Source organism: Pleurodeles waltl, chromosome 7 (assembly GCF_031143425.1).
Source record: "Pleurodeles waltl isolate 20211129_DDA chromosome 7, aPleWal1.hap1.20221129, whole genome shotgun sequence".
Classification (NCBI taxonomy): domain Eukaryota; kingdom Metazoa; phylum Chordata; class Amphibia; order Caudata; family Salamandridae; genus Pleurodeles; species Pleurodeles waltl.
The window spans coordinates 681,075,380-681,147,468 of NC_090446.1; positions in this window are offsets into that span (position 1 = coordinate 681,075,380).

Genomic DNA, 72,089 nt, shown 5'->3' on the forward strand with positions numbered 1-72,089 from the left:
CGAATACACCCCAGAGGGCACCTTAGAGGTGCCCCCTGAAACTTAACCGACTATCTGTGTAGGCTGACTAGTTTTAGCAGCCTGCCACAAACCGAGACATGTTGCTGGCCCCATGGGGAGAGTGCCTTTGTCACTCTGAGGCCAGTAACAAAGCCTGCACTGGGTGGAGATGCTAACACCTCCCCCAGGCAGGAATTGTCACACCTGGCGGTGAGCCTCAAAGGCTCACCTCCTTTGTGCCAACCCAGCAGGACACTCCAGCTAGTGGAGTTGCCCGCCCCCTCCGGCCAGGCCCCACTTTTGGCGGCAAGGCCGGAGAAAATAATGAGAAAAACAAGGAGGAGTCACTGGCCAGTCAGGACAGCCCCTAAGGTGTCCTGAGCTGAAGTGACTCTAACTTTTAGAAATCCTCCATCTTGCAGATGGAGGATTCCCCCAATAGGGTTAGGATTGTGACCCCCTCCCCTTGGGAGGAGGCACAAAGAGGGTGTACCCACCCTCAGGGCTAGTAGCCATTGGCTACTAACCCCCCAGACCTAAACACGCCCTTAAATTTAGTATTTAAGGGCTACCCTGAACCCTAGAAAATTAGATTCCTGCAACTACAAGAAGAAGGACTGCCTAGCTGAAAACCCCTGCAGAGGAAGACCAGAAGACGACAACTGCCTTGGCTCCAGAAACTCACCGGCCTGTCTCCTGCCTTCCAAAGATCCTGCTCCAGCGACGCCTTCCCAAAGGGACCAGCGACCTCGACATCCTCTGAGGACTGCCCCTGCTTCGAAAAGACAAGAAACTCCCGAGGACAGCGGACCTGCTCCAAGAAAGGCTGCAACTTTGTTTCCAGCAGCCTTGAAAGAACCCTGCAAGCTCCCCGCAAGAAGCGTGAGACTTGCAACACTGCACCCGGCGACCCCGACTCGGCTGGTGGAGATCCAACACCTCAGGAGGGACCCCAGGACTACTCTGATACTGTGAGTACCAAAACCTGTCCCCCCTGAGCCCCCACAGCGCCGCCTGCAGAGGGAATCCCGAGGCTTCCCCTGACCGCGACTCTTTGAATCCAAAGTCCCGACGCCTGGGAGAGACCCTGCACCCGCAGCCCCCAGGACCTGAAGGACCGGACTTTCACTGGAGAAGTGACCCCCAGGAGTCCCTCTCCCTTGCCCAAGTGGAGGTTTCCCCGAGGAACCCCCCCCTTGCCTGCCTGCAGCGCTGAAGAGATCCCGAGATCTCTCATAGACTAACATTGCGAACCCGACGCCTGTTTCTACACTGCACCCGGCCGCCCCCGCGCTGCTGAGGGTGAAATTTCTGTGTGGACTTGTGTCCCCCCCGGTGCCCTACAAAACCCCCCTGGTCTGCCCTCCGAAGACGCGGGTACTTACCTGCAAGCAGACCGGAACCGGGGCACCCCCTTCTCTCCATTCTAGCCTATGTGTTTTGGGCACCACTTTGAACTCTGCACCTGACCGGCCCTGAGCTGCTGGTGTGGTGACTTTGGGGTTGCTCTGAACCCCCAACGGTGGGCTACCTTGGACCAAGAACTGAACCCTGTAAGTGTCTTACTTACCTGGTAAAACTAACCAAAACTTACCTCCCCTAGGAACTGTGAAAATTGCACTGTGTCCACTTTTAAAACAGCTATTTGTCAATAACTTGAAAAGTATACATGCAATTTTTGTGATTTAAAGTTCCTAAAGTACTTACCTGCAATACCTTTCGAATGAGACATTACATGTAGAATTTGAACCTGTGGTTCTTAAAATAAACTAAGAAAATATATTTTTCTATACAAAAACCTATTGGCTGGATTTGTCTCTGAGTGTGTGTACCTCATTTATTGTCTATGTGTATGTACAACAAATGCTTAACACTACTCCTTGGATAAGCCTACTGCTCGACCACACTACCACAAAATAGAGCATTAGTATTATCTCTTTTTGCCACTATCTTACCTCTAAGGGGAACCCTTGGACTCTGTGCATACTATTCCTCACTTTGAAATAGTGCATACAGAGCCAACTTCCTACATTGGTGGATCAGCGGTGGGGTACAAGACTTTGCATTTGCTGGACTACTCAGCCAATACCTGATCACACGACAAATTCCAAAATTGTCATTAGAAATTGATTTTTGCAATTTGAAAAGTTTTCTAAATTCTTAAAAGACCTGCTAGGGCCTTGTGTTAGATCCTGTTTAGCATTTCTTTTAGAGTTTAAAAGTTTGTAAAAGTTTGAATTAGATTCTAGAACCAGTTGTAGATTCTTAAAAAGTATTCCAACTTTTAGAAGCAAAATGTCTAGCACAGATGTGACTGTGGTGGAACTCGACACCACACCTTACCTCCATCTTAAGATGAGGGAGCTAAGGTCACTCTGTAAAATAAAGAAAATAACAATGGGCCCCAAACCTACCAAAATACAGCTCCAGGAGCTTTTGGCAGAGTTTGAAAAGGCCAACCCCTCTGAGGGTGGCAACTCAGAGGAAGAGGATAGTGACTTGGAGGAAAATTCCCCCTTACCAGTCCTATCTAGGGAGGACAGGGTCCCTCAAACCCTGACTCCAAAAATAATAGTCAGAGATGCTGGTTCCCTCACAGGAGAGACCAACACCTCTGAAATCACTGAGGATAGCCCCAGTGAAGAGGACATCCAGTTAGCCAGGATGGCCAAAAGATTGGCTTTGGAAAGACAGATCCTAGCCATAGAGAGGGAAAGACAAGAGATGGGCCTAGGACCCATCAATGGTGGCAGCAACATAAATAGGGTCAGAGATTCTCCTGACATGCTGAAAATCCCTAAAGGGATTGTAACTAAATATGAAGATGGTGATGACATCGCCAAATGGTTCACAGCTTTTGAGAGGGCTTGTGTAACCAGAAAAGTGAACAGATCTCACTGGGGTGCTCTCCTTTGGGAAATGTTCACAGGAAAGTGTAGGGATAGACTCCTCACACTCTCTGGACAAGATGCAGAATCTTATGACCTCATGAAGGGTACCCTGATTGAGGGCTTTGGATTCTCCACTGAGGAGTATAGGATTAGATTCAGGGGGGCTCAAAAATCCTCGAGCCAGACCTGGGTTGACTTTGTAGACTACTCAGTGAAAACACTAGATGGTTGGATTCAAGGCAGTGGTGTAAGTAATTATGATGGGCTGTACAATTTATTTGTGAAAGAACACCTGTTAAGTAATTGTTTCAATGATAAACTGCATCAGCATCTGGTAGACCTAGGACCAATTTCTCCCCAAGAATTGGGAAAGAAGGCGGACCATTGGGTCAAGACAAGGGTGTCCAAGACTTCAACAGGGGGTGACCAAAAGAAAGGGGTCACAAAGACTCCCCAGGGGAAGGGTGATGAGACAACCAAAACTAAAAATAGTAAAGAGTCTTCTACAGGCCCCCAAAAACCTGCACAGGAGGGTGGGCCCAGAGCCTCTTCACAAAACAATGGGTACAAGGGTAAAAACTTTGATCCCAAAAAGGCCTGGTGTCATAGCTGTAAACAGCATGGACACCAAACTGGAGACAAGGCCTGTCCCAAGAAAGGTTCCACTCCAAACTCCCATCCAGGTAACACTGGTATGGCTAGTCTCCAAGTGGGATCAACAGTGTGCCCAGAGCAAATCAGGGTCCACACTGAAGCTACTCTAGTTTCTGAGGGTGGGGTGGATTTAGCCACACTAGCTGTCTGGCCGCCTAACATGCAAAAATACAGACAGCAACTCTTAATTAATGGGACTAGAATAGAGGGCCTGAGGGATACAGGTGCCAGTGTCACCATGGTGACAGAGAAACTGGTTTCCCCTGGCCAATACCTGACTGGAAAAACTTACACAGTCACCAACGCTGACAATCAGAGAAAAGTACATCCCATGGCAATGGTTACTTTAGAATGGGGAGGGGTCAATGGCCTGAAACAGGTGGTGGTCTCCTCAAATATCCCAGTGGACTGTCTGCTTGGAAATGACCTGGAGTCCTCAGCATGGGCTGAGGTAGAACTAAAAACCCATGCAGCAATGCTGGGTATCCCTGAACTGGTGTGTGTGAAAACAAGAGCACAATGCAAGGCACAGGGTGAACAAGTAGAGCTGGAGTCTGGAAGAATGGCCCAGCCTACCAAGAGAACAGGAAAGTCAGTTGGGAAACCAACTACAACACAGCAAAAGAAAGGGAACCTCTCTTCTCAGGAAGAAGTTCTGCCCTCTGAGGGAACTGAGCCTTTGGAGCTTGAACCTTATCAGGTTGAGCTCTTAGGCCCAGGGGGACCCTCAAGGGAGGAGCTGTGTAAGGGACAAGAAACCTGTCCCTCTCTTGAAGGCCTTAGGCAGCAAGCTGCTGAAGAGTCCAAAGGCAAGAAAAATGGAACGCATAGGGTCTATTGGGAAGATGGACTCCTGTACACTGAGGCCAGAGACCCCAAACCTGGTGCCACTAGGAGAGTGGTAGTGCCTCAGCTGTTCAGGAAGTTCATCCTAACATTGGCCCATGACATTCCCCTTGCTGGACATTTGGGACAAACCAAGACGTGGGAGAGGTTAGTCAACCACTTCTACTGGCCCAATATGTCCAACATGGTTAAGGAGTTTTGCCTCTCCTGCCCCACCTGTCAAGCCAGTGGTAAGACAGGTGGGCATCCAAAGGCCCCCCTCATTCCACTTCCAGTGGTGGGGGTTCCCTTTGAAAGAGTGGGTGTGGACATAGTTGGTCCACTAGAACCTCCCACAGCCTCAGGAAATATGTATATCCTGGTAGTAGTGGATCATGCTACCAGGTATCCTGAAGCTATTCCCCTTAGGTCGACTACTGCCCCTGCAGTAGCCAAGGCCCTCATTGGTATCTTTACCAGAGTGGGTTTCCCTAAGGAGGTGGTGTCTGACAGAGGTACCAACTTCATGTCAGCATACCTAAAGCACATGTGGAATGAGTGTGGAGTGACTTATAAATTCACTACACCATACCATCCACAAACTAATGGCTTGGTTGAGAGATTCAACAAGACATTAAAAGGCATGATCATGGGGCTCCCAGAAAAACTCAAAAGGAGATGGGATGTCCTCTTGCCATGTCTGCTTTTCGCTTACAGAGAGGTGCCACAGAAGGGAGTAGGATTCTCACCCTTTGAACTTCTGTTTGGTCATCCTGTAAGGGGACCACTTGCCCTTGTTAAAGAAGGCTGGGAGAGACCTCTCCATGAGCCTAAACAGGACATAGTGGACTATGTACTTGGCCTTCGCTCTAGAATGGCAGAGTACATGGAAAAGGCAACCAAAAACCTTGAGGCCAGCCAACAGCTCCAGAAGTTTTGGTATGACCAAAAGGCTGCACTGGTTGAGTTCCAACCAGGGCAGAAAGTCTGGGTTCTGGAGCCTGTGGCTCCCAGGGCACTCCAGGACAAATGGAGTGGCCCTTACCCAGTACTAGAAAGGAAGAGTCAGGTCACCTACCTGGTGGACCTGGGCACAAGCAGGAGCCCCAAGAGGGTGATCCATGTGAACCGCCTTAAGCTCTTCCATGACAGGGCTGATGTGAATCTCTTGATGGTAACAGATGAGGATCAGGAGGCAGAGAGTGAACCTCTCCCTGATCTTCTGTCATCAGACCCAAAAGATGGCACAGTAGATGGAGTGATCTACTCAGACACCCTCTCTGGCCAACAGCAAGCTGATTGTAGGAGAGTCCTACAACAGTTTCCTGAACTCTTCTCCTTAACCCCTGGTCAGACACACCTGTGTACCCATGATGTGGACACAGGAGACAGCATGCCTGTCAAGAACAAAATCTTTAGACAGTCTGACCATGTTAAGGAAAGCATCAAGGTGGAAGTCCACAAGATGCTGGAATTGGGAGTAATTGAGCGCTCTGACAGCCCCTGGGCTAGCCCAGTGGTCTTAGTCCCCAAACCTCACACCAAAGATGGAAAGAAAGAGATGAGGTTTTGTGTGGACTACAGAGGGCTCAATTCTGTCACCAAGACAGATGCCCATCCAATTCCAAGAGCTGATGAGCTCATTGATAAATTAGGTGCTGCCAAATTTCTAAGTACCTTTGACTTGACAGCAGGGTACTGGCAAATAAAAATGGCACCTGGAGCAAAAGAAAAGACAGCATTCTCCACACCTGATGGGCATTATCAGTTTACTGTTATGCCCTTTGTTTTTTTTTTTTTTTTTTTTTTTCATAAAGAACTTTTATTGATTTTTGCAAAAGAAAGAAAACCATGATACAAACATCAAAACACGATGCCAACGGGCACCCAACATTGGTCGAACCTGTGATCCCAGACAGCACTAATATTAGAGATGACATATTGTTCAGGTGCCTATTGCGGTCTCCCATTTCCCCCATATCCTATTGTATTTATCCGGACATCCTCTAGCCTCATATACAAGTTTTTCACTCTGTGCGCACCAATCCACTCCCCGTCTCCATTTAGCCAGTGATGGGGCACTCTTGGCCTTCCAGTTTGCCACTATATCCCTCTTAGCCACTAAGCACGCCACCCCGAGGAAGATTCGATCCGGTCTCCTTAGTTCGGTGTCACCCATGCTCCCAAGAAGGAGGGGCAAAGGCTCTCTTTCTATATTCTCCTGCAACACCTCAGAAACCTCCCCCAAGACAGCTCCCCAATAGGCTACCATGGCCGGGCAGGTCCACACCATGTGAAAGAAGTCGGCTATGGGATTTCTGCAGCGGGGGCACTCCGCAGTGGGGCGGAGGCCCGCTCTGTGTAGTTTGTCGGGTGTGAGGTATGCTGTGTGCAAAAAATACGTTTGTATCAGTCTAAGACGGGTAGCAATCGCCAGGGCACGCGGGGCCATTAGCGCCTCACTCCATTCCACCTCTTCCATGGGGCCCACCCACCCCTCCCATCTCTGGCGAAGCACCCCCAGGGAACCCGAGGTGCCGGAGACCAGGGTGCGATATATCTGGGAAACACCCCCCTTGCCCAAGCTCCCCATCAGTGCCTTGGCCTCCATGGGGCTGCACTCGGGTATGGTTTCTCCCACTCGGATATGTACTGATAAGGCATGTCGGAGCTGGAGGTATCTGTGGAACTGTGTCTTATTTAATGAAAAGTTTTTCTGGAGATCTTCGAAGGATTGTATGTGTGACCCATTCCAGACATCGCCTAGTGTGGAGATGCCAATGTTATCCCAATTCTGAAACCCCTCCAGGCACGCCACCTCCACCAATTGCCTCCCCTGCCACAATGGGGTCTGTTGGGTAAGACGGCCCCACCACCCTGTCGATTTTTGAGCCGTCCGCCATCCCTGCAGAACCACCTTGGTCACGTCCGGGATGTCTCGAGAGATCGGACCTCCATAAAGGGTGTCCCAAATCCGTGGGTATCCCATCGTTTGGAGCTCCAGTCGGTATGCCGGATCTGTCCACCCACCCCCCATCCAGTCATTAATTACAAGTATTTGTGACGCGAGGTGGTAGAAATGGATATTAGACATGCCCAAACCTCCATCATACACATCTCTCTGGCAGGTTTTGAGTGCTAACCGTGAGCGGGCTCCGCTCCATATAAATTGGCGTGCCAATGAGTCCATTTCCCCAAACCATTTCCTAGGAATGGGATGGGGAAAATTTTGCAGGAGATAGAGGAGCCTAGGGAGGATCATCATCTTGTAGAGCGCTATTCTACCAAGCAGGTTAAGAGGGAGTGTCCTCCAGTGTAGGAGATCGCTTCTAATTTTCCTGGTTAACGGTGTAACATTAAGTTCCCATGTCAACTCAGGGAGAAGTGAAATAAATATTCCCAGGTATTTAAAGCTGTTTCTTCGCACTGGAATATTCCGCTGCCAATCCACACAATCTCCGGAGCGGTGTAGGGGGACCAACAGGGACTTGGCGGGATTCAGGATCAACCCCGAGGCTTCTGCGAAAAGGCTCAGGATCTCTAGCACGCGGGGGCCACTTTTAGCCGGGTTGGAGAGATATAGGAGGACATCATCTGCGTATAGCGCCACACGGTCCTCTGCGCAAGCGGGCCAAGACCAGCCTTCGATCAGGGGATCTCCTCGCAGCAGTATCGCAAGAGGCTCTATCATTAATGCGAAGAGCAATGGGGATAGCGGGCAACCCTGCCGGGTTCCGCGGCCAATAGGGAACAGGTCAGAGACCACTCCATTCACCCGGACTCGAGCTGTCGGTTTGGAATACAGGAGTCTCACTAGGCCTCGGAATTTGGGGCCGAGTCCATTTTTCTGCAGGACCAATTCAAGGTAGGACCAATCCACTGTATCAAAGGCTTTTTCAAAGTCCAGTAAGAGTAATGCCAAGGGTGTGTGTGACAGAGTCCTGCGATGTGCCAGAGCCACATGCAGCCGCCTAATGCAGTGCCTGGTGCTACGAGTGGGCATAAAGCCACATTGATCAGGGTGCACTAGTGTGGGCATTATCTCTTTCAATCTAGAGGCCAGGGTCAAGGAAAGCACTTTGATCTCAATATTCAGAAGTGAGATGGGTCGGTATGCCGAACAATGCCGCGATGGGGGTTGGGTTTTTGGTATCACAACTATCGTAGCTTGGTCAATCTCGGTGGGGAATCGGCCTAGTTTCTCGGCTTCTCCATACATATTGAGTAAGTGGGGACCCAGTATATCACTGCATTTGTTATATAGCTCTGCCGGGAGTCCGTCAGGGCCTGGAGTTTTGCCCGATGCCAAGCCGGAAATTGCACTGGTTATCTCTGCGAGGCTAATAGTTTCATCCAGTCTATCTCTTGCCTCCAGGGAGATCCTGGGGAGAGTGACGTCATTCAAAAGGGGGGTCTCTTTCTCAATGGCAGGGCGGGGGTGCATTGCATAGAGGCGGGCATAGTACGAGGCAAAGCTCTGTGCAATTTCAGCAGGTGTCCTGGAGAGGGAGCCCGAGGGTTCTAAAATCTCAGGTATAACCCTGCCGGCCAGAGGGCGAGCCGCCAGCCAGTGCAGGAGCTTCCCATTTTTATCCCCCCAGCCATATATACGGGCTACCGAAGCTCTCCACATGCACCTAGCCGAGTCTAGCATTATGTGTTTAATTTCTTCTCTGACCATAGTCAGCTGCCTCAGGGCAGTGGCAGACGAAGAGGTCGTTTGTTGGCGTTCCAGTCTCAGGGCCCTAGCCTCCAGGTCAGAGATCTGGGAGTTCCTGTCTCGCTCGCGGGTGCGGAGAAGGTGCTTGGCATGCCCTCTAAGGGTAGCCTTACAGGCGGCCCATAATGTTCCCGGGGACCGGACCGACCCCAGGTTCAGATCAAAATATTGGGTTAGTTGATTTCTGATCTCCTGGGTGTAGTCTTTGTCTTGAAGGTACCATGCGTTTAGGCGCCATACCGGGCGTCTGGAGGGATCTGCTCCACCTAGGCGGACCCGCACCGGTGCGTGGTCTGAAACTCCCCGGGGAAGTATCTCTGTCCCTGTGACGCTTGAGAGGTCCAGAGCGGACATGAATACCAGATCTATTCTAGATTGCGTCTGGTGGGCGGCCGACGTGTGGGTGTACCGACGATCCCTAGGGTGCCAGGTTCTCCATACCTCGCAAAGGCCAAGGCTCTCGGTCCAACCAGTCAGAGCCGAAGCCCTGGCTAATCTACTGGCCGTGATCTCGCCGGATACATCCAAATCGGGATCAAGAACCGCGTTGAAGTCCCCTCCCAACAGGGTGGTCCCCTGGGGCAGTCCCACAACCACTCGGCGGAGTGAGTGCAAGAAGGCATCAAGTCTCGTCGGGGGGGCATATGCAGATATAAAGTTTATCGGTGTTCCATGAAGAGTCCCCGTGGCCACAACAAATCTGCCCTGTGGGTCGACCTGCGTGGCTGTGATCACCACAGGCAGAGAGCGATGAAGTAAAATGGCTACCCCTCTAGAGCCCCTGGAGAAGCCCGCGTGGTATACTCTGTCATATCCTCCCCGCATGAGTATGGGGCACCTAGTCCCAAGGAGGTGAGTTTCTTGCAAGAGGACCACTGAGGGGGAGTACCTGCGGAGAGTGTTAAATACTGCTGACCTCTTGATCTTGTCCAACAGGCCATTTACGTTCCAGGAAAGGACCTGGGTTAGTGAGTGCCAGGCATGAGTTGCGTAGGTGTTACATAGGGCTGAGTGTCAGGCTGTGGACCTAGGGGCGACCATTCCAAACATAACAAAGAAATAATAAGAGACCTAACCAACTTATTCCTATTCCTATCTAAACTAACTTCAAAAACCCCACCCCCAACCACCCCCCTCCCCATACTCCCACCCCGGAAGCATCTGTCGCCCAAATACCCAACCAAAACCAGACAGCCAGCAGGACTGTCCTTGGGGTGGAGTGGTGGACCCCTCCATATAGTCGGATCAATTACAATTAGAGAAAGCCTGCCAAGTCTCGGTTGTGACATATATTAGGGAGGCTTGGCGCCTTCTATAGTGACCCTTGTAAGGTCTGCATAGGTAAGTCTGACATCCCAAGTCTTTTGGACTCCCATCAGTGGGTGTCAAATGCGTCATATTAACCAAGGGCCGGGGACTGGCTCAAGTTGTTGTCATCTATTGATTGGTTTGGGGTCTTAGGCCCCGAGGGTTCCACGGGTTCCCTCTCTGTTTGTGAGCCAAAGTCTCGGATTTCCTCATTATTTTCCAAGGTGTTTGTGTCTTTCGGTCTCCCTCTCCGGGATCTGGTGCGCCTCCGGCTCCTCCGGGGACCTCCCGGGGCGAGGGGACCAACCCGAGGGGCCCTCTCCGAGTGTCCCGAGGGCCCCCCTCGGGCTCCGACACCCTCCTCCGTCAGCCAGTCCCAAGCCTCTTCAGGTGTTTCAAAAAAATGCGCTCGCCCGGCCAGGAGGACCTTGAGCCGCGCGGGGAAGAGGAGCATGTACGAAAGTTGCATCGCTCTAAGTTTCTGCTTAACGTGTTCGTACGACCGGCGGCGGGTCTGGACCTCACGGGTATAGTCTGGAAAAATTAGGATTTTATGGTTCTCCCATTGAAGATCTTCCAACCTCCTAGCCTCTTTAAGGATATTGTCTCTATCTTTGAAGTTGAAGAAGCGCGCAATCATTGGACGTCTTGGGCCGCCTGGAGGGGGGCGCGGAGCCAATGCCCTGTGTGCTCTTTCGATCGCGAACCAGGGCGAAAGGGACTGCTCTGGCATCCAGGTTTTAATCCACTTCTCTAGGAACTCAGATGCACCACCATCTTCTATGCCCTCTGGGAGTCCGATGAAACGCAGGTTATTGCGTCTTGACCGGTTTTCTGCATCTTCCGCACGGCGGTGAAGCTCGCCGGTTCGGGTCTGCAGCTGGGCCACTTTACTTCTGAGGTCGGCTAGGTCGTTTTCAGTCTGGGAGACTCTAGTTTCAACCTCAGTGATCCGGTTCACTGCGTTTCTGAGGTCCTGTCGGACAAGACCCACGTCTTCTCGCACTTCCCCGATCTTAGTCTCTACCGCAGACTGTGATGATTGAATGGCTTGAAGGATGGCACTCACTCCGTCTGGTGCGGGGCCTCCGCTGGCTGTGTCTCCCTCTCCCCGCTGGCCCGCCGGCGTCGTGAACTGGTCAATCTTTTGCTGGGAGGGTGGGGGTTGTTTGTTCGCCTTGTCTCTCCCCATCGCAATATCGGAAACAGGAGTCAGGTAGCTCACTTCTTGCGGTCTTTCAAGTCCAGCCTAGGTCCCCTGCGCGTTTGTAGTTACCACAGTTATAAAGAGGGCGTGGGGAGAGGTGTTCAGGCCCAAGTTGTGGTCTTCTCCACCTTTGGCATCCGGTGGCTCCACGATGGGTCCGGCTCCATCCCGACCCAGCCGCTAACCGCCATTAGGTATTAAATGGTAAGGGGGGGGTAGGGCATCCTCTTCCCTAACTCCTCTCCCCTCCCCCACCCTGTTGTCACTTCGTGCCGTTACCTTCAGTAGGGCCTCGACCGGCCCCAGGGCTGATCACGCTGCACCCGCGGCGCCATGAAGTCACTCAAGGCCTATGCCCTTCGTTGGGCCGGATCACGGTGTGTTTCTCGGCGCGGCAGCGGTCCGCGGTGGGCCCGTTCAGAACGGGAACCCGGAGAGGGTGGCCCCAAGTCTTTCCGTTCAATTTTGGTTATTCGGACGTGTCAGTATCCTCAGAGAGGCCTCGTCCCATCCCGGTGTCTCCGCCACATTCCGCGGACCCTCAGCACACCTCTGTCATCACTCACGACACCAGGAAGTCCCTCTCCGCGAACGCCCCTCCGCCGCTCCAGCCCCGGCCCGCAGGGTCTCCCCTGGGTGCAGCGCAGCCTCTCAGCTCTCCTCGGCCGATGCCCCCGAGCCGGCGCACGGCCGCAGCGCCACCCACACAGCGCTCTCTCCCCCTAGATGCAGCAGCACTGCTCCTGCATGCCGCGGGGACCACGTTTGAAGCGCAGCCTCAGCTCCCTCCAGGGTTCTTTCCTCACCCCGCCACACCTCCGCTCCAGCTCAACCGCACCGGGCGGGATCGTCGGTTCGGCCCCGACTCAGCCGCGGAAATCAGCCCCGGCCGCCATTTTGTTTCCAGGGACGGATCGGACGGATCGGGCGCGGCTCGGGAACGGGGCCGCTCTCATGAAGTTACTCGCCGCCGGAGATTCCCAGGGGTCCAGGGGTCGCAAGGATCGTCAAGACGACGTCCTCAACTCGGTCAGGCCACTCTAACTACGGGCGGATGACGGAGGGGTCCAGAGCACTCTCAGAGTGCGACCGCCATCTTGACGCCCGAAGCCACGCCCCCGCCCTTTGGTTTAAAGAATGCCCCTGCCACCTTCCAAAGGTTGGTGAATCAAGTCCTTGCTGGCTTGGAGTCCTTTAGCACAGATTATCTTGATGATATTGCTGTCTTTAGCTCCACCTGGCAGGATCACCTGGTCCACCTGAGGAAGGTTTTGAAGGCTCTGCAATCTGCAGGCCTCTCTATCAAGGCATCCAAATGCCAGATAGGGCAGGGAACTGTGGTTTATTTGGGCCACCTTGTAGGTGGAGGCCAAGTTCAGCCACTCCAACCCAAGATCCAGACTATTCTGGACTGGGTAGCTCCAAAAACCCAGACTCAAGTCAGGGCATTCCTTGGCTTGACTGGGTATTACAGGAGGTTTGTGAAGGGATATGGATCCATTGTGACAGCCCTCACTGAACTCACCTCCAAGAAAATGCCCAAGAAAGTGAACTGGACTGTGGAATGCCAACAGGCCTTTGACACCCTGAAACAGGCAATGTGCTCAGCACCAGTTCTAAAAGCTCCAGATTATTCTAAGCAGTTCATTGTGCAGACTGATGCCTCTGAACATGGGATAGGGGCAGTTTTGTCCCAAACAAATGATGATGGCCTTGACCAGCCTGTTGCTTTCATTAGCAGGAGGTTACTCCCCAGGGAGCAGCGTTGGAGTGCCATTGAGAGGGAGGCCTTTGCTGTGGTTTGGTCCCTGAAGAAGCTGAGACCATACCTCTTTGGGACTCACTTCCTAGTTCAAACTGACCACAGACCTCTCAAATGGCTGATGCAAATGAAAGGTGAAAATCCTAAACTGTTGAGGTGGTCCATCTCCCTACAGGGAATGGACTTTATAGTGGAACACAGACCTGGGACTGCCCATGCCAATGCAGATGGCCTTTCCAGGTTCTTCCACTTAGAAAATGAAGACTCTCTTGGGAAAGGTTAGTCTTATCCTCTTTCGTTTGGGGGGGGGTTGTGTAAGGAAATGCCTCCTTGGCATGGTTGCCCCCTGACTTTTTGCCTTTGCTGATGCTATGTTTACAATTGAAAGTGTGCTGAGGCCTGCTAACCAGGCCCCAGCACCAGTGTTCTTTCCCTAACCTGTACTTTTGTATCCACAATTGGCAGACCCTGGCATCCAGATAAGTCCCTTGTAACTGGTACTTCTAGTACCAAGGGCCCTGATGCCAAGGAAGGTCTCTAAGGGCTGCAGCATGTCTTATGCCACCCTGGAGACCTCTCACTCAGCACAGACACACTGCTTGCCAGCTTGTGTGTGCTAGTGAGGACAAAACGAGTAAGTCGACATGGCACTCCCCTCAGGGTGCCATGCCAGCCTCTCACTGCCTATGCAGTATAGGTAAGACACCCCTCTAGCAGGCCTTACAGCCCTAAGGCAGGGTGCACTATACCATAGGTGAGGGTACCAGTGCATGAGCATGGTACCCCTACAGTGTCTAAACAAAACCTTAGACATTGTAAGTGCAGGGTAGCCATAAGAGTATATGGTCTGGGAGTTTGTCAAACACGAACTCCACAGCACCATAATGGCTACACTGAAAACTGGGAAGTTTGGTATCAAACTTCTCAGCACAATAAATGCACACTGATGCCAGTGTACATTTTATTGTCGAATACACCCCAGAGGGCACCTTAGAGGTGCCCCCTGAAACTTAACCGACTATCTGTGTAGGCTGACTAGTTTTAGCAGCCTGCCACAAACCGAGACATGTTGCTGGCCCCATGGGGAGAGTGCCTTTGTCACTCTGAGGCCAGTAACAAAGCCTGCACTGGGTGGAGATGCTAACACCTCCCCCAGGCAGGAATTGTCACACCTGGCGGTGAGCCTCAAAGGCTCACCTCCTTTGTGCCAACCCAGCAGGACACTCCAGCTAGTGGAGTTGCCCGCCCCCTCCGGCCAGGCCCCACTTTTGGCGGCAAGGCCGGAGAAAATAATGAGAAAAACAAGGAGGAGTCACTGGCCAGTCAGGACAGCCCCTAAGGTGTCCTGAGCTGAAGTGACTCTAACTTTTAGAAATCCTCCATCTTGCAGATGGAGGATTCCCCCAATAGGGTTAGGATTGTGACCCCCTCCCCTTGGGAGGAGGCACAAAGAGGGTGTACCCACCCTCAGGGCTAGTAGCCATTGGCTACTAACCCCCCAGACCTAAACACGCCCTTAAATTTAGTATTTAAGGGCTACCCTGAACCCTAGAAAATTAGATTCCTGCAACTACAAGAAGAAGGACTGCCTAGCTGAAAACCCCTGCAGAGGAAGACCAGAAGACGACAACTGCCTTGGCTCCAGAAACTCACCGGCCTGTCTCCTGCCTTCCAAAGATCCTGCTCCAGCGACGCCTTCCCAAAGGGACCAGCGACCTCGACATCCTCTGAGGACTGCCCCTGCTTCGAAAAGACAAGAAACTCCCGAGGACAGCGGACCTGCTCCAAGAAAGGCTGCAACTTTGTTTCCAGCAGCCTTGAAAGAACCCTGCAAGCTCCCCGCAAGAAGCGTGAGACTTGCAACACTGCACCCGGCGACCCCGACTCGGCTGGTGGAGATCCAACACCTCAGGAGGGACCCCAGGACTACTCTGATACTGTGAGTACCAAAACCTGTCCCCCCTGAGCCCCCACAGCGCCGCCTGCAGAGGGAATCCCGAGGCTTCCCCTGACCGCGACTCTTTGAATCCAAAGTCCCGACGCCTGGGAGAGACCCTGCACCCGCAGCCCCCAGGACCTGAAGGACCGGACTTTCACTGGAGAAGTGACCCCCAGGAGTCCCTCTCCCTTGCCCAAGTGGAGGTTTCCCCGAGGAACCCCCCCCTTGCCTGCCTGCAGCGCTGAAGAGATCCCGAGATCTCTCATAGACTAACATTGCGAACCCGACGCCTGTTTCTACACTGCACCCGGCCGCCCCCGCGCTGCTGAGGGTGAAATTTCTGTGTGGACTTGTGTCCCCCCCGGTGCCCTACAAAACCCCCCTGGTCTGCCCTCCGAAGACGCGGGTACTTACCTGCAAGCAGACCGGAACCGGGGCACCCCCTTCTCTCCATTCTAGCCTATGTGTTTTGGGCACCACTTTGAACTCTGCACCTGACCGGCCCTGAGCTGCTGGTGTGGTGACTTTGGGGTTGCTCTGAACCCCCAACGGTGGGCTACCTTGGACCAAGAACTGAACCCTGTAAGTGTCTTACTTACCTGGTAAAACTAACCAAAACTTACCTCCCCTAGGAACTGTGAAAATTGCACTGTGTCCACTTTTAAAACAGCTATTTGTCAATAACTTGAAAAGTATACATGCAATTTTTGTGATTTAAAGTTCCTAAAGTACTTACCTGCAATACCTTTCGAATGAGACATTACATGTAGAATTTGAACCTGTGGTTCTTAAAATAAACTAAGAAAAGATATTTTTCTATACAAAAACCTATTGGCTGGATTTGTCTCTGAGTGTGTGTACCTCATTTATTGTCTATGTGTATGTACAACAAATGCTTAACACTACTCCTTGGATAAGCCTACTGCTCGACCACACTACCACAAAATAGAGCATTAGTATTATCTCTTTTTGCCACTATCTTACCTCTAAGGGGAACCCTTGGACTCTGTGCATACTATTCCTCACTTTGAAATAGTGCATACAGAGCCAACTTCCTACAGTTGCCAAGTAACATGTCACACATGGGGCATTCTTGCATAGTTGAAATGTTGCAGGACACAGCATCCAATTTAGGAGACATGTTGTGCATTCACACTTACCGATTAATTTCATAGGCCCTGAGTGTCACACATCTTCTGCAATGACACATGTCAAAAGGGATGGGATGTCCAGGCACAGTAGTGCTACCATGTTGCCACCACATCTGACCCCATTTTATTGTTAGGATGTTGCCCCCACATCTGACACAGAAAGAGCCAATTGGCCATCAAAAATGCATATGTCCAAGGCGGTGTACCTTCCAGCACAGATACATCTACCTCCACAAGGCAGATAGTCAAGTACAGAGGTGTAGGGTAGGTAGCATGGGTGCACGGCTGAAAATGAGCAATTGGCGCAGTGGACAACAAATGGTTTGCAAGTAACATGTCACACATGGGGAATTCTTGCATAGTTGAAATGTTGCAGGACACAGCAGTCAATTTAGGAGACAAATGGTGCATTCACACTTGCCAATTAATTTCATAGGCCCTGAGTGTCACACATCTTCTGCAATGACACATGTCAAAAGGGATGGGCCCACAGATGAGGCAGTAGATGTCAACATATGGTGAGACTGTAATGTTTGAAAAGACTACTAACACAACACAATGTGAGAGTTGCAATGGCTGCATGGAGCATGTGCGACAAGGCGGGGACATCATTAGTGAAAATGCTCAACATGATTAGCCCAGGTATGACAAGCAATGGGAGAAATGGAGCATGCGCAGTACATCTATGGAAATCACTCCTGCCACTGCCATGGGGCCCAGTACTGTCACAGGGTACACAGGACCTCAAACTTTGCACAGATATGTCTATGGAATGCATATCAGAATGGATGTGAACATATGCAGCTAGAGCTGCAGATCCACCACAAAGTAATTGTAATTACAAAGCAAAATGTCATGATTTTCAACTGTCCATTGTGTTCAATACATGATATGGCTGGTGTTAGAAATGGGGTCTTTGGTTGGCAGTCAGGTTACCCCCTGTCCAAGCAAGGACCCTCACTCTAGTCAGGGTAAAAGAGAATCACCCTCAGCTGACCCCTGCTTTCCACCTTCGTAGCTTGGCACAAGCAGGAGGCTTAACTTCAGAGTGCTAGGTGTAAAGTATTTGTACCAACACACACAATAACTCAATGAAACCACTACAAAATGACACAACACAGGTTTAGAAAAAAAAAAAAATTTATCTAAACAAAACAAGACCAAAACGACAACAATCCACAATACACAAGTCAAGTTATCAATTAAAAAGCAAAAAGAGTCTTCATGTAGTTTTAAACACACACTAACACTGTTAGCGTGAAAATGTACCTTGGGTGTGTCAAAAATAACCCCGCACGGGTAGGTGTGCGTCAAAAAGGGCTTGCGATGCGTCGATATCACTCACAAAGGAGATCTTTCCTCATTTCTCCTTTCATCGGGTCGGGCGCGTAGTTTCTTCTCTCTGCAGGAGAGCAATGTGTCGATCCGGTCAGCACTCTCGGGTCCGGGCAGGCCTTGCATTGTTTTTACATGCCCAGTGGTGCTTGCATTGGAAATCCAGCCGCACGATGATCCGAAAACCACGCAGCGTGGGATGCGATCTCACCAGGCTCCATCAGCTATGCTGCACGTCGTTTCTACAGCTCCGTGCGCGAGGCCAATGGTGTGTCAAGTTGCCAGCCGCAGATCGGAGTCGAATCGATCTTTTCCCCTCAGCTCTTCAGCTCTACTCCAGGCAGAGGTTCCTCTTGGTCTCCAGAAGTGTTCTCAAGTCTGTGGTTTTAGGTGCCCTTCTTATACCCAATTTCTCCTTTGAAGTAGGCCTACTTCAAAGCAAAGTCTCTCTTGAATGTGAAATCCTGCTTTGCCCAGGCCATGCCCCAGACACTCACCAGGGGGTTGGAGACTGCATTGTGTGACGGCAGGCACAGCCCTTTCAGGTGTAAGTGACCACTCCTCCCCTCCATTCCTAGCACAGACGGCTCATCAGGAAATGCAGACTACTCCCCAGCTCCCTTTGTGTCACTGTCTAGTGTGAGGTGCAACCAGCCCAACTGTCAAACTGACCCAGACAGGGAATCAACAAGCAGGCAGAGTCACAGAAATGGTATAAGCAAGAAAATGCTCACTTTCTAAAAGTGGCATTTTCAAACACACAATCTTAAAATCAACTTCACTAAAAGATGTATTTTTAAATTGTGAGCTCACAGACCCCAAACTCCACATGTCCATCCGCTCCCAAAAGGAATCTACACTTTAATCATATTTAAAGGTAGCCCCCATGTTAACCTATGAGATGGACAAGCCTTGCAACAGTGAAAAACGCATTTAGCCATATTTCACTGTCAGGACATATAAAACACATTACAACCCTGGCGGTCGGTGGTAAAGCGGCGGTAAAACCGCCAACAGGCCAGTGGTAAAAAAAATGGAATTATGACCATGGCGGAAACTGCCAACATAGACAGCCACTTCAACACTCTGACCGCCACAGCTGTACATACAAACAGCATGGTGGTCACCGCCAAAAGACAGGCAGAAGACAATGTACCGCCTACACTATTATGACAGCCCAATCTGCCACCTTTTCCGGGGCGGATTCAACGTGAATAAAAACATGGTGGAAACAGGACTTGGAAGGGGAAACACTCACCTCTACACAACCCATGAGGAACCAGGACGCCATGGAGCCTGAACTCCACATACTCCCTGCGATTGTCTTCCTGCTCCTCTACCAGGAGAACGACCGACGCCGTCGACGACCACGGTGAGTACTGCACCTACAAGACAGGGGATGGGGAGGGAAAAGAGAGTGACACACACACGCAACACGCAACACCCCCACCCCCACCCTCACCCACAACAACACACACACTAATACATGCTGAAACATTACATTTACACCCCACAACCCCCCCCTGGAAGAATGCAAGGACAAAAGGAATTGATTGTAACCGTTGTAATCAATAAACATCCATTAGTCCAAAATATATATACACTATAAACAAATATGTACACCAAGAATTCAAGTCCAGGTACTGCACCTATATAGTCCGTGGACCACTGGGCCCAAAATGCATGGGTGAGGCCCACACAAGATACCCGATCGAAACGGAGAGAACACTGTAGGGGCATCAGATCGAAATAAAACAGGCACCTAAGGGGGAAGGGAAGGGGGGCACTTCAGCCGGATAAGTGCACGACACCAGCTCCACGAAGGTGCTCCAGGCCCATTGATGTATCCTGGGGAGTGCAAAGCCACAGTCTCTCAAGTCTATCCAGTGGGTGGGTTGCCCACTGCTTTATCCTGGGGAGTGCAGAGCCACAGTCTCTCAAGTCTCTCCAGTGGGTGGGGTGCCCACTGCTTTATCGTGGGGAGTGTAAAGCCACAGTCTCTCAAGTCTCTCCAGTGGGTGGGTTGCCCACTGCTTTATCCTGGGAGTGCAAAGCCACAGTCTCTCAAGTATCTCAAGTGGGTGGGTTGCCCACTGCTTTATCCTGGGGATTGCAAAGCCACAGTCTCTCAAGTCTCTCCAGTGGGTGGTTTGCCCACTGCTTTATTCCGGGGAGTGCAAAGCCACTGTCTCTCAAGTCTCTCAAGTGGGTGGGTTGCCCACTGCTTTATCCTGGGGATTGCAAAGCCACAGTCTCCCAAGTCTCTCCAGTGGGTGGTTTGCCCACTGCTTTATCCTGGGGAGTGCAAAGCCACAGTCTCTCAAGTGGAAAACAGTCTCCACTGGTTCTGGAGGGGGCCTGGTGCCCAGAGTGCTTCATCCTGCCAAGGTCTCAGGTAGTGGATGTGAATCTCCACTGGTTCTGGAGGGGTCTTTGTGCCCAGAGTGCTTCATCCTGCCAAGGACTGAGGTAGTGGATGTATCTCTCCACTGGTTCTGGAGGGGGCCTGGTGCCCAGAGTGCTTCATCCTGCCAAGGACTCAGGTAGTGGATGTGACAGTCCACTGACGGTGGGGCAACATGAAAGCTGCCCAGGCCCCTGGAACTGACCACCAGCCACGTCCGAATTACCACTGGGGATGGCAGCCATATCTGCGGTGGAGCCACTGTCTCAGGATGTCGCGTGGCCGCTGGCGGTGCTTGCGGCGGGGTCAGTAGCGGCAGTGCTTGCGGCACTCATTGGTCCGGCGGTGCTGGTGGCGGCCTCACTGACTGTGGTGCAGGCGGCTGGCACACTGACTGCTGTGCTGGTGGCTGGCTCACTGACTTGCATGCTGGAGGAGGTGTCAGTAGCGGCGGTGCTGGTGGCGGGCTCACAGATTGCGGTACTGGGGGCGGTGTGATTAGCGACGGTGCTGGTGGTGGGCTCACTGACCGCGGTGCTGCTGAAGGGCACAGTGTCTGCGGTGCTGGTGAAGGGCTCAGTAACTCGGATGCTGGCGGGGGTGTCCGTGGCAGCGGTGCATGTGGTGGTGCTGGTGCCTGTCTTGTCCGCCGTGAAGGTTGGCGGTGACGTTGACTTGCCTTTCTTTTTCAGGCCCTTCTCCACCTTGGATGGTGGCGCAGCTGTCTTGCCACTCCCAACTATTGTCTTGGGTGAGCCCTTGGTGGAAGGTGTTTTGGCCTTCTCCCTCTGGGATGTGGGCAACTTCTTCTATTTTGGAGGTGGGGGAATGTCCTTGGAATCGCTCCTTGGGATACTGGCAGCACTGTTGCTTGGAGCACTCCAGAATCCGGATATTGCTGGCACCACTGTGCCCGGTGATGTGGTGGCTGAGGTGATGGGTTGGGACCTGGAAAGGCGGGTCCTAAGGGACGGACGGGGGTGGGGGGAGGTGTAGGGAAGAGGTCAACATTTGAGAGGAAAAGCTTTTTTGACACACTGGGACGGGTAGATGGAGGGGGTTTGGGAGTGGAGGAAGAGGTAGTGGTTGTAGGAGGTGTTCGTATGCTGACTTTGAGTGAAGGTGCATGGGCTGGAGGCTGTCGTGAGGTGGATGGCTGTTGGGTGGGTGTGTGACTGCGTTTGTGTAGTTTGGGAGGAGGGCTCACAGACACACTGAGAGAGGACACAGGGGATGTGTGAATTGTAGTGGAAGTGGTGAGTGCACGTGAGCGGTGTGTGGTGATGGGCGTGCTGGTGATGGAGGTAGTGGCTGAAGATGTAGTGCATGCAGATGTGAGTGGAGACGTGACAGGGAGGGAGGAGGGAGACGTGGAAGAAGGGGACACAGTGGAGGCAGTGGATGTTGGTATGTGTGCATGGGTATGATGCTTGTGTGAGTACTTGTGGGATGTGTGGTGCGTATGTTTGCCAGAGCCACCCTTGTGTGTTGAGGTGTGTGCATGCTGGTCTGATGGTGTGCTTGGGATAGGCTGAGGTACTGGGGATTGGGTCTGGGTGGAGGAAGTTGGAGGGGGGAGGCTGGACACAGGGACAATGGCTGCTATCAGTGCAGAGGCCAGAGCCTGAAATGCTCGCTGTTGGGCTGCCTGGCCAGAATGAATGCCCTCCAGGTATGCATTTGTCTGTTGCAACTGCCTCTCTACACCCTGGATGGCATTCATAATGGTAGACTGCCCAACAGTGAGGGATCTCAGGAGGTCAATAGCCTCCTCACTGGGGGCAGCATGGCTGACTGGGGCAGGGCCTGAGGTGCCTGGGGCGAAGGCGATGCCCACCCTCCTGGGTGAGCGGCCACAGGACACACGCTGAGGTGCTGCTGGGAGGGCAGTGCTGGTAGGGGGCGTGGCGGCTGTACCTGTTGATGCGGTGGGCACAGAGGGGCCCACCACCACAAGGGAGCTCCCATCAGAGGAGGAGTCGGTGTCGCTAGTCTCAGCTCCTGTTCCCGCCGTGGAGCTCCCCTCGCCCTCTGTCCCACTGGTCAATTCAGACTCCATTGTCTGGTCCTCCAGGGCCATGTGGGATGCAGCAACCTCCTGCTCCGGTGGCACAGCTCCTCCGGCTGATGATGGCAATGCACGCAAGAACAGGGAGACCACAAAAAGGGGGGGGGGAGAAGAAAGACATGTTCAGTGCATACAATACCGCTACTGTCAGCGGACACTACAGACACAGCAGCCCTCTGCACTACGCCATGCACTTAGAGTTCCCTAATTAATCACAGGGACATGGGGTACATGGCCTATGCCCGATTGCTGCACACATGGAAGTCACAGGAGCCTGACTAGGTGTAGATGGCTCTTACCACCGCCTACCGCGACGGTGTACAACACCAGCGCAGTTACCTCATATCCCTGTGTCCCATGTTACAGGTCAGGCAGCCGCCATTTCAGGGGGCCACATGGCATCAATTTTTAATGCATCACACATATATAGGCCTTGCATATACACAGAGACAGGCACATAGCGTATTGACAAATGTGTGCAATAAAATTATTTTTTTACTACCTCACTGTTGGCTGACTCTGTGCTCGCTGTTCTCATCCATAGGGCACGTCCGCTGGAGCAGGTGAGGAGATGGCGGCTACCTTAGGTGTCCAGACCGCTGGTGGGCCTGTCGACAATGGAAGAGAGACATGTAATAGTCACCTACAGACTTGATCGTGCCACAATCCAGGAACTGTGTGCCCAGTTGAAGCCAGACCTGATGTCAGCTATCCGCCATCCCACAGGAATCCCCCCTCTAGTGCAAGTCCTGTCAGTACTCCATTTCCTGGCAAGTGGGTCTTTTCAAACAACAGTGGCCATAGCATCAGGGATGTCCCAGCCTATGTTCTCAAACGTGTTGTCCAGAGTGTTGTCTGCTCTGCTGAAACACATGCGCAGCTACATCGTTTTCCCTCAGGTGGAGGATTTGCCTACAGTGAATGGTGACTTCTATGCCCTGGGACATATCCCCAACATCATAGGTGCCATTGATGGGACACATGTGGCCTTGGTACCCCCCTGCAGGAGTGAACAGGTGTCCAGAAAACGGAAGAGCTACCATTCTATGAATGTGCAGATAGTGTGTTTGGCCGACCAGTACATCTCCCATGTGAACGCCAAGTTTCCTGGCTCAGTGCATGACGCTTACATTCTGAGGAATAGCAGCATCCCTTATGTGATGGGACAACTCCAGAGGCACCGTGTGTGGCTAATAGGTGTGGACAAGGACCCTATACCCTGTGAATAGTTGTCTGGGGTTGTCCCTAAGGGTTAGTGTGTGTCTAACAGTTGTCCCTCGACATTTACATTTGACTCTGGATACCCCAACCTGTCATGGCTACTGACCCCAGTGAGAAATCCCAGGACAAGGGCAGAGGAATGCTACAATGAGGCACATGGGCGAACTAGGAGGATTATAGAAAGGAGCTTCGGTCTCCTGAAGGCCAGGTTCTGGTGCCTCCATATGACAGGTGGTTCTCTGTACTACTCACCAAAGAAAGTGTGCCAGATCATCGTGGCCTGCTGTATGCTGCACAACTTGGCTTTGCGAAGGCAGGTGACTTTTCTGCAGGAGGATGGTCCAGAAGGAGGTCTTGTGGCAGCTGTGGAGCCTGTGGACAATGAAGAAGAGGAGGCAGAGGAAGAGGACATAGACAACAGAAACAACGTGATCCAGCAATACTTCCAGTGAGACACAGGTAAGAAGACATCACTGCCTCCTACATCTGATAAAATTGTTAGACCTATCATCTGTCTGTCACTTTCACCCAGTGTATGGACCCTGAATTGTCACTTTGCCTTTCCATTTCACAGATGTGGGTCCCACTGTGTGACCTCTGCTATGTTACCTCATGGACTAGAGCTGTGTGACATAGGTATGTTGACAATAGAATGGACATTGCTATTTTCCTCAGTTATTGCAAATACACATTTGTGAAAGCACAGACTGACTCCAGATTGTTTTGTGATTCAAGGGTGTTTATTTAAGTGCTAAATAGTGGAGGGGGTTGTAAAATGGTCAGGGGTGATGGTGGAGGAATGTCCATGGCAGAGTCCAGTTATGAGTCTCACAGGTGCATTGTCCAAAGGGGCATAGGAAGTGGAGCTAGGGCAGTTGAAGGATGGACAGGGTGACAAAGTGGGACAGAAGGATGACATTCAGGGGGGTCTCATTTCTTGGCGGGGGTCTTGGCATTGTTCTCTGTCTTTGTCCTGGATCTCAGGGACCGCTTACAGGGTCTTTCTCCATCTGCAGGGGGTGGGGTGCTGGTGTCGTGGTCCTGTGGCGATGCCTCCTGTCCACTAGCGCCAGCGGAGGTGGTGGGCAGTTCATCGTCTAGGCTAGTGTCAGGGGCCCCTTGTTGTGCCACAGTGTCCCTCCTGGTGTTCACATGGTCCTTCAGCACCCATACAATGGTGCCCAGGGTAGTGTTGATGGACTTTAGTTCCTCCCTGAACCCCAAATACTGTTCCTCCTGCAGCCGCTGGGTCTCCTGAAACTTGGCCAGTACAGTTGCCACTGTTTCCTGGGAATGATGGTACACTCCCATGATCTTGGAGAGGGCCTCGTGGAGAGTGGGTTCCCTGGGCCTGTCCTCCCCCTGTCGCACAGCAGACCTCCCAGTTGCCCTGTTTTCCTGGGCCTTTGCCCCTGAACTATGTGCCCACTGCCACTGCCCCCAGGTCCTTGCTATTCTTGGGTTTGCCTGGGATCCCTGTAGTGGTGGACACACTGCTGCTTGACGTGTCCTGGGTACAGAGGTATGGGCCCGCTGGGTGGGTGCTGTGATGGTGTTTCCTGAGGGGGGGCTCTGTGGTGGCCTGTGACTGTGTCAGGGGAACCGACTGTCTCGAAGTCCCAGATGGGCCGGGCTGGTCATCTAGATCCAGTTGGACAGAGCTGCTGTCATCACTGTGGGACTCTTCTGTAGGGGGGGGATAGACATGTCTGGAACCTCCTGTCCGGTGACGTTGGGTAGGGGTCCTGCAGGGGTGTAAAGGCATAATTATTGCACCTGTATCCCAGTGCTTACATTCTTGTGTAGGACCTTGTGTAATAATTGTTTTGGAGTCTGTGTGGGTATGTGTAGTGGGCAAGCTTTGGTGATGGGTGTCCATGCTTTGTTGTTGCATGCAGGGCTTGGTGTTGGGGTGGGTGGTTTGTGATAGTGGGACATATGTGAGGTGTTGGAGTGATGGGGTGAGGGTGAAGGTGGGGGTATGTGATAGCATGCAGGTAGGGTGGGGATGTAATAGTTAAGTGTTGACTTACCAGAGTCCATTCCTCCTGCGACTCCTGCAAGGCCCTCAGGATGCAGTATAGCCAAGACTTGCTCCTCCCATGTTGTTAGTTGTGGGGGAGGAGGTGGGGGTCCGCCACCAGTCCTCTGAACTGCAATGTGGTGTCTTGAAACCACAGAACGCACCTTCCCCCGTAGGTCGTTCCACCTCTTCCTGATGTCATCCCTAGTTCTTGGATGCTGTCCCACTGAGTTGGCCCTGACCACAATTCTGCGCCAAAGCTCCATCTTCCTAGCAATGGAGGTGTGCTGCATCTGTGATCCGAATAGCTGTGGCTCTACCCGGATGATTTCCTCCACCATAACCCTGAGCGCCTCCTCAGAAAACCTGGGGTGTCTTTGGGGTGCCATGGGGTGGTGTGGGTGATGTGTGAGGTGGTGTGTTTTGTGATTTGTGGGGTGATGTTTTGGGGTGTGTGGTGTTTTGTGCGTGGATGTGTATGAGTGATGGTGTTGTGTGCCTCTGGATGCTGGTGTTGTCTTTGCTTTTCTGTCTGTCTGCTTCTTCCAAATTTCTGGTAGTAAGGGTTTGTGGGTAATGTGGGTGTGTGCTTTATATTGTATTGGGTGTGTGGGAGTGGTGTGGGCATGTGAATCAGGTGTGTGTATTTTGAATTGTCCAATGTGGTTGTGTTTTGTATATTTGTGTGTATTTTGAGCGTGGCTGTGTGTACCGCCAAGGCTTTACCGTGGTTGAAAAACCGCTGCGTTGATTCGTGGGTCGTGATAGTGTGGGCGTATTCCTGTTGGCGTGACAGTGTAGGTTTTGTTATCGCCAGTTTATCACTGACCTTTGGTGTGGCGGACTTGTGTGGGTGTCTTGATTTTTGCTGATTCTGAGCTGTTCGTCATAATAGCTGTAGCGGAATTCCGCAGCCGCGGCTGTGTGTTGGCGGTCTTCTGCACGGCGGTAAGCGGGATTTACTGCCAATGTTGTAATGAGGGCCTATATGTCCTACCTTAACCATACACTGCACCCTGCCCATGGGGCTACCTAGGGCCTACCTTAGGGGTTTCTTACATGTAAGAAAAGGGAAGGTTTAGGCCTGACAAGTGGGTACACTTGCCAAGTCGAATTCACAGTTAAAACTGCACACCCAGACACTGCAGTGGCAGGTCTGAGACATGATTACAGAGCTACCTATGTGGGTGGCACAACCAGTGCTGCAGGCCCACTAGTAGCATTTGATTTACAGGCCCTGGCACCTTTAGTGCACTTTACTAGGGACTTACTAGCAAACCAAATATGCCAATCATGGATAAACCAATTACATACACATTTTGTAAAGGAGCACTTGCACTTTAGCACTGGTTAGCAGTAGTAAATTGCCCAGAGTAACAAAAACAGCAAAATCAGAGTCCAGCACACATCAACAACCTCAGAAACAGAGGCAAAAAGTTAAGGGAGACCACGCCAAGGATGAAAAGTTTAACAGCTGGAATGTAAGCAGGGTCTGTCAATCACAGTATGTAGCAAAGATGTACACATGTCAGACATATGTGTAGTCCACACACAAGTCATCCATACTCAAGATCAACATATGGACATTTGTCAGATAACATTTGCCAAATAGCACTCATCAGCCATCATCAACAATCCCTGAACTGTGAAATTTGTATGAAATGTGATGCTCTGTAAGACAACTACACACAGCACTTAAGTGAACTCAAATCACAGTTATGTACCATGATGCTCGCATAGTACTGACTGCCATACATATGTGGATACACTGTTGTCACACATACAGATACATGCATGATATGTAAAAATGTGCATGCTGTTGATTCTTTAACACAAACATTGGTGTAACAGACCAATCACACACAAATCACATTGCACAATGGACTACCACATGTGGCCATACACAAAATGCCATACTGCAGCCCAGCACATACAATTGTTATGTTGATACAGGGTGCATGCATTAACAAATGTAAAAATCACGCAATCAGGATTAGATTTAAAAAAAAGACGCAAATTTGCCGAACATATATACGCAAACGCAAAGTACATGGCCCATGGGCCCTTAGCTTCCCACCTTCGCACCCATCACAATGCTGATATACTGTTAAATCAATGCATGAGGGTAATGCGTCAATGTAAATAGACGCACGTAAGTAATGCGTCAGAAATATTCACGCAAATATCAGATGCATCAAAAAAATACATGCATAACAGAAAATGCGTTGCAAGGGCACAGGAAGTGATGTAATAGGATATGGTACAGTAGGTATGCTTTCATTTTCTATTTACAGTCTGTGCCTCTTTTGACTGTGTGGTTGTGTTTTGGAGTTGGTGGTGTCTTCTTGCTATTTAGTGTATCTTGTGCTGTCCCTCCTTTTGTGTTTACTGTTGTATTTGATTGTCATTTGTCCCAGTGTCTGTAAATGTGTGTGTCTAGTGTATTTTACCTTGTTTTTGTGCTGTCGGGTGTCTGTCCGGGTTAGTTCTATAGGTGGGTTAGTTGGGTTAGTGAATTTCTGGATGTTAAGTTTCCTTTCATTTTTTCTGTTTCTCAATACTACTTTTTACAAATGTTCAACCTGTACCCCAGTGCAATGTCAGGCAGGGGAAGGCAGCACAGAATGAGGGAGGAGGAGCTGGGATGCTTTATTTGGCTGGTAGCCCACTACCTCCCATAGATGCTAGAGATGGGTGGCCGTGTGATCCAGGGCTACTGTACTGAGGCAAGGCGGCTGCGGTGGGGAAAGGTGTTCCACCACCTGAATAGGGTGTACCACACCTGTTGCAATGACCATCATCTGAAGCATCACTGGTCTTGTGGCCTGGGAGCAGGATCTTCTGGACCATCTTGGTGTGGTAATTGGTGGCCCTGTTGTTGAGTACCACATTGGCTAACTAATTACTGTTCACTGCACTTGAATGACAGCAGCAGATGTGTTGACGTGCTGCATGCAGTGCTTGTGGACAGGTTGCATGCAACCAGAATGAAGTGCCACTGTGCCAGTATAGACATGGGATTCCCATATCCAAACATTTTACCAATTCAAGTCAGAAGTTAGGAGAGTCATGCACATCCATCACTAAGTCACACATTTCAGGGGCCATGGCAACATCTTTGCCCCAGCATTGTCTCATGTATGATAAGCCAAGACACTGTCAGCATTCCATTTGTAAGTGGACTGTGATAACTAAGTACGACAATCCATGTTTGGTGCAATATTGTCAGATTTTCACATGCATCATCCCTGCCATTATGTTTACAAAGGGAAAAACCCGCCTTAGGGGGCACTGGCAATAGACCATTTGATGCCATAACCCAACTGTGACACATCAGTGATGTATTACTCAATGCATGTACATTGCAGACTGACTATTTAGCCACTTGTCCTCCACAAAGTGCATCTGTGTGCCTTGTAGGACAAGCCAGAATACACGAATCAGTTGTCTTGCAAAGTACAAGGGTCATGTCACTTATCTGTCACCCAACTCCCCCTCATTTCACGGAGTTCCATCATCTACACTCAGGTGCAGTGTGAGAGTGCAGAAGTATGGCTCTCATTCACCAGAGTGAGAGTCACATTGTGAGTTCGCAGTGGTGTGTCTCTTGCACTGTCCACAACCTAGATCATTTCCTCGCTCTTCTGAAATAGTACATACTGCCATATGTTGTCCACTAGTAGTGACAGTGATGTGATACTAACCATGGTTTTCCATCCATATATTTCAGGTGGATCTCCCCCTTACACCATAGGTGAGATGGCAAGATTTGAGCACCCAGATGTTTCCTGTAAGTGTGATATTGTCTGTCCTGTGTAGAGTTGAAGGGTTTAGTGTGAGTGGGTCATGAGTTCAGCAACCAGTGCTAGAAGTGATGTGCTGTAAAATGATCAGAATTCAAAGTAGGCTGGAGGGTGACACTGTGTGGTTCCCCATGCACATGCAGAGAGTCATATCTTGTGAGGCTTCTGGCACTCAATGGCCAGCATTGTGTAAACAAGGTGATGACAAGCCACATGTAGCTCCATATGTGACTTAGATGTGCACCATTGTGTATATAATGGCACTGGAACACACCGTCATTCCCACAACACAGTGATGCACCATTTTTAACACAAATTGGTGCATCCCTGTATTGTAATGTACATGTAGGATTGTGTGGGCATTTGTCCCCAGGCATGGTGCCAATAATTTTGCAGTCCACTCACGTGACAACTATATGGAATGTAATAGGCTTGCATGCAGGTCAAGTCCAATCGTATGCTGGCATGGTTATGGGTGTGTGAGGAATGGTATTGGCTGATCAGGTATTGATGGCTGTCTACACCTAGACACATGAATGTAGAAATGATAGACCTATGGATACCAGCTTCATTTTTGTCATCAGCTAAATTATTGTTCACTCCCTGACTCCATGTATGAGTGGGAATACATTGGTGGATGACCTGGACAGTTGAGATGTTGATCTGCATGGCCATACCCCCTGAGGCACAGGGGGTGGGATCAACGATTGTGTAGGTAGATGTGATGCTCACAGTGTAGGTGACAGTCATTTTGATCAGGCTTGCCTGTGTACCTATCAACACTGAACCCTTATGGTAAAGAACAGCATCCCATACTCCCAATAACAGCATCAAGTTTCAGGAGATGTGTGTTAGACAATTTGACACGTATGACGAGGAATAGTGGCCCTGATCAATGTAATTTTGACGCTGCCTTAGCATTGTCACACATGGTGCAAAGTCTCAGCAGATCTCAATTAGTTTTTTACCTAATCTTGTTGTGGATGGCTATGGTGTAAGGGAAATGGTGCTATGGCAGCATTGTCATTTCATCCATCAGGGCCATTGTATCATCTGGATTGTGAGTAAGAGTGTATGTGCTATTTTATGTAGATAGTAAGCTAATTTACTGTACATACTCCACACAATGCTTACACTGATGGTTGCCTGTCTCATTTTAACAGCTGCCAACATGAATAACGACCAACTCCATGCCTTTCAGAAGAGAGCAGTGAGCTATAGGCACATATTGGCAGTGGAATCTGGGTTCAGTAGGATGGCACGTCGCTATTGCTTGGAGTGATCCACTGGTGAGTGGCGGGCATTCAGCCAACGAGGACCCACACTGCCCACACAGGCCGGACTAAGCACCACAGCTGTGCAGGTGCCCATAGCTGCCAACATGAATATTGCTACAGCTTCTGCACCCACAAGTATCATCAACTTGTTTTTATTCTGTTGGAGTTACAACTTTTACAATTAGACTTACTAGTGTTTCAAATGAGGCCCTTTTTCACTCAGGAAGGACTCTGTCTGCCGGTCTCAGTATACTGAGACGGCAGACATTTTCCGACCTCTTTAGAACCATACTTACGGTTGCCATTTTGAGGAGGTCAACGGTCTAGCCGCCTGATCCTCCTGTTATCTGAGGACTTAAAAACCTTCAATGCTGCGGCCGCACAGCGGCCACACGCAACCGGCACGCCACTGGTGCGCCAAAGGCAAGCCCATCTGTGCCCGTCCGGGCCAGACCAGGTCCAAGGCCCAGCAACTATCGTCATCTTAAAACAGGTAGGCTTACATATGATGCTGAATTTCTCCATTCACTTAGATTTAAAATAGGAGCCAAAGGGAATGAACAAACGGTTGCCAGGGAAGCTACTTGGCACTATAGTAGAGGTGATAGACCCCCAACCTCTGATACAGAATATACCTGTATCACATAAAGCACCACATAGCCTGTTTCTCCTGGCAAATTGTAGATCTTTAGCTGCCCACAAACTGGATATCAATCTTCTACTTAATGAATTAACACCTACAGCCCTGTTCCTAACGGAAACATGGCTACATGAGGGCTTAGCTCCTGATATTTACTTGGCTTTACCTAATAAGTACTCAATCATAAGGCATGACAGAGTTGCAGGGAAAGGAGGGGGTATTGACATTTTTTTCAAGGATTTAGTTACAGTCAATACCCATCCACTTAACTTATCAGATTGTGAGAGTATGTATTTCTCTTTCTCTTTAAATCCCCAATATAGTTTCTTCGGGGTCTTAGTGGCTCTTCACTACATTTTCTTCAAGCCTTTCCAGAGCAAGTGGCAGACTTAATTTGTAATAAGCCAAATTTCACAATTCTTGGAGATTTTAATATTCGTGCAGAGAATTTAGAGAATGCAGCTGCTAAGAGACTTGTGTTAGCTTTAGAGGCCTTAGATCTTACATAACTGATCAGGGGCCCTACACACATCAAGGGTCATACTATTGACTTAGTTTTCAGCAATACGGCTGACTTAACTGCTCTGCCCCCCCACCCCTTTGGCCTGGTCTGATCACTATCTAATCTTTCTCTGTCTCTCTTCCCCTTCCAGTATTGGAAACACCCTCCCAAAGCATTATCCAACCTTATAGACGTTGCAATATGCTTAAGAATAAAAAATGGATTGACATCTTAGAGAGTTAAAAACCCGCATTGAATGGGAATATGGCTACGTCTTTAGACTCATTTAATAATTGGATTAGCAAAAGCTTAGACACAATCCTTCCATATACGTTAAGGCCGAGGGGACATAAGAAAAAAAGTGCCCCGGGTTCTCCAAACAGCCTAGCCTAATAAAAAGGGAATGTAGGCGGCTGGAGCGAAAATGGAGAAAATCCTATGAGACTTCCTCTAAAGATGAGTATGGAAAGTCTATCAGAAGGTTTCATGCTGAAATTAAAGCAGCCCAAAGTGCATATTATGCAGATAAAATCGGACAGAGCTCTAACTCCCCAAAGGAACTTTTTCTCCTGTTAAAAGAATTTACCTCTCCTCAGGCATGCACAGACACTGTGGAAGGCTCCCATATACATAGTAATGAATTAGCGGGATTTTTCAGGAAAAAATTGCAGAGATCTATTCAACCTTTCCAATAGATATTCACAGTCCCCAAGCGGTAGATGAGGAGTGTTCCAAGGGTGCAGCAAGCTTTACACATATTCCTCCCCTCTCTCCTGAAGCGGTCTCTATATTATTGACCACCCTTAAATCAGGCTCTCCCCAGAATCCAGCCCCACCTTCAATCTTAGGACAAGAGGCTTCAATAATAGTCCTTGTGGCAACTGAGCTGCTGAATATGTCACTATCAACCGGCACCGTTCCTCCACAATGGAAACATGCAATGGTTAAGCCGTTGCTCAAGAAGCCCAACCTGGATCCTCTCATCCCTGGCAATTATAGACCAATCTCTATGCTGCCAGCCCTTGCCAAAGTACTTGAAAAACATGTCAATACTCACCTTTCGAGTTTTTTGGAGGAAAACAACATTCTCCATCCATCTCAGATGGGCTTCAGACCACTACATAGTACTGAGTCTGCATTATTCGCAGTTACTGGTGAAGTTAGGAAACATGTAGATCAGGGCTTGGTTTTGCCAATTGTGCTTCTTGATCTTAGTGCCACCTTTGACATGGTGGAGCACAATATTTTACTCCAGAAAATGAGGGAAAGTGGAGTCTCAGGTAATGTCCTGAGTTGGTTTGCCTCATTCTTTGAAGCAAGATCATTTCAAGTTTTGGACTGTTGCTTTTATTTGAGCTGTTTTAAGAGTAAGTGAGGGGTGCCTTAGGGCTCTTCTTTGAGCCCTACATTATTCAATATCTATATGGCCCCTCTGGCAAAACTGTTGGAGCCCCATGGACTCTCTGTAGTGTCATATGCAGATGACATTCAGCTTGTGTCCTTTTCTACTGATCAGAACTCAACCAATTCTCGGCTCATTCCTTGTCTACAGGCAATTTCCAAATGGATGTCCAGCTGCAGACTTAAGTTGAACGGGGACGAGACAGAGGTTTTGTTTCTGGGTCACCAGGCAAAACTTAACCTCCCCTGTTTTACAACCATTAGAAGATCTTCCACTGCCTAAAGAAAGCATTAAGAGTCTAAGAGTATGGGTTTACCCATGGTTGACCATGGATTATCAAGCGAAAAAAATATCCTCCTCTTGTTTTGAAATACTCAGACTTCTTAGAAAGATTTTCAAAATACTTCCGTTCATTGCAAAGAGGCTTATCATACAGGCCTTAATAATCTCTCGGCTGAATTATGGGAATGCCCTGTTTCTTGGTGCACCACAATATGTAGTGAAGAAATTGCAGGTGGTGCAGAACACTGCTGCCCGCCTTCTCTTCAATCTACCCAGGCATGAATCGGCCAGATCAGATTTATCAACGTTGCACTGGCTTCCTTTGGAGCAATGGATAAAATCTAAATGTTTATATTACATTCACAGAGCGCTGTGTGACAAAGGTCCACCAATATTGTGAACCCTGGCTTCTCTCTACAAACCGACCAGACATCTTAGATCATCTCCCACGCCCCTAGCTGCCATTCCCCTAATAAAAAAGGGCAAATGGGGAGGACGATCAATATCGTATAGACTGTGGAATTCATTACCACTGAATCTACGTCAAACCAGCTATGAACTGTCGTTCCGGAGGCTGTTAAAAACGTGGTTATTTTAGTTTGCGTCTCAAAGCTGTATATTCAAAGGTTTCTCTGTATAGCGCTGGGAGGCCTTTGGGTGGCTATGCGCTCTATAAATTTTCATAACATAACATCACACAGCCAACCACATCTGCTGCCATGGACTGAGTGCCATTACAGATATTCAGAGAGATGTACAACAGGTCATCCAAAATTTAGACTCCATTGAGAAGGAGGTGGCCAAGAATAGCAAGGCCCTCAAGAACATGAAGAAAAGGCTGAAAAGGTCCAACCTCTGAGTGGTATAATGTCACTCCTCCCAAGTTCACTCCCCTCCCTCCTCTTTTTCTAGTTTTTTTGTGGGTATTAGGGGGTTAGTTGTAGGTTTTACTAAGTGGGTGGGTGACCATGAGTGATGTTGGGGCTTTTATATGTTTATTAAAAAAATTAAAAAAACAAAAAATATATATTTGTTTAGTCATAGTAAGTAAATGTTGTGTTTAGTGTATGTTGTCCTGCATGTGTCCTATCATATAAGGGGGATGGGAGGTGCATGTTTAGAGTGTGTTGTTAACTATGTGAGGTAAGTGTAGCATAGAGTAGTTAGGGTCAGTGGTGGGTTATGTATAGTTAGGACAGATTAGATTAGGATTGGTGTTAATTACTATTGTTTTATTGATTTAATAATCATGATAAAATTATTGGGCACTCCCTTACTCCATGTGTCATATACTAGGGTCTCAGGGTCTTCCCATGGGTGTACAGTGCAAATGGTGGGTTGTCCTGGGGACTCTGTCCTGCGTCCCAATACCTCTCTTGACATGTTCAACGCCTCCTTATGACTGAGCTCTCAAATTGGCAGCTACAACATATCTACTTACCTGTGCACCTGCCATCCAGTGTTCCCACCACTCAAGCTGACTATGTTGACCATGTATATGATAGGTGTGTGAATTCAGCTGCCATTGTATGGGTTTTGTTTTGGAATGTTGGGCACTGTGGGACATATTACAACAGCCCACATATCATTCCTATCCTGCTAAACTGAGCAGTGGCAATAATGGAGGAGTTTGAGTCCCTCTGTTTCACACCAATATGTTCTACTGGTACTCCCAGCTGACAATATTGCCCGATTGCAGTTTCACACCCATTCTTGCAGTATGTAGTGAGTGTAGCATACATGTGTTCAGCATGCATCACATATTCAGTGATTTGCTTGTAGAGGATAAGGCCAACATTGACGTACAACATATAGGTACCTTGTGCATAGATATGTGCCCACATAGTCATGCACTCTTGAACTGATACTCTGTGATTGGAGACATGTTACACACATCACAAACACTAGGCATAGTAGAAGTGTCACAACACACATAAACATGCTAGTTGTGTAAGTGGTGTTTATTTACACATGTAACAGTGCTAAATATATACAATTGTCCAGGTCTGTGACTGCATTCATGGAATCCATCCAATTGGGACACTACACAAGTCCAGGGCTGAGGGACATGTCATGGGACATGCTTCGATAAAGTGTCACAGTGAAGGAGAACATAAATTGGAAATGGAAAGTTAGGGACATTAGCAGTCCATAGCAGAAAGGTCAACAGTGTGTTGAGGAGGAGTGCATATCTGTCAGAGTGCCAACATTGGCATGATGTGAAGCACAGGACAAAGGTAAGCACTGCCCATGTGGCATGGGCTGGTGCTACCGGGAACTCCTACGGGTGAAGATGATCTGTTCCACATCTTCAATCTTCATCCTCCGATGTGTGTGGTGCCTCCAGTACCCTTGATGGTGGTAGTGGGGAGGTAGAGGGAGCCACACACATCTCAGTGGTTGCAGGTGTGGACTCCCAAATCCCGGCATCTGTGGCACTACATATGGCATCACAGCAAGGAGGAGCTGCTGGTTTTTAAGTCTATATGTAACATCCCTGTGGTAGGCAGCCATGTCTGTCCTGAAGGAGACCTATTCCCGGTGCATGGGGTCCATTGTCCTCAGGCACACTGCTACCAGTTTGGGAGGGCAGTTGTTGTGGCCTCTCCCTCATGGCAGCAGCTATGTCCCTCAGACACTCCTTGACTCCACGCATTGGGGAGTGTGTGCATCTGCAGTCTGTTCGGTTGCCGTGACCAAACACGTTCGCATCCCCTCAAGACTGGCTACCATTGTTTGCATCCCCACCCGCTCCTCCTTGGCCAGGTCCCGCTGGACTCCTACCACTGTCCTCTCAAAGCTGGTGCCTGTGTCATCTGAGTCCTCTGCTGCATCACTTCTCACAGGTCATACTCTTGGGGTGCTAATTGGGGCCTGTGGGATGTCTACTAATTCAATGCTCCTCCTTGTGACTTGAGGTGGTGTCTGCATGTTCAAAAAGACTTCTTGGAGGGTCTCTTGGCTGATAGGTGCCAGCTGGTCATACAGGCCATCAGGGTACTCCAGGACAGGCAAATCCGCAGGAAAGCCACCACCCTCTGTAATGAAATGGTGTAAAATCAGTCTATCTGTGTTGTGGCAGTTGACAAGTCACGTCACTGACTTGATATTTGAGGATCATTGTCATATTAGGCCCATGTTGATGTAAATGTGGTGCAGCACGGTGCTGTGCAATAACAATCAGTGATACACTGCTTCACTTTGGTGACCCAAAAATGCACCGTATGTAAGTGAATACGGGTCACCCCTGTGTTGTCCACCATGCTGGTGCAAGATTTAGCTGCCAGCATCATAGCAGGCATCCGTGCACCATCGTGCAAGGATGTATGTGTTGAAGGGTGTGTGAAAGTGCCCCTTCATGCACATTAACAATCACCAATGGCGCTTTGGCACTTCTGTGTGAGCTGTAGAATGCAGCACACTCAGAAGAGCCAAATTGTCATTTACATATGATTGTTTATGTGCATGAAGGAACACCTTCACACTCATAAACAATCATTTCTGGCATTTTGCTCTTCTTGTGCATGCTGCAGAATGCAACACACATTAGAAAATCTGAAATGAAGGAGGTATAAATGTATTCCTCCTCGTTGCACCCCGCTAATGCCACCCCTGGGGCTGCCGTAATAGGTTTGGCCCTACCTCAAGTTTACAATATTCCATTTATCTGAGGCAGCATCGAAATTTAATGTGTGTTGCTGTGGCACGCCCAAAGCAACACCCATTGCACCACCTTCCATGCACAACCTTGATCAGGTGGCTACGTTTTAACAAGGTGGCATAATGCCAAAAAAAGTGGCTTAACGTTACCTTGTCCATACAGCACAGTGCTTAGCGCCACAGGAGAAACACTGAAAGTAATGCTCCTGTGGCGCTAGGGTCCTATGATGCACCCATTATTTCCAATGGATTGGTCCAGTACATCATAGCTGCAAGCTACAGCCATATGCCCAACCTGCATGTCACATGAATGGAAGCCCTGCATCATATCTTCTAAGTGTGTTGTCTATCCTTATTGTGTCTTGACGGCCTCTTATCTTGTTCTACCCTCCCTTTGCATCCATTTGCATAGTGAGGCCTTGCAATGTGTGTTGTTATGCTCATGCCACAGCACCATACATGGCAATTCCCACCTGTCACAGTCTTACATGTTTCACATACACCCATGCTGTGCTGAGACCTTGCACCACCCCAGGGATAGCATGTTAGCAACACTGTGCTCTTGTTGCCATTGATGTCTCCTCATGTTGTCAGTCTTTGTGTTTGTGTGTTACTTTGCATAGCACTCATGAACCTGGCAGAGTACTGTTTGAACTCCTGTCGGTGTTTAGTAAGGTTGTTTACCTTACTAAACACCTATGTCCTCCCTCTTAATGCATCCCTTCTTGCGCTATGATACATGAGTGCAGCATGGTGACTGCACAGCTCATGTGACAGAATCATAAGGTTGAATCAAGGGATGGACAATATGGGTATGAAATTTCAACTGTGAACATCACTCTGTATGTGACAGTGCCTGATGGTAAGTGTGTCAATGGACATTGCCAGTTAAGAGGAGTTGTACTTCAGGCCCTGAGGTAGGTTCATATTTCATGTGCATCAGTCCAAGGGGCACCTGACTGCCACTGTGTAATTGTTCACCCCTTACAGCCCAGGTGGTAGTGGCAACTGTTGTCAATGTGTAATGCCCCATGGGCCAATGGCCTGGACATGGCAGGTTACCTGCAGCTGACAGACTGGCTATGGCATCTGTCCTGTGACACCAGACCAGTAATTAGTTCAACAGTACCATCCAGGTATATTTCCAAATTTCCTCCAGCCTTTGCATGGCGGTGTAACCCCTATGAAATGGTTGTTGGTGAAGTGGTGTGGTGTGCCCTGGATGCCCCTGCACAGCCCATGCACTTGGCATTGGCAGTGCAGGGTGTCCCATACCTTGGCCCTTTGCCTTTTCCACTGCCTGATTTGCAGGACTGAGTGCAGTGTGTCCTGTTACACCCAATGCAGGCCAACACTGGCACTGACTCTATTTGATCCATCTATAATGTCTAGTAAATGCCCCACAGAGCTATGCTGTGCAGACATATTACCAGCCTCAATCACTACTTGTGACTCATACTGCCAAGTGCAATGGGTACGCTGCACTGGCAGCCTTATCAACACTGGGCTTGCCTATGCACCATCCCCCACCCATTGATGTGGAATTAACTGCCATTATGTGACAGTCATACCCCAAGTGTTGCTTGTGTGTTTATTTCCCCATTCCCATGTGTCTGACATGGTTGTGTCCAAATAGTTGTTAGCTCAATCTGTGACTGTTGTGACCTACTGTTTGCTATATGTGGTACATATTTTCTGTAGGGGCACATTTCAGTTCAGCATCAAGATGTGTTGTTGAACACAACTTCAGTTTAGTTGGTCTGGGTAGTGGCATGTTACCAATGATAGCAGTCCAGCCTGCTATTCCCCCAGCACTTGTTGAGTTAATTGTTCCATGAACCCAGGGGACACTCTAACTGCGTGATGTGGAGATGGCTGCCTCATGTGGATGTGTTTTCTAAGTGTGGTGGTGCTACCAGCACATGCTTGGGTACTGTTGGGACAGTTGCAACGACTAGTGTGCTGTGAGATGCAGCACACATGTGTTTGGGCAATGAGGCAAGGCTGTTGTAAAATGTTACAGCAAGGGACACCACTATGTAGTTACCCCAGGAATTGTGTTGACTGACTACCTGGTGTCTGAGGTCTTGGTTGTGTTAGTGGTGTTGATGTGACTACATGCCAGGGATATTGTGATTTCACAACCAATGGCACAATGATTACACATGTCATCCATCCCATGTGCTGCATTTGTACATGTTGGCATTTAGGCCTGGTGTTCTTAATCCATCCAGGTTGTGTATGTTTCAATGGTGCATGGCACTCCCAAGGTGTAGGTACATGGGTAAACTTACATTGGCATGGTGCAACTTGCTTAATGTGCATTGTATCCCTTTGTGCTCCTTTGACATACACTGTGTGATTCCTATGTGCCTCCCTCTTCTCGCACTTGACATTTATACATATATTTCCCCCATGCAACTTACCCTGCATTTGTGGTGTTTCCTGGTATTCTGCGCTGTCCTGTCCTTGTATCCCTGTGAAGATTTCTTCTGGGATGACCACTGCAACGATCTCCTGCATCTCATCTGTGTCCTTTTGCGGTGCTGGACTCCCACCTCCTGCAGTACTGCCTTCCTGTTCTGTGCCATTTTTTCCTTGGTCCTTCTCTTGCAGTCATGCCAGTGTTTCTTGCACTCAGTCCCAGTTCTCATAACCTCGGCCACACTGTTGATCTTGTCCACAATCTGATGCCATATTGTCTCCCTCCTTACAATTGGCAATTTAGAGGTGAGGAAGAGTTGATTTTGATGCTCAGTCACCTCTCTCACCAGTATTTCATGCTCCTCTGCACTGAAACAACACTTCCTCTTTTTCTTCTCCCTCCCCTGGGTTGTGTCTGTGTCCTGTTGGCTGGTTCCCTGTTGAATGGGGTCTCCCTGGGGTCTCTCCTGGCTTCTGGGATCCATTTTGGGGAGCCTTTGCAATGTTTTCTCTGTTAGCGTCTGTTTTTGACGCTCTTGCGGGCAAAAATGGTGCATTTCCATTTTGCGATGTGTTTCCATGTCGTTAACCAGATTAGAGTCATTTTTCTGCCGTTAACGTCGTTTTGCCTTACGACAAGGCGCAATGATTAATGTGGGAAAAAATTACTCTAAACATGATTTAGCGCCACCCAGAGTCAAAGTATAAATTTGACAGCCGAGTGGCATTAAAAAATGGCGCTAGTCAGTGCTAACCTTTTTGACGCAAAACTGTGTTCTGCGTCAAAAAGTATACATCAGAGCCATAGTCTTTACTGAAGACCAATCGAAAATGGCATTCTTATTGTCTTACCTGAGTGGACAATGATTCAATATTATATGATTTTGAAAGATTTAAGACAGAATTCTTGCACATTTTTCATCAACGAACAGTCTTGTACACCGCAGACAATGAGCTACTAGAATTAAGACAAAAAAATAGGGATTTTTATTGCATATTTGGCACAGTTCCATACATTTATTGTGAAGACTGATTGGCCTGAAGCAAAGAGAGCAGAACATTTTTACAGGGGTCTTAAAGATGAGCTCAAAGATGGACTAACTCAAATTCCAAAGAGACCAACAGATGTTTCAGAAATGATAGATCTGGTGTTGCAAATTGATAAATTATTCAGTGGAAGAGTGAAAGAAGAAGAGATTTCTGTCCCATTCCTCCTTGTTATGAAAGAATAAGGTAAGGAAGTAGTACTTTTCCTCATTCCAAACTAGTTTGGCAGTCATTAATTAGAATGTTGCAGAGCCCCAGATTAAAATTTCAAAAAGGTGACTTCTGAAATTCTAGCTTTGGTGCACGAGAGCAGTGTTCAATATTAACGCGTGTCACCGGAAAGCACAACGTTCGCTTCCGCTGAAAGTCTGAGGAAAACGCATTTCTGTGAGAATTTAATCCAAAAGAAAGGCCCTTATTTATACTTTTTGACGCAAAACTGCGCCGGCGCAGTTTTACGTCAAAAATATTACCACCGGCTAACGCCATTTTGGTGCGCCATGCGGGCGCAAACAACAGGTGGGAGTCATTATTTTTTACGCACACCGCGGCGTCAAGTTGTAAAGGAAAATTACGTTAATGCAGCGGAAATGACTGTGGGTCGATTTACAACACGGCAAACCGGATATGTGCCATTTTTTTTTACGCAATAGCGTCAAAAAACACAGCGAACACAGCCATTTTACCAGAGGAGAGCCAAAATGGATCCCAGATGCCACTACAGACCCCAGGAAGATGACAGCAGACCAGGAACCTGCCAGGAGGACCCACACAAGAACCAGGACACTTTTAAGAAGAAAAGAAAGTGTTGCTTCAGTGCAGGGGAGCAGGAAATTCTGGTTACAGAGGTGACGGAACACCAGCACCAACTGTTTGTCACATCAAAGTTGCCAATCAGTAGGAGAGAGGCTATATGGCAACAAATTGTCGACAAGATTAACAGTGTGGCAGAAGTACGCAGAACTGTCATCGAGTGCAAGAAACGCTGGCATGACTGCAAACGCAGGACCAAGGAAAAGATGGCCAGGAACAGGAAGGCAGCACTGCAGACTGGAGGGGGGAGTCCAGCACACCAGGAGGCCCTGGACAACATGGAGGAGATGGTCGCAGCCGTCATCCCTGAGGAGATCGTCACAGGGATTCAAGGACAGGACAGCGCAGACTACCAGGACACAACGCACATGCAGGGTAAGTCGCATGGGGAATTGAAATGCACTAATGTCAACTGCAACTGGGGGGGGGAAATACCTACTACACATTGCATGTAAGTCATCACATACATGGAGTGGCATTGGTAAAGGGGCACAGCATGGGGCATGGCCCGTTCTGAGAAGACCTGGGGCACACCATTACACAACACCAACAACAGTCCCATGGGGGCATGCTGTCATGCCAACAATAGAGCAAAGGGAAAGCCACAACAGGAGGGAAGGCCACTACGTCAAACTGACATCCTGGCACTCGCCAGCCAACATACCTCCTACATTAACTAGGGCCCTATTAGCAATCCTCTAGCCAAACCGACAACTGCAATGCAACTGCGGTAACAGTTGCCACTACCACCTCTGATCTGTGTGCAGCTCAAGTAGCCAATAGCAGTAACCTCCCCATGGAACATACATACCTAAATTAGGGGGTGAGGATGACATCTGCAACAATCTCCTGAAACAAGACAAAGGCCCCAGTACACTCAAATGTCAATGCCCATAGTTGTCACAAACATCAGCCAAAGTAAACAACAATAGGAGCGACACAGCACTAAGGACACACCCATGCTGCATATGTCAGGGTCCATCCTGTGCCTGGGTAACAAGGCAACATCACAAATGTCATACTGCTCAGACAACAGCATTGAGGAGGGGACACATGTAACTGGTCACTGAAATAAACCTGCACAGTCAGAGGACGAAATAGGACACAGATACGACTATCAGGGCAATCCAATGTAACACACATTACCCAACATCAGCATGACCCATTAACAATGTCAACATCCATATCAGATCATAACATTGCCATGCATAGGATATGCAACATGTCAATTACATTTAAGTCGATGTGAACGATCAGGGATTGGGGCAGGTCCTGATAGTTAAGTGTGCTGCCAGGGCCATCAGAACACCCACAGCCAGTGAAAGGTCTCACCATGAGAATGGATATACACAGAGGGTCGAGTAGGAAAAGAAGGTGGCAATTCTCTATTTGGCATAAAGCAACACCTAGAGGCGATGAGGCTGACAAGTCTGATAACTCAATAACATACATGTGACACCCAGGTGGGCCATAGTCCTGAAAGAATACCCATCTGAAGGACTGCAGATATTAATACAAAACAAGATCACAATGTGAATTCATCAAAAGGCAGGCACGTCACGTCAAAATTGTCACAACACAGACACACTAATTGTACTCTGTTTCATTGCAGAGGAAGATGGATCTCCTGCCGATATGCCTGTCCCAGATTTCCCTGATGACATGGATGACGAGCCGATAAACATTCCCCAGGAGACTATCCAAAAGGTCCTTGAAACCCTCCAGACCCCGCCTTCAGTCACAAGGAGGAGCACAGAACAAGCAGCCATCGCAGAGGATCCACCCACCACCCCAATTGTAAGATCTGCCAGCTCCAATACAGCTGAGGACTCAGACGACACTGGCACCAGCTTTGAGAGAACTGTAGTTGGAGTACAGCGGGAGCTGGCCAAGGAGGTGCGGGTGGGGATGCAAAATATGGCAGCCAGCATTGAGGGGGTGCGTTTGTGCATGATGTCATCTGCAGATCAGGCAGCAGCTATGCAAGCCCTAACATCTATCTTGCAGGAACTGCAGAAAACCCAGAAGGAAATCAGCACAGCTGTAATACAGTTGACCCAACACCTACAGCAGCAATCCTGTAAACGCGTGCACGAATGCAACATTGAACCCCTCAAGGCCGACCTGGCTGCCTACCATCGTGATGTGGCTGCTATTCTCAAGAACCAGCAGGCCCTCCTTGCAGCAGTACTGCCCTTAAGACCTTCACAGGGAGCAGCGACCAGGATGTCTGACTCCACGTCTTCCAACACTGAGGTATGTGTTGCCCCGTCACAACCAACAACAACAAGGACAAAGCAGGCAACACACACATCAGAAGAAGAAGACATGGAACAGATCACATTCACAAGGAAAATGACCCGGAAGCACTAGTCCCTACCACATTGCCAACTATTACCAAAGTCCTGCGTTTTGAAACATGACAGTCTTACAACAACTGTACTCAAGCACTGTTCTGCTAACCACTGTATAACTTGTCACCGAGCCCAGTGATTGTCTCTCTCCTACTCATTGGCTAAGTCTGTCCCTCTGCACTGTCTGAAACAGCAACCCCAGCATGACAAAAGCATTTTGGTAAACCCTTGTGTTGGATCACAATGGAAGATATCACTATAATGGACTCACAATCATGGACAATGTACATATAGCACTACAGCACTTTTCAATAAATAGCACTTACACAAAATATCTGTCTCTGGCTAATGTGACATATCAACTGCGCAGTAGATAATTGAAATGTCCCTACTGTCAAATAACATAGCTTGTCAATACAACTGTCCAGATATTATGTAATTAGAGAAATCTGCACAGTGACCATGATTGCATCATACTCTGCCCATCCTGAGGGAATAATCTGATGAAGTGAGAAACCATACACCACCATGCTGTGTTGGACAGAAGAATGCTTCTTCAGGGGATAACTAAGACATCAAATAGTACCCGCTAAATGTTGTCAACGTGCAAAAATAACACAATAAACATGCCACACTAATGTAAGTAAACACTAAAAAAACTGCACAAATGAAGGTGTCTGAGTTAACATACAAATAGGTAATCATGCCGAACTGTGTCACAAATGATGTATGAGGGTCATGAAGACAAGAATACAAGATTGCCAATGAGTACTCATCTTATAAGGGTGTGCATGATCATCACACTGCAGTCCGACCTAAAACTGTTTCCCCAATATCAAGTCTGGAAACACTGTTAGTGACTTTGAAAACACACTTATCAACAGAAACACATTGTCATCCATATTAACTGTGATTGGTGGTTGCAACAAAGGGTAGACACTTTGCAAGGTAGCTCTGGGTTAGCTGCCAATCATACAGCTCAGTTGGGATTTGTTTGTAGCATTGGACACAGATGTTATAGTACAAAAGAGATGTACACGGAATCCAAACCCACGATCAAGTACCATTCAACACATACTATTAACTGGTAACCAAATATTTATTAAAAGCTAACCATAGATGAGGAAACTGAAGGAAAAATCTTACCTACCCTAATCTACCCCGACTACTCATTACCCACAACTGTCCCTAACTAACCTAAGCTACACTTACTTATCACATGTAACGAAACGTTCTAAACATCTACCCCCCAACCCCCTTATGAGACGGGACACATTGAGGACAACACATACTAACCTAAACACATACTATACTATCCTAAACAAATATATATTTTCTTGGTAATTTTTTTTAATGTTTTTTGCCTTTTTTGGTATTTTATTTTTTTTACACACAAGAACCCCAACATAGCACCCACCCACCCACCCACACATGTAATAAGTCAAAAAAGAAACAAGCAGGACCCCCTGCCGCCCACCCACTAACACTGACTAAACTAACAGCCTATACTAACCTAACACTAAGCCCCCTAAGCCCACTAAGTATAAGAACAAGGAAAGAGGAAGGAGGGGAGGGTATCATGTCCATCTATTCAACTGTCTAGAGGTTGGCCCTCCGGAGGGTCCTCTTGATATCCTTGACCCGCCGTTTAATGTGCCGCACGTCCCGGCTCAGGTGGCTCACCTTGCGCAGCACTTTGTCCATCTTGTGTTCAAGTCTATTGAAGGCTGCAGGGTCAACAGGTGGAGCAGTGGCCGTCTGGGTACCGGTGGAGGAGGTCCGTGTGGGTTGTCCTGCACCGGTGGCAATGCTGGTGCCAGGAAGTCCAGCAGATGTAGATTCAACAGAGGCAGCTGTGGGTGGGGCCACCTGGCTCTGATTGGTGGTTGTTTCTGTAGTGGCTGTGGTGGGCACAGTAGGCCCACCTTGTGGGAAGGCTCGCCATGCCCCGGAGGCACGTTCATGGCGATATCGCCGGGCCATCCTCCGGAACCCCGACTCCACCAGCAGGATGTGCTGGTATCGCATGGCCCGAAGCTGAAATTCACGGATCTGGTCTGGAGTCATGTTAGCTGCTGTGAAGACAAAGGCAGATATGCCACATTAGTAACTGTATTGTGTGAAACAGCACAGCAAGTTAATCAGACATTACATATACTGTACTTCTAACAGCTCATATCACGATACAGAGCATCGAATGTCCCTGAGGAAGTACATGGCAGGCTAGACAACAAAGGTCACATCACACAAATCACATTCATAACCCACAAGATGGGTAACAACTGGCCTTGACTTGCAATCTGACTTCTGACAGTTATCATCTAAGAATCATGCTGCACATCCTCCACCAAGAGCTGGGCTACAAATGTCAGACAGACAAGGGTCAATCTCATATGTATGATGACACCACAGTTGAGGCCATAGAAGAAAGCCCCAACTATCAAGTGGCTGTGGTGGACCAGCATACAAGACAGCACGTGTCCACATATTTCCAGTGATCAATTGCACATAGGTGTCTTGTTCATGTGTGTGGTCCATTGATGATCCTGTAGATTTTTTGGGATGTAATTTATCATAGTTCGGACCAGGACTCATCATGAGTCAGTGGCAGCTATTCCTGTAACTACTGAGTATCCTTTGTTGATCAATGTGAGTAAAGTAGATGTGGACATGTGAACCAACATGTGGATGGTCCCACCCTGTCACTAAAGACGTGTAATGAGACAGTCAACAGGGCAACCTTGGTGTGCTGAGTGAGATAATGTCTCAATTGTCATGTTCCGGCAGGTGTCATTACAACATTTGTACACAGGTTGGCCTCTGCACTTCCCACTGCATCTGGGAACATCATAGCCTCTGTGCTGTTTATTCTCGCAGCTATTCACCACACACGGCCCATCACTATGTTGTGCGCACTGTGATGCTGTGTGTGAACTGTCATGGTTCTGACATTTGTGTATTAGTCATGTACATTATCAGAAGTTGCTGGTTGTGCTGAAAGCCCCGTACCCAATCCCTGCCTATGACCCTGGGACACTGTCACACTTTGTCATTCATGCATAAATGCAACCCAGACAAGGGATGGGCAATTAATTTTGCATTTCCAAGAGGATTTAACTCAAATGGTATAGTTAAAAGGCAGATGATGCTATACAATGTATTTGTGTATGCATGGTAGAAGCCCATGCCCAATGCCCCCTGATGAATGGCAGGTTTGCTAACGCAAGTGTGGTACATATGTAGACACAGGGATACTTTAGTGTGACACACAGACAGTTGCCAGTCAGGCTGACAGAATGCAAGATGATTCAGGAGCCAGCTACTGGACAAGTTACATAATTAGTGGTCTAACTGAGACTGTTTGGAGGACAAACTAGACAGTTGACATGTCAATCTGTGTACGTCCTGTTTTTTGAAGGTGACAAATGAACCCAAGGGCTGTGTTACACGGCTTAATTACTATCAATGGTTGACGATGTATTTGACATAATGGCAACTCCTATGCTGTTCCAGGCATCATCAGGGGCAGTGCTTTTTGTAATGGGTGGTGTGCATGGAGATGATCACAGGTGTGGGCTGCATCTGTTTCTCACCAGTCCTGTAGGTGAGACTTGCATTCTAAGGGCCAACAGACATTTTCACAAGGGGAAGCAATCTACATGTGCTAACAGGGCTTTGAAACTAGAAGACAGTGTATAAAATGACCTGACGTCCATGCAGTCAGATGTTCTTTGACAATGGCATACTTTAGGAAAGGGTGTAGCACAATGGTTTGCTAATGTTGGTCTGTGTTTGTAGAGGAGGTATTATCAGGGTACACATCTTAGTATTCCAGGGACCTCTTCCGACAGGTGGGTTGTGACAAGGTGCATGGGTGTGTCAGGAGTTAGGAAATGGGCTAACATGTACATGGAATGTCATGTGCGCAATGCATGTCATATGTGTGGCACTTGTGCTGTCTATGTTCTGCTTCTATGGAACTCTAGTCACAGATATCCCTTGCAAATATTGGATGCACTTGGACTAACTGCTGTCAAGGGTCTTGTCAGACATTCCTGTTAGTGATGCCAAAGCACATTGACGGCCTCATGTATGAGGCTTGTTTTCCCCTTATTGAGTGATGGTGTCATAGTTGTGTGCCATATGCTGCGCTGGACCTTGCTTTCAACACGTATGTGTGAAATAGTTGTGGTCCTCTGGTATAGGCCTTCAAAGGAGATATGTACATGATATATGTCATTAAGAGTGTGTGTGTATGTGACCATTGTATGTTAGGCATCACATAAGCTCTGGGATGTTCCGTGTCCTACTCAGTATCTCAGCAATGCTCCATGAGCCAACACTCTTCTTCTGATAAGTAGAGATGAAGGTGTGTAAAAAGGAATAGCCAGACCATGATATGGTGATTATAATAGGTGTTTATTTAAATTAGTTAACTAAAGTGGTGAAGGTGATCATATTCAGAAGAAATTATTTACAATCTGTTGCCGCCTGCGTATACCAGCAGCTGTGTTCTGTAGTTCCCCCTCCTGTTGCAGGCCAGCATCCTCCTCTTCCTCCTCTTCAGGCATGTGTGGCTCTGGTTCCAGGAGGGGAATGTTCCTTCTGATACAAATGTTGTGCAATATTGCACATGTGAGGATGATCCTACAGACCATCTCGGGGGAATATAGGAGGCTACCACCAGTGATGTCGAGGCAGCGGAACCTTGACTTGAGGATGCCGAAGCTCCGCTCGACAATGCTGCGTGTCCTCCTATGGGCCTCGTTGTATGCACGCTCTACAGCTGTACTCGGGTTGCCAAATGGTGTCATAATCCATGGCTGGATGCCATACCCCTGATCAGCTGCAAGAGAAAATGAATGGGATCATGTTGATGTAGATGCCACTATTGATAAGACCTTTAATGGCAGTAGTTGTCTTGTGTTGTCTGTGACTCTTTTGTGTACTAATGTGACATCCTAGGCTTGTAAGCTATACCATCTGCATTGTGTTGTTTCCTTGGCTGAACGAGTGTTTGTCTGCTAACCGTTTGTCAGCAGTATGTTTTGGGATTTGCAGTACAGTGTGCCCTCCCTAGCATTGTGACTTGTGATACAGGTGTCCGTGTGTCTTCACTGGGGGTGAGATGATAGTTCCATACACAGTTAAAATTGAAAGTGTTGTTAACACGTTCATATGAAAGTACCCTGGACATCCCATACCTTTAGACTTAGGCAATGTATTAATGTAAAGGTCATTGGGACACTTACAATTTGCAAGGTGACATTTCGGCAACCACACTCATTGACGTCTTCAAATTAGGCTGTACAGTAAATTCCGATGTGTGACAGGTTCAATGGTGACTTAAGAAACATGGCTAGCGATGTCACGACCTCAGTGTGTTCCTGTCGTCATGTTGCTGTTGTGGTGTATGTGTTGTGTGTCCTAGAGGGTTGCTGTGCAGTGTGTAAATAAGTAGGTTTTTGTACTTACCAACAAGTAGTCCATTGCCATACTGTCCATCCTGGAAGTGTTCATTGATGGTGCAGTGACGGAAGATGTATGAGACAAATACACTCCCAGGATATTTAGCCACGATCTTGGTGATCAATCCTTGGTGATCGACTATGGCCTGCACGCTGATGGAATATGTGTGCTTCCTGTTGCGGTAGAGGTGTTCAGTTGCAGCAGGTAGCACAAGGTGTACATGTGTGCAGTCGATTGCACCAAGAACGTGTGGGAAGCCACTGATTGCGTAGAACCCCTGTTTAGTTTCCTGCTGCTTCTGCAGTGTGTTAGGGAAGCAGATGTGGCGGGGTGTCAGTCGAATGATGGCGTCCAGTACTTTGGGCAAAAAGGCGGAGAATGATGGTTGTGATATTCCCCCAACCAGGGCACCCGTTGTTTGAAAAGAGCCACTTGCCAGCATATGAAGTACGGCAAGCAGTTTTGTTTCTGTTGGGATGGTGCGGGGTGTCACCAAAGTGGGGGCCAACTGCTGTTCAATGTTTCACAGCAGCTGCTGAATGGCCTGCCAGTTCAACCGGTACCTCTGTATGATGTCGTATTCCCTGAGGCCCTGAAGGGTTGTTCTTGGGCGGAATATCCTCTCCTGCCTTCTGTGCTGCCTTTGGGGTCCCTGCTGGTGTTGTTGTAGCTGCTGTTGTTGTTGCTGGGCTCTGCGTCTGCGTGCATGCTGGATTAGAATCACCTCCATTGCTCCCTGTTGCTGCTCTGCTGCTCTGCTGTTTGTTCTGTGTGTTCTGATTAAATACAGGTGTGTTTGCCCCATTTTAACGCCTGCCCTGACCCAGGCGTTCATTTTTGACGAAAATCAGGCTGTGCGTCATTTTATGGCTCCGCCTCCCGGCCGTGCGTCATTTTTGCCCGAAAGCATAAATACGACGCACTGCCCTTTAAGCCATTTTTTGGACGGGAACGCCTACATTGCATATAATTAACACAAGGCGGGTTGCCGCATCCAAAAAATGACGCACACGGCGGAATTTTGTCATCCGCGGGCTCGGGCGTCAAAGTTTAAATACGGGGCAACGTTTGCACTCATTGTGCTTTAAAAAATTTGAAGCACAATCGGCGCAGAGGGAGTATAAATATGCCCCAAAGTGTCTTGGCAACACGCTTGCCTCAAAGGGTATGTCAGGCATTGTTACATTTCAAGAGGCACTGCCTTGGCAACACATTTGCCTAAATGCATATGTTGAGCAGTATTACATTTTGAGAGGAACTGTGAGCACCCAAGTCTCAGTAATGCTCATGCCTCAAAGCACATGTCGAACAGTGTTACATTTCAAGAGTAAGTGTGAGAAACATGACCAGTGTTTTAAAAGGCTTTCTATTTCTGAGAACATTGTTGAGCTCTGAAGATGATTGAAACACGTTTTTGTCGCCCTACAAACAGAGGTAAGTAATACATTTGGCAAAGAGAAGAACTGAAATATAATTCATGAAAGGAATTTCACGTAAGGGTAGCATAGACACTTTAACCAATATTAAGACTTAGAGGAAAAGAACAATAGCGTTTATATTAAACAACTGGAGGTTGTCAGACTAGAAGCACCAGCAGGTATAAATCCATATCCTAAAACAAAGGAACTCTAAAACGTTGGCATAAGGAAGTCTCAAAAGGATTTACAAGGATTTAGTCACAATACCAACAATACCAACTATATATGTATATATATATATATATATATATATATATATATATATATATATATATATATATTTATATATTTATATATATATATATGCTCAGATTACAAGAGCAAAAGAGCACTAAATTACCTAAAAAATGTGACAGTGGCTGGTTCACTGAGATTAAAAGGTAATTAATAAGAAGTACAGGTGGACGTAGAGTAAGAAGGGATTAAGGGCCAGATGTAGGGAGCGATTTGCATGGCGCAAACTGCGAAAATCACAGTTTGCGCCATGCAAAACGCGCATCGCGATGCACATTCCCATTTTGCGAGTCGGTACCGACTCACAAAATGGGAATGCGACTCGCAAATAAGAAGGGGTGTTCCCTTCCTATTTGCGACTTGCACTGCGATGCAGAATTGCTTTGTGACCGCGGTCGCAAAGCAATTCGCAGTTACCACCAGTGTCACACTGGTGGTAACCCATTCGCAAAAGGGAAGGGGTCCTCATGGGACCCCTTCCCCTTTGTGAATGTCGCCATTAATGTTTTTTCAGAGCAGGCAGTGGTCCAATGAACCACTGCCTACTCTGAAAAACCGAAACCAAATGGTTTCATAATTTTTTTGTATTGCAACTCGTTTTCCTTTAAGGAAAACGGGCTGCAATAGAAAAAAAAAAACTGCTTTATTTAAAAAGCAGTCACAGACATGGAGGTCTGCTGTCTCCAGCAGGCCACCATCCCTGTGAGTGCAGGGAATCACAATGGGGTCGCAAAATGCGACCCACCTCATTAATATTAATGAGGTGGGTCTTTGCGACCCCATTGAGATTTGCAGACGGTGTCTGAGACACCATTCTGCATCCGATTTTGCGAATCGGAAATTGCAAGTCGCACCGACTCGCAATTTACGATCCGCAAAATCGGATTTTGCTACATCTGGCCCTAGATGTATGAGTTAAGCAGAACTGTAGTGTAATAATGTGTTTGCATGGTTCTTGTATTTGATGAAAGTTGCAGCAATAAAATTTCACACTTGCTTGTTACAATATAAAAGATGGATAGTAAGTTAGAAGACGTAGAGTGCGGAACTTGTGCATCCTCCAGTGGCAGTCTCTCTTGTTTTTTCCCAATCCCTTTCCCCCCACCAGTGCACAGTATCAATCCCTTGTGGTTGTTGCTTGCAGTAAAGGCAGGGAATTGGGAATAATCTTCTGATCCCATTGAGATATTTGACACAGGTGTGTTTCAGACATTCTGTTATTCACTCCCTATTTATAAGTGTACAAAAACAAATGGTAAACATCCACGTATTACAATTAAAACAGTTGGGTGAAACAAGGTGGGCATGCCAACCTCTGCACGCAAAGCTGTGATCCTGCCACTTGAACCTCTTTTGGAAACCCTAAATTGGCTGCAGGAAAAAATGCAGAGAGGGCAGTTGAAGCATACTAAAATGAAATTCACCGGTCTATTCACTTCAATGTCATTCTAGCCATTTCGATTTTGAAAGCATAATGAAAATAACACAAACCTTAAAATAAGTTGCAGGTAATAACTCTTGATTTCGGAGCTACTGTCCACCTTGTTCCCCTGCCATGGACAGCTTTCTCATTAATAATTATATAGCAAGTGTTGTAGTGATATTATCAATGGTGTCAAAGAAGATGTTATGATTAACGTAATATGGGGGTAATTAGCAGTGTTTGGCGAGGGCATGCGTTATAGTTACCTTAGGTCACAATTTATAGTTTCTTGCGATCACTGTTACTATAACTGTAAATGCTGAATTTCCATAGTTTTATGTGTTTAAAATCTGAACCTACCTAGAACATCCCTGTAATGGTTTTTAGTGGATTTCTAAGGTTTTTCTAATGTTATTTTCCAACTATAATGTCCCTGTAAACTTAATTTTTTCCAGTGAATTTCTGGTTTCTTCAATGTAGTTTCCTAACTATGACATCCCTGTCACCTTTGGTTTCTTCAGTGAATTTTTAGGGTTTTTTAACATAAAGTAATATTTAATTGCAGTTTGTTAATACAGCTGCCACTATGCACGACCTTTGGCTGTGGGGAATTGTTTGCAGGCCCTGCTATGTGGCAAGGCCCTGTGGCCAACCCCACAATTGTAGTCAACCCCACGTTGTGCACACTCTTTGGCCATGCACAGGGGGGTTGGCCACAAGGCCTGGCCTGTGGCAAAGCCCTTTCGCCAACCCTTCAAAGGCAGGCAACTGCAAGCCCCCTCCCTGGGCCGCTTTTGACACTGGGGACCCCATCCCCTGGGGCCTGCCACATTTTTAAGGGGAGGGAGGCACAGGCCCACCTCCTTGGACTACCTTTGGCCCTGGGGACCCTATCCCCTAGGGCCCAGCAACATATTTCAGGAGGAATGGGCCATACGTTTTCCCTCTCCAGGCTGATTTCAGCCCCAGAGATCCATATCCCCCAAGGTCCACCACTATATTTACAGGGGGAGGAGGGCATGCAGATCCCCTCCCTGGGCCAGTTTTGTCCCCAAGGACCCCATCTCCTGGGTTCCAGCTGCAATCCAAAGAGGTAGGGGAGCACGGAGCCCCCCCTCCCCGAGCCGATTTCAGTCCCGGGGATTCCTTCCCCAGGACCGGTGCACAAAGGGTGGGTGCCTTGTTGCCCATTCAGGGCACCCACAACACTATCTTTGGGTGCAGCGGGGGGAGCTCCAAGGCCCAATGGCCCCAGACAGCTCCCTGCCTCCAACGGGAGCCTGCATTGTTCTGGCCCGGAGGGAGCAGCTAAAAAAGCTGCTCCCTGTGAGTACGAGCAATGTTTTCATCTGTTTCCCGGCTCCTTCAGTACAGGCAGGGAAACAGATGAGAGGTTCACTGTCAACATGTGGGAGCATTTTTAATTCTTCCACTCACTGGGACCAGACTTGAGGCCATAGTTATACTTTTTTGATGCAAAACTACGCCAACGCAGTTTTGCGTCAAAAAGTTTAACACCGGCTAACGCCATTTCTTTGCACCACCCTAGCGTCAAATTAATACTTTGAAGCTCCGTGGCGCAAACCACGGGTTAGAGTAATTTTTTTATACTCTAACCATTGCACTACATCGTAAAGAAAAATTACGTTAATGCAGCGAAAATTACTTTAATCTGGTTTACGACGTCGCAAACCAGATACGTGCCTTTTTTCCCCACAATTGCTTCTAAAATTGGTGCAAACAAAGCAAAATTTGCAAAAAATGGATCCCAGAAGCCATGAGAGACCCCAGGAAGACTCCAACCGACCAGGAACCAGCCAGGAGGACCCAGACAAGACCCAGGAGAGGGAGAAGAAGGACAGGAAGTGTCGGTTCAGTGAAGATGAGCAGGAAATACTGGTGAAAGAGGTGATGAAACACCTCAAAATTGCCAATTGGGAGGAGAGAGGCAATTTGGCAACAAATTGTCAACAAGATAAAAGATAAACAGTGTGGCAGAAGTACGGAGAACAGTCACTGAGTGCAAGAAACGCTGACATGACTGCAAGCGCAGGACCAAGGAAAAGATAGCAAGGAACAGGAAGGCAGCACTGCAGACTGGAGGTGGGAGTCCATTACCCCAGGAGGCCCTGGACCACATGAAGGAGATGGTGGCAGCCGTCATCCCAGAGGAGATAGTCACAGGGATTCAAGGACAGGACAGCGCAGACTACTAGGAAACCACACAGATGCAGGGTAAGTTGTATGGGGGACACAAATGCCTAAATGTTAACTGTAAGCAGGGGGGGACACATCTACTACACAATGCATGTCGGCCATGAACATCAGATAGTGGAAAGGGCAAAGGGGCACGGCACGGGTGCATGGGCTGTGCAGGGGAAACCATGGGCAAAGCACAACACTACACCAACAACCTTTTGCATGGGGGTACTCTGCCATGCCAAGGATGTTGGAAAGGCAAAGGCAGTCCAGGAGGGTAGGGTACAATGTAAAACTGGCCTGCTGTCATTTGACAGCTGGCATTGTCGCTACATGAACTAGGGCTCAATTTCCAGTCTCAGGCCATATCCGCAAGTGGTATTTAACCTTGACAACAGTTGCCACTACCACCTGTGATGTGTGTGCAGGTCAAGTAGCTAATGGCAGTTACGTGCCCCTGGATCAAACACACCCAAAATAGAGGGTTCAGGATGAAGTTGTTATCAATCCCCTATAATTCCTAACAAAGTGCAAATCCTGTCAAATGCTCATGTCTATTGGTGCTAAAAACATCAGGTATTGTTATTTACATTATGAAGTACACAGCAGTAATGCCATATCCTTGCACAATCCCAACTGTCATACTGCAAAGACAACAGCATTGAGGGGGAGGACATATGTGTCTAGCTAGTTAAACACACCCGCACCGTCATAAGAGGAAATGGAACACTGCCAGGACCATCACTGCAATCCAATGTAGCACATATTCCCCAACATCAACATTACACTCTACCAATGCTGACACCTGTATCGTGCCATGTCAATGCTATACATAGTATATGCTGGATCTCAGCAACATATAGGTGTGTGTGATATAACTGAGACTGGGTCAGTTCCATAGTGTGGTGCAAGCGGCATCAGAACACCCACAGCCATTGCAAGTCCTCACCATGCTAATGGAAGTAGACGGAGGGTTGAGTAGGACAATAAGGTGGTAACATACAATTTGGACAGAACCTACACCTAGTGGATGTGACGCAGACAATTCTCCAAACTGCCCACACTACATGTGACATGCAGGTGGGGCATAGGCCTGGGAGAATGCTAATATTAATGATAGGAACAATGAACAGGAACCAAGATTACAATATTCCACTAATGGGAAGTCAGTAACATCACATTACAACTGCCACAACACAGACCCGCTGATTGTACAATATCTCATTGCAGAGGACAATGGCTCTCCTGGGGATATGATTGTCATGGACTTCCCTGATTACATGGATGACGAGCTGACAAACATTAGCCAGCAGACCCTCCAAGATGTCCTTGGAAGCCTCCAGACCCCACCTTCAGTCTCAAGGAGGAGTACAGATACTGCAGCCATCACAGAGGACCCACCCACCACCCAATACTACGACCTGCCAGCTCCAACCCAGCTGAGGACTCTGAGGACACTGGTACCACCTTTGAGAGGACAGTAGTGGGGGTACAGCGGGAGCTGGCCAAGGAGGTCCGGGTGGGGATGCAAAATATGGCAGCCAGCCTTGAGGGGATGCGCATGTGCATGATGTCATCTGCAGAACAGGCATCAGCCATGCAAGCGCTACCATCCCTCCTGCAAGGACTAAAATAATGTGTAAGGGAATTCACCACAGCAGTTAGGGAGTTGCCACAACACCTGGCATCCCAAACCTTTCATTCGTGCACAAATGCAATCATGACCTCCTCAGGGCCAACCTGGCTGCCTAACACAGTGATTTAGCTGCTATACTCAAGATCAGAGCTCCTCCTTGCTGCAGTAATGCCCTTAATAGCCTCACAGTTGCCAGCTACCGGGAATTCTGACTTCACGTCTTCAAACACTGAAGTGTGTGTTGCCCCTTCAAACCCACCACCACCAAGGGCAGAGGAGACGACACACACATCAGAAGATGAAGACATGGAACAGATCACCATCACCAGTAGGAGTACCCGGTAGCACAAGTCCATGCCACATGGGCACCGATATCCTAGGACCTGTGCTTGTTAACATGCCAGTCTTACTACAGTTGGACACATGCACTGTTCTCCAGCACATTGTTTACCTTGACAGTATGCTCTGTAATTGTCTCTCACTACCTCATTGGCAATTCATGTTCCTCTGCACTGTATGACACTTCACCCCAGCATGTCCAATGACATGTTCCATTGCACTTGTGTTGCATCACAATAGAAGGTGTCACACTAATGGACTCACAGTCCTGGGCTATGTAAATATTGCACTACAGCACCTTAAAATAAATAGCACTTACACAATCACTTTTCTCTATGTAATGTGACACATCAACTGTGTAGGCGATTAGTGATGTATGTCACATGTCAATGGCCATAGAATGTCAATACAACAGTGTAGAAGGAATGTGGGCTGATAACTATGCACTGGGGTCTGGATTTTATCATCATCTGTGCATCCTGAGGCTTAATTCTGAAGTGAAATTAAAACAAACAGTATAATGCTGTGTAGGACAGAAAAAGTCAGCTTCAAGGTATGTGTAAGCTGAAACGCAATGTGGCCAACATTCCCTTCAAGACAATCTTTATGTATGTGACATGTGACTATAAATTTTAATCACACACACACACCATACAGCAGGAATAGATGTGTACGAGTGTATGGACAAAAATGTAACCTGGCAGTACAAAGTAAGAAATAATAGGTGTGATTTATGTTTGCAATACTACATAAGATTATAACATCACTCAGCTTATCAGGGTTCACATGAACATCAGGCTGCAGACAGACGTCCCACAATGCCCAATATTCCAAATCAGGACTCAAACGATGACATATTTAAAAACACATCCAACCTTCACAACACATTGGGAACCATAGTAACCTTGAGTGGTGGGTGCAATGGATGGCAGATGCATAGAGAAGTAGCTTTGGTGTAGCTGGCAATGTGACAGCTCATTAGGAATTGGGAATACCCATGTCAATAATAGGATTCTGATGCAGGATGGAACAGAAATGCAAATACTAAATTGACACAGTACACCCATGCCAAGGCCCTGATCCCCAAGCACATGACACATACTGTAAAGGAGTACCTAAAACTTTATTTCACAGTAATAAAGGATACTAAAACTAGGGGAAACACCTTAACTAACATAACCTATCCTAACCACAAATTACCCACAACTGGCCCTAACTGCCCTAAGCTAAACGTACATATCACATTTAACTAAACACTCTAAACATCAACCCCCAACCCCTTTATATGACGGTACACATGAAGGACAACATATACTAACCTAAACACATACTAACTTAGCCTAAACAAATATATATATTTTTGGTACTTTCTTTAAATAATTTTTTATATATATATATATTTTTTATACAGATAAACCCCAACATCATAAACAAAAAAACATGTAATAATATAACCCCCTGCATCCCCCATCCCACTTATACTACTTAAACTAACAGCCTACTCTAATCACAGCAATGTGCGGTACCTCTTATGAAATTTGTAAGAATCCAGTCTCAGTTTTCAACTACACAACCCATTCAAATATACTTTTGGTTTACCAAAAATCAAAATCAAAGCATTTATTGTTGTGAAAGTAACATATGCTATTATAGTTTTTCATAGGTCAAACAATCAATTCATTGTAATTCATCTGTCAAATCACATCATTTATTATTGTGCAAACATCATGAATTATTATAGCTCTTCACAGGTCAAGCCAATATATGACAATCAATTCATTGTAGTTCGTCCGTCATGTTATTATAATCAAGCCATGATTAAAGCCAACCAAGCCAGCCAACACGTGTTTCGTCTCGGGACAATGTTTTCTTATATCCCAAACGACTTCTTCAGGGCTGAAAAGATTTATATAGGCAGGTTGAATAAAAATTCATTAATGAAACCAAAATGCTCCAACTTCAAATTACAGAAAAGTCTTCAAAGGTCCCAAAGAGAAAGGTATTAACAGGATCTAGTGAAATCAGAAAAAGCAACCTTAAACTAAAATGATGTATAAGATATGTGAAAAATCAAAACACCAACGGGGCATCCCCCACCTCAAAACAACCAAAATAACCCTAGAAAGGTTTTTTTTTTTGTTAACGTCATGCATTGATATAACACCGTGATAAACATCACCCAATTTCCTCCTCCGAGGAATAAGTGAGAACCCTTTTGTGTCTAAATTGCACCTATGTATTGCATGCCATCCATAAAAAGTATATAAAATTAGCCAATCTTCCCATCAATTAATGGTGCATTCATCAAACGCATCAAACGCATTAGCTGCATATATCTTAGTAAATATCTACTCACCACTCGTCTTTATTTGTTTGTCTCTATTATTTAAAACAACAACAAACAAGTCCCAGTAAAATAACTTATGTTACAATCAAAGTCCTGTTTTCTTCAAATGAAAGTAATTACACAAAAAATACCTTCGTTAAGTCCTCCAATCAAAAAAGATTTCCATCACAGTTTATACACGGAATATTCCAATGTCACTCTAAAATGTAAAATATATTAGCCGTTAGTTATCATCCAAAATGCCAGTAGTCGCTATAATAAACTGCCCTGGCTTAATTGCTCACCTGACTAGTGCAAGCAAATAGTTTGAATCAGTAATCAATAATGCAGGACGCCAATGTGCCGAGTACACACAATGTGTCATTCCAATAGACCCGAGCGTATCTATATAAAAAAGTTATGTCATTAATACTCCTCTAAAGTCAAAAATCTAACAGATGCATACATTACAACCATGTGTTTACCTGAGTACCACCGACAAGATCCAAACCGACTTAAACAGTGAACTGACGCCGTGTTGCGAGTACGCACAGTGCGTCTTGTTAACCCGGAAGTTAAATACACTTCCGAGTTGGATTCCAATCTTCCACCGTAAAAACAAACAACGGACTACCGGTAATGTTCGTTGTATTCAATTACCAACACTTCCTGCGCCCGCTGTGCCGAGCAGAACTGCATAGACCTTTCTCTATTTCCATAGTAACTTCGGATAGTTTTGAAATTTACGATGTGGCTTGTAAACGGGTACTGGTTCTCACTGTTATGTAATTCGGTTCCTCAATTTATCTCCCAATACATCAGACCCAATTAAAGCCAAAAATGCAGCATCTTCAATCAGTTATCCTTATTCACCGAATATCTCAGTTCATATCACTGTCTTACAATATGCCGAAATAGAAGTGCCATCAGTCCAGCAACAGTTCTTTATTCAATCAGTCTAAGTAATGAAAATAATTTTTTCTTTTCTTATTAATCAATATGGTAAACTGAAGATGTACTTTTGTTCCAGAACTTGATTTGTTGGAGAATTTTGGTTGTTATAGTCATTACAATATACAGTGTATTAAACATATTACACAGACATATCATTACAGTCTTTAATTCATTTCCCTAAGAAAAATTCCAGTTCTCTGTCAGAGTTGAGGCCACACTCAACAGTTCTAAGTCTCATAATCCATAATGCTTCTTTTTTCCGCAGGGCCAGTTCCCTATTGCCTCCCCATGGGTCTCTGAGAATATTAAAAAAAAAATTCAAAAAAACAATTCAAAACATTTCTGCATCGTCTGTGAGTCACACTCCATAATATGTGAAACAATCGGATATCTAGTGTCAAGATTCTTCAGAGCCCGAACGTGTTCACCTATTCTCATTTTGAGTGCACGTATTGTGCTGCCTACATAAATCTTAGAACATTTACATCGTATTATATATACCACAAAGGTGGTATTACAGTTTATCAATGACTTGATCGTGTAGTGTTTGTCACCCTGTACATATTCTTTAGTATTGTGGCAAGCCCAACGGCACACCCCACAACCACCGCATTTATAGAAGCCCGATGTTCTAATAGATAGCCATGTCCTATCCACTCCAGTGGTGGTGAAACTAGGACTCAAAAGATTTCGTAAATTCCTACCTTTTCTATATGTCGTTAAGACTCTCTCAGGTATAAAGTCCTTGAATGAGGCATCATGTGAAAGAATCCCCCAATGTTTAGACATAAATTTTATCATTAACAAGGAGGCATCATTGTAGTCTGTAATAAATCTTATTTTATTGTCGTGTTCCATCCTTTTGATAGGGCCCTTGTTTTTCAAAGTTTCCCTTCTGTCAAGCTTTTTAGCTCTGATCTGAGCTTTTCTTACCACTTTTTTAGAGTATCCTCGCGCCAGAAATCTCATACTCATATCATCCACCTGACTTAGGAATTCCTCATTCATGCTACAATTGCGTCGGGCCCTTACTAGTTCAGCATAAGGGATTGACACTTTTTGATGTTTGGGGTGAGCACTCTCAGCATGAAGTACAGAGTTACAGGAAGTCGTTTTGCGAAAAAGTCTGCTCTGGATCTTACCATCTGCAATATATATCTCTACGTCCAAGAATTCAATACTAACTGCACTAAAACGATATGTAAATTGTACATTCATAGCATTGGAGTTTAGAAAGGTACAAAATTCAATTAATTTCTGTTGACCACCAGTCCAAATTAAAAAACAATCATCAATATACCGTCCCCAGAATAATATGTAAGTTTGCCACTGGGTAGACAAGGGGCCCCAAACCCACTTGTGCTCAAACCACCCCATAAAAAGATTTGCATATGAGGGGGAGAATTTGGAGCCCTTTGCCACACCTTGTTTTTGTCGGTACCAGTCTTTGTTAAATAAAAAAACATTGTTTGTTAAAATTACATTAATCATGTCCATTACCATCATTGTGTGTTCCCATAAACTTGCTGATCTTTTGTTAAGAAAAAACTGAACAGCCTCTTGTCCCAGTTCGTGATTGATACAAGTATACAAGGCCACTACGTCCAGTGTGACTAGTAGCATATTGCTGTCCCATTCCAAGTCATTTAAAATGCTCAAGATGTGTGTAGTGGCTTTGATAAAGGACGGAAGGTTGCACACCAATGGTTTAAAAAAACAGTCAACAAATTCAGAGAGCCTCTCAGTAGGTCCTGATATCCCTGATACAATAGGTCTACCCGGGGGAAGGAAGTCAAACATACAGTCCTACATGTTCATTAGTTAACAGGGATGCTCAAGTCTGTGGGTAAGACTTCGGCATCACTGGTCTGTGTGAATCAGGGTATGACTTGCTGACTAAATCATGAAAATGGCCACCTCTAAATTAATTATTGGCATACATGTAGCAACAAATCACCCTGTTCACCTGCCCATGCCTAAAGGGCTGCACTTAACTCCCAATATTTGACTCTCCGCCACAGAATGTCCAACTCAAACATGGAACAAAATGTCAATCTCCAGTCAAGTCACATATCAGATCATGTGTCAGCACATCATACCTTGCAATGAGTCCAACACACAGGAGTCAATCACGCAACAGCTGCAAACACAACACAGGACAAACATATCAACACTTACTGGATACGTCTGGGTCCGCAAAACAAGGCACTTCACTGATTGTATATGGGGCGGGTCCACCTGTAAAACATGGAAGGGTGAAATGTGCTCAATGTCTGCTCCCTGTACAAAACCTGGATTAGCAAGTTACTGTGTGTGACATTTTATATGATAGAGCAGCACATCAGGCATGTGGACATCCCAACAGACATACTACTGCAAACATGCATTGACACTGTCACTCCAGTGAGTGATAGATACACATGTGCACACATGCACTGGCCCTAACAATCATGTGGTGCCAAACATGATTACCCAATTTTGTGCTGAATTATTTCTAGAGGGTACTCCATTTCATCATTTGTTATTATGAGAGACATGCAAAGCCACATTCCTGGTGCACTACAATACCAGTGACACAGGTATTGGGGCTTGTGCATCAAGGGACAATGAGTTACTGCGTGATGCTCACGTGGGTTGAGTTTTGTTCTGGAATTATTGTGCTTTCAATGGTCCATTATATGTGTGCCTGTTTTGTATGTAGGTTTCATATGCCACATTGGCAGTGTACCCAGAGCCGTATATTTCTCCTATGACACCATGATGGCAGGGATCCTGTGTGTTACTTGATGACAATGTTACGCTAAACATGGATTGGCCATTTATCGAAATCAAAACAATAAAAACATATATGCTGACAGTGTCTAATTTGATCATCCATGACAAAATGCATGGGGACAGGTGTAGTCATTGCACCTGAAATGTGTTCCTCTGGGCCCTGTGTACCTATGTCGGGTATTGTCGATCACAGTTTACCACATTCATTAGCTTACATTTGCCAAGTTGGGTGATCTGTGGTTATACAACCGAACTGACACTGTCCGCTAATTGAAACATGGTTTAGCAAATGTTCTACTTCTGCAATCTTGATGATGTAGGTCTCTATTTGTAAGCACCTTGGGAATTGCGGCACTCACAGGAATGCTGGCCTGCTGATCTTAGCATACCACCATGTCTGTGATAACCTTCATACTGAGAAGTTAACAATTGTACATATGCTGCACTAGAGCATCAGGGGTGTACCAAACGTAAACTAGCAAACTATTTCTTCACTTTAAAAGTATGATGGAAGCAGTCAGTGTTCCCTTGCACAACATCATGCAAATAAATAATGTCTGACCATGCATTCACAAAGTTCAGGGATCCCATGATGACCCATTAACTTTATAAAATTGTTTGGCTATAAAGTGACACAGATGGCAAATGCACCTTTTCTGTACCAGCAATTGTGTCCAAGGCAAAAATGTTGTTGGGCCATGCTACTCAATGATAGGATTTCTACGCCTACTCAGAAAAGCCACAAAAGGAACCTGTGTACAGCTACTGCAATCTGGTAGAATCCGGGCACAATTAAGTTTGGCAATGTGAAAGATTACCTGTCCAGACGTAAACACACAGGAACAATGGACTTAGAGCCAGATGTTATATTATAAAGTCCACCGGACACAGTACTTATCTTCCAGTTCCAGACTTTATTTTCATCTCCACTGTTCAGCCCTTCTTACAGTTTTCTCATCACTCTTCCCTCACAGCTCCTCTCCTTCTCCCAGCTCCAATCCTCACCTCATCCCAACCTCCAGTTTCCAACAGTCCGAGTGTTCCATGTTCCAGCTTCCCACGGGGAAGAGGAACATACCATTCTTGGGTCTGTATTATATCTAATACATTCTACAACTGTTATAACTGTGACTATCCAACATTATAACACTTAATATTAGATAACTACTACAAGTAACTATTATACAAAACTACCTTATTTACAACATGTTATTTTTAGTTATGTGTAGCATTTGCTTCATTTGGTTACGCTACAGCTACGGAAAGTAGCACAAAAAAAATAGATATTATCAAGTGTACATTACATTGGCATCCATAATTAATTAAAATGCTGCACAAACCAAGTTGAAATATCAGCCTAAGATATTACCAGAGGTTAGGGAGGTCTTTGTATGTAGGGCCATGAATACTGTGCAGACATGTATTAAAAAAGTTGGGGACTACTTTGATTACTTGCATTAGCCTGTGAAATACATCTCATTCCTGGTACAGTCACAGACCCTGAATAATACTTTTGTTTGTGCCACATTACCATCATCTATTGACATCAAAGCAGCACTAATTAATGAGATAAAGTTGTCTTTTGTAAGTTTGTGCAGCTTTTGCATCAACAAATGACGGTAATGCGTAGCAAAAATAGTATACATCAGGGCAACAGTTTGTTCAACTTGCATTCCACATGTCCACAAACATTGCATGCAGCATGTCACAATTGAACTGTACACATTAGTCTAATTTGTACTCACCAACAGGGCCACCAATCACCACACCCAGGTGGTTCAGCAGGTCCTGCTCTCGGGCCACCAGGTCAGCCCAGCGATGTTTCAGTTGGTGGTCGTTGCGCTGGCTCTTGAACAGTCTTTTTAGGTGGAACAGCAACTTTGCTCACCTGAGCCTCCTAGCCTCTGTGTGATACCCCTGTATCACCTTGCCACCAGCCTCCAACATCGGGGGGAGGAAGTGGCACACCAGCCATATAAAAGCCCACAACTCCTCCTCACCCATTCCCCCAGACATGGCCTTCCCAACATCTCAAAATAATAAGTATAGGATAGGGTAAAGAGGGAAATACAGGGAAAGGAGGTATGGAAAGGAAACTTATAGAACCCACAAACAGCTCAACAATACCCCAACTAACAATACCCACTAACACACTCCCAACAGTACAAAGTCAAATCTAATCTCAAAAAATGACAAAAACACACTTACACAGACACTTACAAAAACAACAGATGATATTGGAAATAGCACACAGGAGACAAAAGCACAATATTGATAGACACAACTCTATACACAGCCACACAGTCTAGAAGAATCACAGACTGCAAAGTGAAAGTGAAAGTACACTCACTGTACCGTTTCTGTAAACAGGATATCCTATTACATCACTTCCTGTCTCAAAGTGGTGTGTTTTTATCATAATGCATGAAATTTTATGATGCTTATGGGCTTTGCGTCAATATTTTTTACGCATATGCTTAAAAATTCCCATGCATTCAAGGATCAATTTTTAATGGATAACCGATTTCATGGGGTGCAGTGTTGGAATTAACGCTAGGGACCAATCAACGTATTATGGGTGTGAGCATCATTTTTTAACGCATATGTGTCATATTTTGATGCATATGCATCTTTTTTAACGCTTTTGCGTCAAAATATCTGTCTATAACTGTGTTTGTGTCATTTTTCTTTTTTTAACATACATGAAGGCTATAACTATACAAAGATAGGATGTTATGACCTGCTGTGTCTGTTCTAGTGTTTGGGCACATGTGGCAGACCACACTACTGCGGACCATAATACTCATGTTGTTGTGCCAGATTAGCTCTCTTAACTGACGCAACAGCAACACAAACTTTTGGAATAAAGTTGGAATTCCCTAGTTTGAGCAGGTGTTGCATCAATAGAAGATAGCAAGGCTACGCAACAAAAAAAATGCACTCGTGGCCTGTGTGTTTATGTCTGTGAATTGTCAATTTCAATTGTTGCTGTGCCTCTGTGTGAATGTCACAAGACGTGTTTTGCATAATGTGCTTGTATGAATGTGTTGTAATTGTGGATAACCATCAGCTTCCATTCATTGAGATACATCAGTCATGATATGTGTTTGTTATATCTGTGTTGTCTTATGCTGTGTGAACTTCCTTGCCTTGACTTTGGGGACAAAACATCTTCCATGACAACTATACACAGGATAGATAGAGGATGGTTGATAATGGCAATGTCAGAAATGTAACCCATCACATGTAATGAAATGTTGGATACCACTTCATGGCAACTTGTGTGTATACTACCCATGAGTCAGGCAATTGAACATGCGAGGTAGGTACAGTGTTTGTGACACAGAGGCCCTCATTCTGACCCTGGCGGTCTTTGACCGCCAGGGCGGAGGACCGCGGGAGCACCGCCGACAAGCCGGCGGTGCTCCAATGGGGATTCCGACCGTGGCGGTAAAGCCGCGGTCGGACCGGCACCACTGGCGGGGTCCCGCCAGTGTACCGCGGCCCCATTGAATCCTCCGCGGCGGCGCAGCTTGCTGCACCGCCGCGGGGATTCTGACCCCCCCTACCGCCATCCAGATCCCGGCGGTCGGACCGCCGAGATCCGGATGGCGGTAGGGGGGGTCGCGGGGCCCCTGGGGGCCCCTGCAGTGCCCATGCCACTGGCATGGGCATTGCAGGGGCCCCCGTAAGAGGGCCCCTACATGTATTTCACTGTCTGCTGCGCAGACAGTGAAATACGCGACGGGTGCAACTGCACCCGTCGCACAGCTTCCACTCCGCCGGCTCGATTCCGAGCCGGCTTCATCGTGGAAGCCTCTTTCCCGCTGGGCTGGCTGGCGGTCTGAAGGAGACCGCCCGCCAGCCCAGCGGGAAAGTCAGAATTACCGCCGCGGTCTTTCGACCGCGGAACGGTAACCTGACGGCGGGACTTTGGCGGGCGGCCTCCGCCGCCCGCCAAGGTCAGAATGAGGGCCAGAGTCTCAAATCCAATAAATGACCTATGTTTCTCCTGTGGCGGACCAGCAGACTATGCTGCATGTGTGCACATATTTCCAGTGGTTCATTGCACAAGGGAGTCCAGTTCAAGTGTGTGGCCATGTGTACCCTGTGTCAGTATTGGCCTCCATGTTGACATAGTTACGTGCAGGTCAAGTCATGAGTCTGTGGTGCCATTCCCTCAATTAACAGAGTATCCTTCAAAGCAGATTTGACCTAAGGCCAAAGATCAACTAACGACACACATGGTGATATCCCAGCTATGGCACTGCAGAAATTTAATAAGGCTGACGACAGGGCAACCTTGGTGTGCTCAAAAACTTAATGGATGTGTAATAGGTAACATGTGTACACAGGGTGGTCTTGAAAATTCCCACTGCAGCAGGGAACATCAGTACCTCTGTGCTAATTAATCTCACAGCTAGTCACCACGCAAGCACCATCAAAAGGTGGCGGCAGAAGTGATTCTGTGTGTGGACTGTCAGGGCACAAACATGTTTTGTCTTCACATACACATTGGCAAGCCTTATTTGTTGTGCTGGAGGCACCATACCAAATCCATGCATACAGCCATAGCACACTGTCACTGTTTGGCAAACATAATTACAGGCAATACCAGACAAGAGATGGCGCCTGGATTAGGCCATTTGAATACATGTCCCAGAACTGATTATGATGAGTAACATGATTAAAATATACTTTCTATTTGAGGATTCATTGTAGACCTGCCACACACAATAACCCATGAGGCAAGAGAGGACATGGAAAGCAACTATGAGACAAATGTAGCCACAGGGAACCTCTATGTTTAATGCAAAGACAGGAACCAGTCAGGCTAACAGGATACAGGCTCTGTCAGGAACAAACATGAACAAGGCAAGTACACAGTGTGCAGACTCTGACTGGAACAAGCAGGAACAACACTGTGGAAACTAAAAACTGTTTGTGCTGTGCTCTGCAATGTTACACAATCCCCCAAGGGCTCTGGTACACTAGTGATTTGTATGCCAATGCACAACAAGGAAATTCTGAAAATGGCAGCTTCTAAGCAGTTCCAGGCAGCAGCAAGGGCAGGGCAGGTTCAAATAGCTGGTCTGCATGGTAGTGCTTACAGGTGTGTGCAGCTGCAGTCTCTCACAAGTCGTGGTGTTGAGAATCAAGTTCAAAGAACCAAGTGGCCCTTTCACATGGGAAGCAATGGACAGCTGATTACAGGTCTTACCGGCTACCAGACAGTGCATTATTTGACCTGAAGTCCATGCAGGCTGATGAACTATGACTATGGCATGTCATCCTGAGGTGGGAAGCACACAGGAGTCAGAATGGGAGTCTGGGTGTGTGTAGCTGAAGAATCTCAAGATACAGATAGTCCATTTACAGGGCCCCCTAGAGAAGTGTGGGGAGAGACTTAAAACAAGGCAGTAGCAGGACTTATTACCTGGGATGGACTGCACAGGGCATGTTTTGTGAGCAATGCTTGTCATACTTGGGCACTCCTGCTATCCATTTTCAGCTTAGATGGACTTCTTGTCACACATGCTCCTTGCAGAGATAGCTGATGTCACACTTACTGCTGTCAAGGGTCTGGCCATACATTCCTGTTACCAATGCAATAGCACATCCACTGCCTCATGTATGAGACACTTTTTTTCCTTATGATTGATGGTGTCTTAGTTGTGTGTCATGTGCTGCAATGGACCATGTTGGTATCATGGATGTGTCTCATAGCCGTGGTCCTCTGATATAGCCCTTCACATGTGAAATAGACAGGATATATGTCAGTTACACTGTGTGTGATGTTGAGTGTACATTCATACCCATCAAATGTGATTGGGCTTTTTCAAATTCTAATCTGTATTTCTGCAATGCTCTAAGAGGCTAAACTCCAATTACGATTCCTAGGGATCATGTGATGCATAAAAAATTACCCAGAGCATGATTGAGTGATGAAGTTAGGTGTTTAATGACATATGATAACAAAGTGGTGATGGTGACTATAGTTAGAAGACGTTTTGTACGATGTGTTATCTGCAACGCAATCCTGCAGGAGTGTTTGGATGTTCCCCCTCATTTTCACGGACAGCATCCTCCTCTTCCTCCACTTAAGGCATTTGTGGGTCTGGTTCACAGAGGGGAAGGCTCCTCCAAACACAAATGTTGTGCAGGATGGCACAGGTCAAAATGATCTTGCAGACCATTTCAGGTGAATATAGGAGGCTGCCTCCGGTGATGTCCAGGCACCTGAATCTGGACTTAAGGATGTCTGAAGTCTTCTCAACTATGGTGCGTGTCCTACAATGTTCCTCATTATAGGCACGCTCTGCTGCTGTGCTTGGGTTGGCATATGGGGTCATGATCCATGGCTGGATCCCATAACCCTGATCAGCTGAAAGAGAAAATGAGGGTAAATATTTGGTTGTTGGTTGCACCTTGATTTTCAATTCGCATGGCGGTTGTTATCTTGTGTCGTCTGTCACTCATCTGTGTTTGTGGTATTGTGTGGAATCCTAGGCTTCTAAGATGTTCTTTCTGCATTGGGTTGTTTAACTATCAAAACTGGTGTTTGGCTGTTTGACCTGATGTCAGCGGTATATTTCTAAACTTGCAATTCAGTGTGTATCTCCCATGCATTATGTCATGTGAAAGAAGTGTCCATGGGCCTTCACTGGAGGTGACATGATACTTCCACACACACAATTGATTCCACTGTGGTGGTACCACAGTTGCACTATATGGGCTGAACATCCCATCAAATTCGACACATGTAATTTCATGTGAAATGCAACAATGAGGCCCTGTGATTTGGCTAGGTGACAATGTACAACACATCTCCATATGTTGGCAGCACTGAAGTGTTCACAATTGGCAATGAACAATTATCCCATGTGTGACAAGTTCTATGCAAACCTATTTTTGTGCCCTCACCAAGTTGCCTCATGTGCAAACAAGTACCTACACTACTGAATTTGCTCCAGGTAAGCTGGCTAACTTGGTTGTGGGGGTGACGGTTTTAGTGTCAGAAGGTCCATGTGCCTGTACATCTGTTATGTACATGGGGAATTGTCTCAATCCGTATGTGTAGCAGTGTGCACTTTGCATTAGTGCCACATCCGCTTCCTTATTGCTGGCTGGCAATGTCACCCCAGGAGTGATGTGAGATGTTGGTACTGCCTCAATGATTCCACGTCACCTTCATTAGAGTCAGCATCATCATGCTATGTGTGTCATGGTGTTTGACCTGCAGCAAAACACATTACACACCCCTTACACAGTACGTATTGCTTGGAAGGGTGTGTGATTGAATGTTATTGATGTAATATTGAAGAATCATCTTCCAAGTTGTACTACCAGTTAAGGCCATGTCATTGTCAGTGTGTGATTTTAAATTGGTCCCTTGTGGCTCTGGAGTGGCATCTGTTGTTATTTGCATCTGTCATTTGTCCATAGGTGTGTATCCCATTGGGTCAGGATATCAAACATGACTACCAGTGTCATAACCTTAGTGTCTTCCTGGCCACTTGTCAATGTAGTGGTGTATGTGTTGTGTGTCCTACAGGGATGCTGTGCTGTGTGTATATAACTAGGTTTCTGTACTTACCAACAAGTAGGCCAGTAAGTGCTGATTGATGGTGCAGTGGCCGAAGATGAATGAATCATGTACACTCCCAGGATACTTTGCCACGATGTTGGTGATCAATCCCCGGTGATCCTCAATGGCCTGCACATTGATGGAGTATGTGTGCTTCCTGTTGCGGTATAGATGCTCCGTTGCAGCAGGTGGCACAATCCGCACATGTGTGCAGTCAATGGCACCAAGCACGTGCGGGAAAAGATTGATTTGATAGAAGCTATGTTTGGTCTCCTGTTGCTTCTGCTGTGTGTTGGGGAAGCTGATGTGGCGGGGTGCTGATGGCATCAAGTACCTTGGGAAGGAAAGCAGAGAATGAGGGCCGTGAGATCCCGGCAACCAGGGCACCAGTGCTTTGAAAAGAGCCACTTGCCAACATGAGCAGGACAGCTAGTAGCTTGGTCTCTGGTGGAATGATGTGGGGTGTCTGCAAGCTGGGTGCCAAATGTGGCTCAATGTGGCGCAGCAGCTGCTGTATGGCTTGCCAGTTTAGTCTGTACCTCTGGACGATGGCATGTTCCCTGAGGCCCTGAAGGGTTGTCCTGGTCCTTAATATCCTCTCCTGCCTGCTGCGTTGCCTTTGGGGTCCATGTTGGTGTGGTGGAAGATGCTGCTGTTGCTCCTGTGCTCTGCGTCTTCGTGCATGCTGGATGAATAGCACCTCCATGTCTTCCTTTTTTAGCTCTGATGTTGCTTCTGTGAGTTTTCCTTAAGTACTAGTGTGTTTGCCACATTTTAACGCCTGCCCTGTCCCAGGGGTAAAATGTTGGTACAAATCAGGATTTGCGCAATTTTCCGGCTCCGCCTCTCAGCCGTTTGTCATTTTTGCGCCATTGTATAAATATGCTGCCCGGGTGTTTAAGTAATTTTTTAGATGGGAATGCCTACCTTGCATCTCATTGACGCAAGGCGGTTTCACGCATCCAGAAAATGAAGCACACTGGGATATTTGTACGTTAGACGGGTCTAACGTCAAAGTATAAATATGGAGTTAGCTTTGCGCCTAATTTGCGTCAAAATATATATAGGAAACTTCATAGTCATGTAAAATGCTCCTCCGATTGAGTTTGCGCTTTATGAAACTTCAAGCCCTCATTTAAAGCGGTCCTCCGATCGACTTTGTGCTATATGAACCTTTTTTTTTAAAGTCTTAAATTGTTTTTAAAAACCTCCAGCTTGCAGCCTTTGTGCGCAAACACCACAAAGAACTACAGGCATGCTTGAAACAAGGAAGAGGAAGAAACAACATAAGATATAGGGCCGATTGTGCAATAATCCATGTAACAGGGTCAGTCTTCAAGGTGGTAACAAAACAGCCTCAAGGCGGCACAAATGTAAAGCATTCACCTATGAAATCAAGGGAATTTTGAAAGGCAGGCCAAGGAACGAATGAAAGTGATGGATGTGAGATGGGCATGGTTAAAGCCTACAGATGTAGATTACAACATGTTGAGAGACAGAGCTTGCGCACTGCCTACCCTCGACCTAAAAAGGCAGGGTCCCAAAGTTCATGTTATTGGCTAATGACTGCCTTTATGAACTTTAAAGGCAGCCATGTTTTTTTAAGTACACTTTGACTGTGTTCTGGGTCAAGCCCTTAGATATAGGTAAGCATTATATTTTATATTTTTTCTGCACCTATTACCACTTTAACAAAAGTGGTGATAGGTCAGAAAATTAATTAAAATTTCTATATATTTAAAAAAATCTATGGAGTACAGGTGTACTATCTACAAACTACTGTGGTACATAAACCAAAAAGAACAAAAAAGTCCATATGTTTAAAAAATTAAAAATCACTGTATTACTCTATATTTTACAAATATAGGCCCTCATGACAACATTGGGGGTAACAGCCGCTTACCGCCGTGCAGAAGACCGCCAACACACCGCCGCGCCCACGGAAATCCGCCACAG